Genomic DNA, 72,089 nt, shown 5'->3' with positions numbered 1-72,089 from the left:
TTACTACGCAGTTGGTTTACCTACCATTAAACACAAGTAGAGGCCGATTTTATACCTATATTAAAATGTAATCATTTTTCTAAATATAAATCCCATCAAAAACATTACATGTAAAAAGGTGCAAGTCTCGCAACGCTTTTACTACAAAAAAGTTTTGAGATGTAATGTGAAACCAAGTCGGTTATTTTAATCAGTGCCAGGGGGTGTTAAAACCGTATCAATAAGATATCTTTAATTTGTAATACGTATAATGACTTGGCCATCGCACGGCTGCATAATGACAAAAGGATCATCGTCACCTATTAAAAATAATTCGAATTGAACATAACGCTAGCGCTAATTGCAGTTTGAGCATTACACATATTTACGAGTACGGTACGAGTAAAGCATTATGTGCGATTGCCAAGTCATTATATGTATATTACAAATTAAAGATATCTTATTGATACGGTTTTAACACCCCCAGGCACTGATTAAAATAACCGACTTGGTTTCACATTACATCTCAAAACTTTTTTGTAGTAAAAGCGTTGCGAGACTTGCACCTTTTTACATGTAATGTTTTTGATGGGATCTCATATCTTTTTGTAGGCAGTCCTTCTTTTCGGATACTCATACCCATACTATGTATACACATATCATAACTAAACATATCTTCATTCATACTCACATCGTACATCGTAGTGTACCTTTACTTTACCTACTATTTGTAGGAACTGCAACAGTAACTTTGTAATATCATATATTTATATGGGATTACAAACTTACTTATGCAGTTCTTAGATCTTTAAAACGTGACTGATATTGCAATATTTTTAGGTTTTCCCTTTATGTGGCCATTAAACCCTAACTTTGTACCAAATTTCAGCTCTCTCAGTTTATGGGAAGTACTAGTTCTACTCTGATGATCATGAGTGAGTGAATGAATGAATGAGAATGTCATAAATGCGAAACTTTGCTTTCGCTTAACTTCGGAACTAAATGACCTACAGACTTGAAATTTTGGATTTTAAGTATGTGATTATAGCTTACTGGATGACGAAAATTTCTGCGTTCTGGTCTTATCCAGAGGTTCTCAAATAGGGTCCTGAAAATGCGGCGAAATGGTTCCAGTAAAGGATGGTACGGCAGTGTTTGCTTCGCGCTCGACTTGGCGGGGGCACTGCCGTGCCCCCAGATTTAATCACTAATTGCAAAGCATAACCTTTAATTGCAAATCACAACACATTCCTCAAATTTCCATCTCTCAAACAAACATAAATTCGTATACATTTATTTACAGGCAACGTAATACCCCGAGCTCACTTTTAAATACTTTGTCGGCGGATGGTTGTGCTCCAAGTAAGATTTATATATGATTTCATCTTTATTGACATAAGCATAAGCGTTGCATTCCTTGCTGAGTCGGCATGAGCAGGTGTATCGAATACCACTGGCGCGCGAGTTACCGTTCTTGCAGAAAGTGTACTCGTTGATGTAGAGAAGTGTGGTACCCCGCGAGGTCGTTATGTAAGAGGCTGAAAGAAAAATTAAAGTAAAAACCATATCATGGGTACTTACTAAGAAATCTTACAGATTCCGTTGGTTAAGCCGTATTGGGAGAATGGATAAAGATCGGAATGTGAAACGAGCCTACCTGGGCCGCCTAGCAAGAGCACAACCCAGGTATTGCTGGAACGCCATGGTAGAGGCGGATCTGCGCGAACTCCGAGTGAACGATTGGCGAGAAGTAGCGCAGGTCCGAGAAAATTGGGATGTCTTGTGTCCAAATCTAAGTCTCATTTTGAGTCATTGATCCAACGTAGTAAGCAAAAACCACATGGTATAGCATATACAGATTAGAATGGACATCAAGGAGCAATAATGCGAGACAATCCTACAATTTAGTTTATTGACACAAAATTATAATTCCAACAACTCATATATGCTACCTGACAGGATAACAGTTTTCATTAATATGTAGATAACTTTGATCACTAATAGATTAATTAGGGCTCCCCACTTACTTAATAATAAGTTTTGCGACAAGACGTGTAGATACGTAGTTAAAACAAGATGGCAATTGTACATCGGAAAACGGCAAATGAAAGAAAAAAGTATCGGGTGGGCAGATACTACGAATAATCACGTGACTAAGGGTCTGAACATTGATATACAATTTAAACTTTTAGATAAAAACCAGCATTCGTTTGCACATATTTGACGGGCGCATGATTGTGGTTCAAATCCGCCTTTTTAATGACGTCGTCCTTACTAACATGAGCATGAGCTTTGCACTTTTTATTAAGTCTATTGGAACATGTGTATCTGAAGCCATCGTGGACGGCGCCGCTGCGGCAAAACGTGTAGTCGTTGATGAATAGCAGTTTTATTCCTCGCGTTGTGATAATGTATTTGGCTGGAAAATAATTTTGTTTTCATTGACTTGCCCAGGAATTATGTGTAGGTACAGTATGGTGTCTTGTGAAAGCGATACAGGTCAAAATTGGATTAATGAGCAGTTTCGTATTTATTTAAATTCTAGTTATGATGATAATATTATTATGGTAGGTTAGACGAAAGGATGTTGATTACTTTGTAATATATTATATCTAACTAGTATCTTAGTATTAAATATTTATTTAACAGAATACCTAATTCCGGTGAATCTACTAATTTACTAGCAAACAATTATTTTCATTGAAAGTACCTAATTTGTACAAGGACTTGACCATACGAGGCTAGAGGATAAGCGTACTTATAAAAATAGTAAAATAATACCATTATTTAATTTATCATGCATTTATTACAAAAAATAATTTTAATTTGATTTCAATTAACACAATTTAATAAATCTGCCGCAAGCCATACGCTTAAACTTCGAAGGTGGGTGATTATGAAGCGTGATAGCCTTCAAAATGACGTCAGCCTTGCTCACGTGAGCGAAGGCCTTGCAGCCCCTGCTGAGGTAGCTGGAGCACTTGAACCTGGAACCCTGGTCGCGGAGACGGCCTCTGATGGAGTACGAGTATTCCCCGATGATCAGCAGCTTGGTGCCGCTGACTAAGGTTATGTATGAAGCTGAAAATTACGACTTTTTGATTAATCTGTAAGTATATATGGGTTGGGAGGGTGAATACGTCTTTTTCTTGACACTCGTTGCTATGGTAACGGTCGAGTCAATGTGTGTCTGTCTTAAAAGCCTTGTTTACGGCATTTAAACTATCCAATCATAAATTTTTTATGGTAGTTCAAGCCCTTTCTATAAAAAGCGGCCAAGTGCGAGTCGGACTCGCCCATGAAGGGTTCCGTATTTAGGGGATTTATGACGTATTAAAAATGAAACCGGCCAAGTGCGAGTCGGACTCGCGCACGGAGGGTTCCGCACCATCAACAAAAAATAGAGCAAAACAAGCAAAAAAACGGTCACCCATCCAAGTACTGACCCCGCCCGACGTTGCTTTACTTCGGTCAAAAATCACGTTTGTTGTATGGGAGCCCCACTTAAATCTTTATTTTATTCTGTTTTTAGTATTTGTTGTTATAGCGGCAACAGAAATACATCATCTGTGAAAATTTCAACTGTCTAGCTATCACGGTTCGTGAGATACAGCCTGGTGACAGACGGACGGACGGACGGACGGACGGACAGCCGAGTCTTAGTAATAGGGTCCCGTTTTTACCCTTTGAGTACGGAACCCTAAAAACTACTTACTAGATCTCGTTCAAACCAATTTTCGGTGGAAGTTTGCATGGTAATGTACATCATATATATTTTTTAATTTTATCATTCTCTTATTTTAGAAGTTACAGGGGACACACACACACACACACATTTTACCACTTTGGAAGTGTCTCTCGCGCAAACTATTCAGTTTAGAAAAAAATGATATTAGAAACCTCAATATCATTTTTGAAGACCTATCCATAGATATAGATACCCCACACATGTGGGTTTGATGAAAAAAAAATTTTTGAGTTTCAGTTCTAAGTATGGGGAACCCCCAAAATGTATTGTTTTTTTTTTCTATTTTTGTGTGAAAATCTTAATGCGGTTCACAGAATACATCTACTTACCAAGTTTCAACAGTATAGTTCTTATAGTTTCGGAATAAAGTGGCTGTGACATACGGACGGACAGACAGGCAGACAGACATGACGAATCCATAAGGGTTCCGTTTCTTGCCATTTGGCTACGGAACCCTAAAAAGCATAGCCACAGCCGGATTTGGATGAGTTTTTTTTTAATTTTGTACTTGAAGTACATTTTGCACGCGGTAAGATATAAAAGACTGAAGGTTGCTCTATAATCGATAATTTCAAGGGGAAAGTTAAGTATAGGTATAGTTTCTTCGGTAGGTGGGTATAACATCTAGCCGACCATATTAAAGTATATAATATATGTATTATGAAATATATGAATATTATGTTAAAAACAAACTGGGAATATCTATATAGGAAATTAAATTATTTTTCACCTCAGCAGCTCGAACAAGGGTACTTTGCTACTTAAAAACAGTGAGCAAAATCGCATTTTGCTCACTGAGTAAGACAAAATGAGCAAAACGCGATTTTGCTGACGATGACATTATGCTCGTCGAGCAAAATGCGATTTTGCTCACTGTTTTTAAGTAGCAAAGTACCATGTTCGAGCTGCTGAGGTGAAAACTTAATTGTTGGTATATCTTAAGAAAACATGAGTGAATAGGTAAATGATGAAGAAGGAATACATTTTCCGGGTTTTCTAATATGTTCTCACTGCTGAGGTGAAAAGTTATTTACATCTCGTGCGCTTTTGAGTCCCTTACTACGCTCAAGATTCTAAATTAGATTCTCTAGATCTAGTATAGTAATATATCTTTCGCTTGCACGGGACTCAAAATAAGCACTCGAAGAAATATCAAACTTAGATCTCTTGTTGTAAAAATAACTATTATCTTTGATGCATATTTACATTAATTGGTAAAGTAAGTTGTATGTTAGTCTTGTAGGTCCAGAGTTTAAACAGAGCCAAATAAAAGCAGTGCTGAATTATACCCAGATTGATTTAATATTTTAATCTTTACAAGTTCAACTTGCAGGTAGGTTGCAGGTTGCAGGTAGGTAGGTAGGTAAGTACCTATATAAAATATAAATTAACATGTAATTTTATGTACAATAATCTGTTTTGATACTTACTGATTTATTGGACGAATATTTTACTTTTGGTAATGACTTAATATTATAAAGAAACAGGTTTACTTATTACCTAGTTAAGTTAAGGCATTAAAATTCGTCAATCTTTGATTATTTTATAACTTCTGACAAGTGTGCAAATCACTATCAGGATACAATTAATATAATCAATACAACAAGTGTTCTTGGCACAGGTACTTCTAATGTAAACGAAACAACAAGTTTCCTTGGCCCGTATTAAAAAAGGCTGTCAACATAACGATCCTACTTTGAAAAATTTAAATCGTATATCCTTCCTCGCAATTGAGCGGGGATTTAAATCTTCTCGAGGTTAGGGTTCAGCTTTATTTGACGTCCATAAGCGCATTATATGCCTACTTGAATAAACTATCTTTATCTTTAAGTATGTTTATCATTTTTATTTAGAACAGTGAATTTTGTGGACTTGTTTAGTCGATTGACCGATTCAATATCTAGATGCATCAATCGTTTGGTGAAAACTTGATTAGTAATCTCCTGTAGTATCAGCATAAAAATAATCAAATTTAAATCCAACATCATCATTTAAAATAACTCCCACCAAGTTGCACCAAATTCGGCGGGTCATGATCATGAACAGCGTTCCCCTTGACGATGACATTTTGCTCGTCTACGTGCAAGTAAGAATTGCAGTTGAATGTCTTGAAGCTGGAGCATCGGTATCTGATGGTCTGGTGCGAGCGCCAATAGGTAAGGGTATTTCTGGACTATCAAATGAAAATCCAACAGCGACATTTAAAATAACTCCCACCAAGTTGCACCAAATTCGGCGGGTCATGATCATGAACAACATTCCTCTTGACGATGACATTTTGCTCGTCTACGTGCAAGTAAGCTTTGCAGTTGAAGGTCTTGAAGCTGGAACATCGGTATCTGGTATGGTGCGACCGCCAATGGGTAATATTGTTTCTGGAGTATCAAATTAAAATCCAACATCAACATTTAAAATAACTCCCACCAAGTTGCACCAAATTCGGCGGGTCATGATCATGGTCAACATTCCCCTTGACGATGACATTATGCTCGTCTACGTGCAAGTAAGCTTTGCAGTTGAAGGTCTTGAAGCTGGAGCATCGGTATCTGATGGTCTGGTGCGACCGCCAATGGCTAAGAGTGTTTCTGGAGTATCAGATACAAATTCAACATCAACATTTAAAATAACTCCCACCAAGTTGCACCAAATTCGGCGGGTCATGATCATGAACAACGTTCCCCTTGACGATGACATTATGCACGTCCACGTGCAAGTAAGCTTTGCAGTTGAAGGTCTTGAAGCTGGAGCATCGGTATCTGATGCGGCCGCCGGAAATAGGGTTGTTCTTGGAGTACGTGTAACCGTTGTGGAGGACGACCGTGCTGTGCTGCACACGTATGAATTGGGCTGAAATTTAATAGATAAAGGGACAAAATAAAATACAACTTAATTTCGGTTTGAAGGTATTTGGTTCATAATTTATTTTCGAACTAGATCCTGCTTTTGAGAGCCGCTAAAAAAATAAAACCACTGGTACAGCTATCAGTATCACTTTTCCTCGCAAGTTTTTATGAGTTGTGGTGACTACGCTTTTTCATGTTGTCGCGTTACGTGCTCTTCCAATAAATTGATAGAGCACGCAACTGAGCAGCTGGTAGGGTGAAGATGAGGGTGGAGCAATAAAAGTAGGAATTCAGGGGTAGGTCTCTTTTATTTACCAGGTAAGTGGTCAATATGGCACTTCGAGTTACTTAAAAGTCCAATAAACGGCACGAGATAGTAAATACGTAGCGTTAGTAAAGACGCGCTCAGGCGCGCGTCGTCAGGAAGAGCGTGCTCCGGGGTGAGGCGCCTGGAGGGGCGACGTTCACGCGCTCAGGCGCGCGGCGTCTAGGAGGGCGCGCTCAGGCGCACGCTACGCTTGGAGGAGGCGCGTTCAGGCACGCACGCTTGAAGATTGAGGCGCGCTCAGGCTTGTACGCTTGGAGGTAGAGGCGCGCGCTCAGGCACGCACACTCGGAGATAGAGGCGAGTACGCAAAAGAGGCAAGAGAAAGTAGCCAAAAAGAGCAAGGGTTTCTTGATAGTGCGGGGCCTGCCTCGGCCCTTGATTTAGAAGAATGCTCGTGTTAAGAGCTGGCGTAAGACTCCGTCCAGATGACTGTTGTTCTGCTTTTATAGCTGATTTTAGGAACATCTTAGGAACTAGAATTACAAGATTTGAAATTTAAAAATAGTTGTGAACCAGTTATGATTAACAATGAAATTTTGAATAACCTTTGCCGAAAGTATACATACTAGCCTTTTTAATAGTGAAATTCGAAACATGAAGGGAATTGACGGCTGCGTCAGTTACATAAATAAACATGTCAAAAAGTTGCAAAAGCCTAAAATTAGGTTAATACAGCGATTAAATTATACAAAACTATAAGAAAACAATGAGAAAAACAGAAAGGTACGTATTGAGGTGGCTTAGGGCCATTTTGCACGTAGGCAAGTTAAAGAAAAAGGTGGTAAAAGGTAAGCTAGGCAGAGGTCCCAAGCTTCCCACGCAGCAGGAAGGTTAACGAGAGCTTTAAGCATCTCCGTAACGTTATCCCGTGAATTTCAGATGCAGATCAAAGAGAATCATAATTTGGAACAAAGCCATAAATCGATAATATCTGGTTGGAAATTGGAATGCTCGGATTTGGAACGCTAATTGTTCACAAACTGAGGAAGGGAAGGAGGTAACCCAAGGTAATACGCTACAATGTCTCTCGGGACTTGCGACTGGAGCAAAGAGGCTTCTGGTGGAAATCAGTGAAAAAAAAGCGAGGATAAAGGCAAAGGTATGGCGCCATCTTGTCGAGCGATGACGCCATACATAAATTTTGTAAATGGCGCCCACTAATTAAAAAAGGGAGGGGGGGGCAGGGCTTTAAATACCGTTAAAAAGTTGGTATCGTTACCACAAGGTGACAGATTTAACGTTAAGTTGTAACTAACGTTAGACCAGGTACCGTTAGTTATACTACTCTTTACCGGTAACAAAATGGTCGTTACCAGCTGTCAATTTGAGCTAACGTTAAGTCAAAGGTATCGATACATCATTTTTAACGTTAGTAGGTAACGTTAACAGCTGCTTATTTACCGTTTGATTCACTGATAGATGCCATCATCGTTGACAATCGAGCGAATGTTCATTCACTCTCAAGCAAAGATGGGCATTTCGTAATTGATTCCTGAGGGCCTACCGCGAACCACGTTGGACGTGTTGCCTCCCTGTCACACTTACGTACGAATTTACAAGTGCGATAGAGAGGCAACACTTCGAACGTGGTTCACGGTAGACCCTCTGGTTCCACGATTACTCGAAATTACTTTGTAATCTGATTACCGATTCCCAGATTACTTTGTAATCTAACAATACCGAATTAGTAAGTACACTTCCATTTAAGGAATCAGGAATCACCTTTTCTAATATTACAATTACTAGTAATTGGAATCAATGTCGATTCCTCATTACAGGAATGCATTACTTGATTCCTTTCAGATTACATTTCGTACTGCTACTATCAAAAGTACATTTCGATAGTAGATATGTTGCTGATGTTGGCTTAATACATATAGATGCACCTTATTTGAATCAGGTGTGCAGATTTCGAAAATGACCATTTTGGAATCCAAGATGGCGACCATGCAGTATGTCATAAAAGTCGTCATGGATGTCGTTTTATACGTTTCAGGGAGTGATACGAAGCCGCCAAGACCTTTTCACTGCTAGGCATATATAGTGCTTTTCTCAAACATGCTGTAATGTGGTAAATGTCCACTTTAAGTGTTTAGTAGTAACGCTTTGGTTTACTGCGACATAAACGCATATTGCTTGTGTCAGCGCAACCTAACGTGTATAAAACAATAGGCATTTAGAGAATAAACGTTCAGAATGTTCTTATACTATCACACATAAGGTGTTTGACTTCTACTCCCATCACCCGCTCGAAACCATATATACCTGTTATCTGATGGCGATCCTGCCAGGATCAAACAAAGCAGATCAATGAAATAATAATAATGACCCAATGTGATAGGTTGTTCAGTGCGTGTGGTTCTGAAGAGGAACGAAAATTTTATTATTTTTGCGCTACGAAGCACTGTTTAGGAGATCCAGCCCTATAAAGATTTTTCTCTTTTTTTCTTCTTTTTATTCGTTTTTAGGGTTCCGTAGCCAAATGGTAAAAAACGGAACCCTTATGGATTCGTCATATCTGTCTGTCCGTCCGTACATTACCATGCAAACTTCCACCGAAAATTGGTTTGAACGATATCTAGTAAGTAGTATTTTTTAATACGTCATAAATCGTAAACCGCAATTTTATTATGTTGCTTGCTGCTACGGAACCCTTCATGGGCGAGTCCGACTCGCACTGACTGCTTTTTTTGATTTCCATTTCACAGATATTTGTGACACACCTTCGTGGCATTCAGCCATTAAAGTGGTAACACACTGTCGCACAGCGCCTCGGCCTCGGAGCGTCGCACCCATGGGTGAGATCGAGAAAGAGATCTGTTTCTCTTTCTCGCTCTCACTTATGGGTGCGACGCTCTAGGGTCGCGGTGCGGTGCGATGGTGTGTTACCACTTTAAAAAATATATAGGCAGTATTTGGTTTATGGTACGATTTCTTTTTTTTTTCATCTTTATAGGGCTGTATATCCTAAACTGTACGTCGTAGCGCAAAAATAATCAAATTTTCATTCCCCTTTATGAAACTCGTAAGTCATATTTAAAAAACACAAAAAAAGAAAAAAAAGAAAGAAAAATATTTATAGGGCTGTATCTCCTAGAGACAAACCAAAGAAAGTCTGCAGCGCTAGATTAAAAGTAGTTTTTAAAAATCAGTATGCGACAACACCACAGAAAATGGATTAAATAGTCTTGATACTTGTGAAATTTCTACCATATTTACCGTCTATATTTATAAATGGTATTATGTAAAATAAATTTCATTCCCACAATAGATGTCACTATTAATATGTAGACATATACTAATATTGATAAATAATATTGGGAGAATGTGACATTTGGCTTCATCAAAATTAATAAGCTTTTGTAATATCCGCGACGGCGGTAAATAGGTACAGAGGGCCTACCGCGAACACCGAAGTTCTCAATATGCGAGCATCTTTCTCTTTTACTCCCATTAAGGCGTAATTAGATTGACAGAGAAATTGCCCGCAATTTGCGAACTAAAGTTTTCGGAAAAACGAAATAAACCATTAAAACAATAAACATATATTAAAAATTAATTTTAGCTTTAAATAGTAGGTACCCATGCCGTGAGCATAAGCATGGAGGTTGTGGGTTCGAGCTCAAAACCCGGCTAGTACCAATGAGTTTCTCGAAATGTTAGAGGAAGTTCATAAGTATGCCTATACCTATTAGGTGTGTTCAATTTGCTGTGAAACCTTAGTCTAAACCAATATTATATTATCTAAGTAGGTACATATGGTGAAGTATTAAGATGTTTCATTCCACTTACCCGTCATCAACTCCAAATTTTGTAAACATTGTCGTTTTTCAGCTTGAATCGCCTCGTGCTGACTTTTTACAAGTGTAAAATTATTCGTCACGCGGAAAAGTAACTCCCGCACGCCGGTTTTGTAAGGTTTCACCATGTTTATTCCGTTCATCACAAAACACAATGAATATTTAAACGATTTTGACAAACACATACCATAGTGCATGACGTTTACTGACTGCTTAAAAAACATTGCCATATGCAGTTTTTTAATTCGAAGTCAAATTATTGCGCTGCAGACTTTCTTTGGTTTGTCTCTAAACCGTGCGTCGTTGCGCAAAAATAATAAAATGTTCGTTCCTCTGTACGAAACCCCTAATTAATATTTAAAAGTAGAAAAAAAAATTACAAAAAAAACTTTATAATGCTGTATCTCCTAAAGTGTCCTAAACCGTACGTCGTAGCGCAAAAGTAATCAAACTTTCGTTCCCCTTTAAGAAACCCCTTAATAACATTTAAAAAACACAAGAAAAGAAAAAAACTAATAAATAGAAGAAAAAAAAAGGAAAGAAAAATCTTTATAGCGCTGGATCTCCTAAACCGTGCGTCGTAGCGCAAAAATAATAAAAAATTCGTTCCTCTTCAGAACCACACGCCCTGAACAACCAATCACATTAGGAAATTATTATTATTTCACATCGCATGTAATAATGTCTCAAATAAGAATTTAAGTTTCACCATTCTAGATAACATAAATAATAATGACATAAGACTATGAACTCTAACTACTAGAATTAAAGTTTAGTTTTACTAACGTACCTACATAATTATCTTTAATCGAATCGAATTTAATTGAATCATTTTTACAAGCAAGCAGTAACATCAATAAATAGGTGTCTCATTTAATATAATCCGACTAAATTACATTTCAGCAACACCTCCATATTTCACAAAATAAATCAAGACATTATCCAACCTATATAATCTTGACGTATATTATATCAAAGACGCCTGTACCTAATATAAACCGACCAAGTAACGAATTAGCTATACCATCATATTTAACAAACTAATTTATGACGTTTTGCAACCTTCTTATTTTGGCAAATATATTCCGACACAGCCGGGTGGTATTCTATCTGTCCAATCTCGGTCCAATGTGTATTTTCGTCTCACATTTTGCTTAATGAGAGAGTGAGACGCAATGCATATTGGACAACGATCTTAAACAAGTAGAATACCACCTCTTTCATTTGATAAACATAAAGAATAATGACAAAAGACTATGAACTCTAACTACTAGAATTAAAGTTGAGTTTTACTAACGTACATAATTATCTTTAATGTATTTTGACTGATTCTATTTCAATTTGACAGAAGCCCTGCCGTATTTATGGTCAATAAGGTCTACTGGCCTTAAAATTGTGTATGAAATTACAAGCAAATATCAGCTTAAAAAATGATAGTGTTAACGTTAGTTTGGTAACGTTAGTTTATAATGTGAATTGGGTAACGTTAGCAAGCCCTGCTATAAAAAGTAAAATTACCGGTAAAATTAACGTTAACTAGCTAACGTTATAATAATGTTAAGTTATCAAGTATCGTTACCATTTACTACCGGTAATTAGGTATTTTTATGATTTTAACGTTAAGTAACGTTACTTTATAATGTGAATTGGTAACGTTAACAAGCCCAGGGGGGGGGGGGGGTTCGTTTTTTTTTCTTACTATAGCAATATGGGTACCAAATGAAAGCTAGTGAAAAGACCATTTCAAAAATATATGTAAGCAGTCGGATTTTTTTGTTTGTTTTAATAATAGATGCAGTTTAATGTTACAGAAAATTATACGGTTTTCAACTTGATATACCTACTTTTTTTATTTTTTGATATATCTGGTTAATAATTTTTTAACATTAAATAGAGGATATACACAGTCACTTGGTATGTATTTTCGACTAATCCGTTCAGCCATTTCCAATTTAGAGCACTTGAAAGTCAACTGTGGATTGTGAAATTTTTGAACGTTTTCTAATAATTTGTGAGACACCGAGTATTGAAAATGTTACAGTATGTTATATATTTGTGATCTACTCACAACGCCCTTTCGTTTGGTACCCGACATGGTATGTTTAAACGAAAATAATAAAAAAGTTTGTACTGCCGACTTTATGAAGTCACAGCAACTACCGCCACCACTTTCGCGCTTGTCATCTCATATATTTGGGTTCAGGGCATTACACTGAATGCATCGATAGTATATTCACCCATATCCGAGACGACATGAGCGAAAATCGATTTCTAGAAGACTTTTCTATCGCTGGCTGGTCCACTATAAAGCTAATTTGACTATGGGTAGGTATTTAAATAAGTAACACAATGTACAGTTTGTTAAACCATTTAATTAAAAAATAACGAGATCGAAGCTACAATTTGTGCAAAAGTATTTTATATTTGACTAGAATTGTATATCACTGTGAAAATGAGCTTTGGAATGTTTAAATTCGGCATGTTGAACGAAACCATCTTTTCATAGTACAAAATCCTACAGGCAGAATTCAAAGACAAAGTAAAACGCGGAGTGCCCTTCTATAAGCGAAGATGTGCGCTTAGAAAAATATGAGCTTATACAAGGTCATAATTGCTATGGTTTAGCTGTATTCATGCCCTGTGATATTAAGGAATTATCAACTATTATCTTTAACATTTTTAGAGACTAAACCACTAAATATACACCGGTAACACGAGGAAATAATTAAAACATATATTGTACCTACTCCTCAACCAGTGACACTTTTGTTCAGTAACTTTTAAAAATTATGAAGTCTTTGGACTTCCTATTTTTCATACGAAGTAAATATTATCTTCAATGAACACCATTATCATTGCGATTGACGTTGCTTGTGACTTAAGCATACTTAACAAAATTCTCAATACATTGCGTCTTAGTAAAAACTTAAACACAAGTTATTTTAAAAGTAGCTGAACAAATGTTGGTCAGCATAAGGAGTACCTACAGTTAATTTTTTTGCTCGTATTACAGGCCACACCCGACCCGGTATTTAAAATTGTAGCGATAAAAAGTAAAAACATTACCTAACATTAATTTAAGATTGGCATGGCGTAAAAATTATACATAATTATTCTGTGGGACCAGGCAGGGAATTTAACTCTGCACCTCTGGGTCTGCAGCTTGGTTGCATCAAAATGTTAGTATGTATGTATTTTCATATAATGAGAAATAAGGAATTATTGTCGTCATCAAATGTGCAAATACGAGTTCAAGATATTTAAACATGCTGAGCTTGACAGAAATGTATCTTAATTTTTAAACTTATAGAATTAAACAACATACAACATAAATAATAACAACTTCTATAACATATGAGATCAACTGACTAGTTACAGTACGCAATTACAAATGGGGAGTAAACGAAATTAACTAGCTATTCTTAAAACTATTGTGCAAATAACTAAGAGATACTTAGTGAACTGGACAATTATGACTAATAAGAACTCCTATTTTTATATAATACTTATGTATAGACAAATTTATATGATACACTTTAAAATAGTTTTATAAAAGACTAGTGAGTCATTATCATTTCTTTGCCTTACAAAATATTGTATGTTTTGAATTTCATATTTAAGTAATCTCTACCAGGCTCTCTACTTATCCGTAAATATGTATAAGTACATACTACTAGGTACATCATAATTAATTACTGTATGCAAAAAAGGGCATTAAAAATAAAATTTTACTTGCTGTTAACTTTTGTTGATTTCACTAAGTACTATTAACAATTAAGGCTTTTGTTTTAATAATTTAAGTGAATGTCTTATCATCACATCATTTTTGTCAGTTAATGTTACTTATGATTTGTTTAATACATGAACTGAAATAAGTTAGCATGATGTTATGATTTGTTTAATACATGAACTGAAATAAGTTAGCGTTATTTAAATTCTTGTAATAATTGTATAGTTTTATAAAAGTGCAATTAGCATACTTACTTAATTCTGAAGGAAATCAGAAGGGCAAGTTGATATGATACCTACATTTAACAATTCTAACTAGTATATCCGCAAAACATAAAAAGTAACATGTTAGATGATTCACAATGTCCAGTCTTAACAACGTCATCCTTATCTATAAACGAGATCAGTGGTGCTATATGTAGCTTTAATATTTCTAAATTCACGATATCATTAAAGTATGCGACTAGCTAGTGGGATATCACTTTATTATTAATATCTGGGTGACCGAGCTTCGCTCGGAAAACATATAATAACTCGGAAATGCGCGTTTTCCCAGAGATAAGACCTAGCTAGATCGATTTTTCGCCCCCGAAAACCCCTATATACCAAATTTCATCGAAATCGTTAGAGCCGTTTCCGAGATCCCCGAAATATATATATATATATATAAATAAATAAACAAGAATTGCTCGTTTAAAGGTATTAGATAATATACATATTATGTGTATTGCGTTAAATACTTTTGGTCATAAAAACCATTACTATATCTGGACTCCAACTGCAATTGTTTGTTACAGTGCGACCTTCAAATCGTAGGTTTATGTGTGTCAAAACGATATTTGTAATATTAATATTGTATAAAGGCCACAGCACACTGGCTGCGTGTGCGTAGACGTGCACGTGCGCTAAAATGTTGGAGCCGTGCACGTACACGTCACGCAAGCGGTGTGTCGTTTCTCATAAGGATCTGTACAACGCGTAATCGCGTATGTACCTCTACGCACACGCATCCGGTGTGCACAGGTATTTCAATACCAGATTTACGACGTATCAGACTTCCAACATTCATGATAGGTATTTAAAAAATCCAAAAGGTGATTGCAGCAGTAGCAATTTGGAAACGTAGCATGTGTTTGGTAGTCTCCAAATGTGGCATTATGACGTAATATATTACCTACTTAAACTTGTTTTGACTAGTCCTGCATATACCTTCGTTCGTGCTACAGCTCCAAATCATTTACAAACTATTTCCATTGAATCATATACAATTATTAACACTCTCGAAAAATAACGTGCTAGTAACACTTCACTTATACCTATATAAAACTATGATTTCACAATGTACTAGACTACTCTAAAAAGCTCTTAAAAGTATGTGATTGCAAAAGAAGCCAATGTGCTTGTAGGTTTCATAGATTATGTCGCAATATTAGGTACCTATAGTCCGTAGATTTGAATTATTTTGAATGAAGCTGGCCCTGAACGACTTATCCTTTGTCTATTGTTAAGTAAATCGGCACGTGCCACTCTCTGCATAAAAATATTAAAAAGCGGTCAGGTGCGAGTCGGACTCGCCCATGAAGGGTTCCGTATTTAGGCGATTTATGACGTATAAAAAAAAACTACTTACTAGATCTCGTTCAAACCAATTTTCGGTGGAAGTTTACATGGTAATGTACATCATATATTTTTTTAGTTTTATCATTCTCTTATTTTAGAAGTTACAGGGGGGGGGGGGGGGGGACACACATTTTAACACTTTGGAAGTGTCTCTCACGCAAACTATTCAGTTTAGAAAAAAATTATATTAGAAACCTCAATATCATTTTTGAAGACCTATCCATAGATACCCCACACGTATGGGTTTGATGAAAAAAAAATTTTTGAGTTTCAGTTCGAAGTATGGGGAACCCCAAAAATTTATTGTTTTTTTTTTTCTATTTTTGTGTGAAAATCTTAATGCGGTTCACAGAATACATCTACTTACCAAGTTTCAACAGTATAGTTCTTATAGTTTCGGAGAAAAGTGGCTGTGACATACGGACGGACAGACAGACGGACAGACGGCCAGACAGACAGACAGACATGACGAATCTATAAGGGTTCCGTTTTTTGCCATTTGGCTACGGAACCCTAATAAAAATGGTACAGTCACTTTAACTGGTTATTGAATTACAACTCCTATCGAAATTGCAATAAGATTCAAAATGAACAAATTGAAAAATAATTTGCAAGTTCTTGTGTGGCAGGGACCACCCACGAACTACGCTTACTGAGTGCCGACGAGTCGACCGCTACAGAACCAGTCTAAAATGTGTCATCGAGATGCGTAACAAAGACGCGTTATCGGAGAACGCACCGGTCTACACTGGTTTGTTGAGCGTTGGACTAGCCCGCGCTCAGGTGCCAATTAGCATTACACGACCGTTTCTTCGTAGGTAGCGGCACGTGCGGTTTTACTTAACACAATAGACAAAGGATTAGCCGTTTGGGGCCAGCTTCAAATCTACGGACTATAGGTATAGTCAGTGCCCTAATATAAGTTAGGTCAATATATACGGCTAAGTGTGGGGCCTTTACGTTGGAGCCTGTTACATAATCAATTTGTAAACAGCTCCAATGTCTTCACTTTGGGGCTGCCAGCCACACTTATCCCGCAGACACACTTACCCGTATAGACCTTATCCATTTTCCCATACAGCTAGTATGGCGACGGACGGGGTACTGGCTAGGTACTTAAGTTGGGGCACTTACTGTACCAGGTACTCATTATATGGTAATGTCAAGAGTTATGCAAACTTGTACTTACAGCCTCAACACAACATGAACCTCCGTTCAGGTTTTACAAGCTCATTGTTATTTTGGTTTAGGGCTTTTTGGCATTCTAGTTAAGAGAACGTTAGTGCAAATGGTGGTATTTCAAGATAATCTCTTAAAATCCTTGTTTCTTTGTTATTCTCATTTTCATTTGTTTAAAATTTTAAAATTCCATTAATTATGGTGTAAGGCTTTAGCTGCCAAGCGAACCGTTTCATTTATTAATAATCTAAACGGTTATGTGTTAATCTGGTTCATACATTGTCAGATCCAGATATTTAGCTAAGTTAAGATATCAGTTTCGTATGGGCCCTCCGAAGGCGTCGTGAGTGTGGTCCATATTGCTCCTGACTATGGTCATGTCATCGGCAAGGTGGAGGTAGGCCTTGCACCTGTGCCAACGGTTCTTCGTGCAGCCCCATCGGAAGCCGCTCCTGGTCCGACTCTGCTTGTAATACGTGAAGTTGTGGTAGACTAGACGCTCCTTCCCCCTGGCCGTCATGAATATATTTACTGAAATGAAAATTGGTATAAATATCATATGTGGAAAATAATATGTAGTTTGCAATTGTACATGAAATAATTAACTACATTGCCTTGTTTGTGTATTTGCCAGACTTGCCGGGCGGTGCTTTTTATTCCTATTAATAATGGCAAACTAAAGGAATATTCGTTGAGTTAAAATCAAAATGTCGTAGGTAATCTAAAACAGTCTCCTTTACAGAATTTAAAAACATATTTTTAGTAATATATTTAACACAACACTTCCTTTAATTTACGGTGTGGCAAGATTTAATTAAAATAATCATTTGTAATCACAACTTTTATTCGTATATCAATTATATCAAATTTCGCGTAGCGCGAGCTAAAATGTCATTATAAACGTCATATTATCATTGAAAATTTATATTCATGATGACATTGCCATACTTTAAGCTTATAATAAATTTTGAAGTGGAAAAATCACTGTAATTTAACAAAGTAATTTTTCCACTTTTAAATTTATTATAAGCTTAGCATCGTTCGCAGACGTTTCTGCTTGTTAAAAATTAAAATTGCCATACTGTCATTGCAAATGGCATGCAGAGTTAGCTTGGTCCGATTCTATTTACATTTACAGTCGAATCCATCCTTTCTTGGTCCTCTTATATCTCGGAGGTTCGTGGTTGTGTCGTTCGACAACTTTCTCAATGTCCAGATTCTCCGACACCAAAAGGTACGACTTGCAGAAGGATTCGGTGCAAGTCCACTTGTATCTGTTATACTTATTGCTGGCTCGACCCTTGTTAGTGTAAGTGTGCTTATTGTATCTGACTAGCTTCTTGCTGTTCGTTAGAGTTATAAGTTGACCAACTGGAAGAAGAAAAATATTTGATGAAGGCTTTTAAAGAGACGTGCACATTTTTGAACAGGCTAATGGGGTTGGCAACTGCCGAAAGTATAGACGGCGCCAGGCCACCAGCCATTTTACCTGCCTCTAGTTTTGTTCTATGAGATTTGGCTTAAAGGGCATCAAAGGATCAAAGCCATGCCATTAAAAAAATACAAGAATTTGGCACTATTCGTAGGACTGACAGGTCTGCACCATCTGTAAAATACTTCAACCGGCCAATCCAATTACAATTTCTCTTTGAAAAAATGAAAACACCAGGTTGATTTTTGTGTGGCCGGTTCTTGTAGCATTTATTAACGGCCCGTTAGGCGAAAGTGTCTACTTCTGACTGTGTATATTAATGTAATACGTGTAAAACGGAGTTTTTAGGGTTCCGTACCCAAAGGGTAAAAACGGGACCCTATTACTAAGACTCCGCTGTCCGTCCGTCCGTCCGTCTGTCACCAGGCTGTATCTCACGCTGCTGGTTTTTCTGGAATTAACATTTACACCATATCATTTTAAATGGCATAATGGCATTGTTAGGGGAGCCGGGGGCTTAATGTAACAGGGGGAATTAAAAACACAAAAAAAAATTTTTTTTGCTGAATTACTTTCTTATAACTCGAGGAATAACGTAAATACCGCCATTGCCCCGCGCCAGACATCGAAGCGAGTGGACGTGCATACGAGCTCTGTTTCGACCAGGTATTGAAAAAAAATTACGGGGTAAGTTGTAACAAGTCCTAGTTTTTCAAAAAGTGTCTGGTGTAAAACATTTAAAATTATTTTGTAATCGGAATTAGTGTTTAGAGAAATACTTTACAAACCCTCATACTCAGAGTCATAAAATTATACATATTTTATATAATACGAGCCTTTTTCCTAAAACTGTTACAGAAAGCCCCCCGCTCCCCTTAATATACTCTGCGTATGATTTATAGGAATACATACATGCAAACATGAAGTGGAAAAGGATTTGTTTCTATCAAAGTTTTTTTGTTAAGTGAACTTATATTATTTGAATAGATAAAGGTAACTGGAATTAATATAATTTTATTGACAAGGACAGTAAAATAAATAAATAAATGAGTAATTCTCCATCATCAAGTACAAGCAACGAATCTATCTAACTTTAATATATTTGCCATTACTCGTCTTATGATACGTGGGAGGCAGATGTGTGTGGTTAATGTTGACCCTGGTAATGTTGGCATCGTGGTCCAAGTGCAGGTAGGACATGCAGCGGTGGTTGCTGTTGTTTGTGCAGTACCAACGAGATCCCTTGGCAATTTTGCCGTGTTCGTAATATGTAAAGCCATCGTATAGGTAAATCAGCTTCCCGTTTTGTAATTCTATGAAAGAACCTAAAACATACATTGTTAAATGAAGCATCCTTATTTACAAATATGTAGAACTTACTTAGATATTTTGTTATTCAAAGTTTAATTTCAGTAAACAAATTTCAATGCAGAATTTGAAAAAAATATAATTTTTGATTCATGTTTATTTCAAGATTAATACGTCAAACATACATACTTCATGTTTTACCATAGGTAATTTAATTACTCTTTAACTAGTCACAATCGATATTGTGTAGTAATGGCCTTTCATTATACATAGTAGTTTTAGAGATATTATGATTTTTATAATTTGGTTGCCACCAAAATTGCGTCTACCCACCAAAATTAGATTTACTGGTCACCAAAATTGTATATCCACACCAAAATTATATATTTCTGAACATTAAAAGTAAATTTAACTAGTTATCAACTGAAAACTCTTGGATAACAAGGAAACATAAGTTTAGTTAATCAATACTCAACGCTACTGACATAATTATAGTCTGTATTATCTTTAATTTATAAAACTAATCGCCGACGATGTTTTAGTGAAACTATAAGTTATAAGTGATTGTAATTGTAATTACTTTTGCCTATATAGGTAGGTCGCCTATTTTAATTGAAGATTCACATCCCGTTTCATGCACAATAAAACGAGAATCAAATAATCAAACATAAAAAAAATATCATGACACTACCTATAATTCACAACATGTTTAACATGATAAAGAGCAAGCTTACAGATTTTTTTATGCAGCAGTCTCAAGGGTTGCTTAGTTTTTTGTTAATTTCTTGCCAGTGTTTCTTTACTTCTTTTTATCATTATTCGCTCGTATCGGTTTGATTTTACTTTTATGATAATATGTGTAGGCTTCTCTAATAAGTCCTAATTTTCCTTTGTTTTTGTTTAATCTTTCTATCTCTTCAAATTTGCCTTCGTTTTTTCTCTTTGATTTGCTTATTATATCTTTATTGGTAATCTTTACAATATCATCCTTTCTACATTCATGGTTCTTTTAAGTTCTTATAAATCTTGTTAAGATAAATAACAGGGTCATTTTTGATAAACTTTTCTCAATATTGTCCATGCTTTTCAGCAGGTGATCTTTCGGTTTAATTTAAACAGGTCATCTTTCTGCAAAATATAGCTAATTCAGTTGTACAAGTAAAAGTAAGAATTCAGAATATAAAGTGTAGTGTATAAAATTAGGTAATCTAGCGGCACAGCCTCCAGTGAGATTGATTAATCCGGCATTGTGTGTATAAGGTAACTGAGAAGCTTGTATGATTCTGGACTATAAGGTTAATCTTCCCTAAATATGACACTAGTATTCATTTGCTGAACTGTTTTATGTTTTTGTTTCATCTTTCTCTCTCTCCAATATTTTCTGAGTTTCTCTTTTTCTGGTTTGTTCAGGTCTGCTATTTTAATTTTTGGTTTCATTTTTATCCTTTCCAAATTCCTTTTTCTAGCCATCTCATATTTAACCGGATCTTCCTTTTTAAGCTTTTCTCGATATCGTCTTTGCTTTTCAGCGGCGGACAGAGGACCCTTTTTTTGAAGTGGTGGGACTTCAGTGTACCAGATAATTTCTGTAAAAAAACGTTTGAATTTATCGGACTAATTTAATTTTTTACGAATCAACATATGAATAAACGCTCATAGGAGCATAAAAAACAGGTATTCGTTTTTTATCAAGTGTTTAACAAACAAATAACAATGCAGTATTTGAAGAAATTTATATTTTACTTCTAACTTATGTACATATCTTATCAAATTCTACGTAATATTATTACACTTATACCTCCTCAACTTCGAACGGGAATTCATTTGTTTTCCGACTATGTCATTTATAAAAGTCTTTAAGAGGCACTTCAAATCTAACTTATGAAGATAAGATATGCAGGCAATTTGAGTAACTTTATCTGCTGACTTACGAGGCAATCTACAGACTACTATACATAAATTGCATAGAAGCATCAAAGTATGTTCCTGAACTACATTCCTCTTTTCAAGATATGATTCATTTGCTGCAATGTTTTATTTCGTTTTTGTTTCATCTTTCTCTCTCTCCAATATTTTCTGAGTTTCTCTTTTTCTAATTCGCTCATGTCTGCTATGTTATTTTTTTGTTTCATTTTAGTCCTTTCTAAATCCTTCTTTTTATACATTTCATATCTAACCGGATCATTTTTAAGCTTTTCTCGATATCGTCTTTGCTTTTCGGCGGAGGTCAGAGAACCCTTGTTTTGGAGTGGTGGGACTTCAGTGTTCCAGGTTAATTCTGTAAAAAAAATTGTATTTAGTGGACTAATCTCACTTTTTAATTTTATTATTATATTATCAGGCATTTGTTTAACAAACAAACTACAATGCAGTATTTGACGAAATTTATATTTTAATTCATGTTCACATCACTTCATTTTATACTATAATATGTACGTAAATTATCAGACTATAACACTTTAAACTCACGCATTTTTTACACATATTTAATTACACAAACGGGTCTAACGCGATCCAGTGTACAGATACTGTGAGTGTTGCGTATCGCGCCGTGGACAATAAACATTAAACTTTAACGGGTAGCTGCAACTTCATTGTCTACCTCGAACATTTTTATAAACTAATTTCGGGTAGTTTAGTGGTGTTTTATTAATATCCCCGTTGACATTTGTTGGGACGTCAGTCTTTCCGTGACCACAGCTGGTGCAACTCAGCTGAAACGTCGGAATTAAAGGTAAAAAAATTGAAATTATATCGCGGTAGACCCGTTTGTGTAATTAAATTATCAGACTATATATGTATAATATAATATCACTTAACTTATACCTCCTCAACTTCAATCGGGAATTCATTTGTTTTCCAACCATGTTCAATTGTTCATGTGTTTAAGTCTTCAAGAGGAACTTCAAATCTAACGTATGAAGATAATATATGCAGGGAATTTGAGTAACTTTATCTGCTGTGCTGACTTGAATAAATTTGCCACTGCTAATCTTGTGATACAAGGGCGGTGGATAGGTGTGACTGATAACTAATTATAAAAATGTTCAGTGGTAAAAACGATTTTATCATCTTACTTAAATGTACCTTGTATGTACATTATACAAAATTCCATTAGTTGTATTAATTAAAATACAAGTCATTGTTACTCCTTATTAAATGTTATCGTGTCGTAGTCTATGAATGAAATGTTTTCACCTACAGTAACATATACCAGTTCCTGATTTTATATTCTTTGCTTTTCAAGTTTCTGATGTTCATAAGTAATGCTATTACAAAATTGAGAATGCAAAATGTACCTAGAAATAAGGCAATCTACCGGCAAGCGGCACGGTTTTCAGAGTGATTGATTGATCTGACATTGCTTGTATACCGAGAAGCATCTAAGTATGTTCCTGATACTACATTCATATTAGTTTCTAAATATGATTCAATTGCTGTAATGTTTTATTTAGTTTTTGTTTCATCTTTCTCTCTCTCCAATATTTTCTGAGTTTCTCTTTTTCTGGTTCGTTCAGATCTGCTATTTTAATTTTTGGTTTCATTTTTATCCTTTCCAAATTCCTTTTTCTAGCCATCTCATATTTAACCGGATCTTCCTTTTTAAGCTTTTCTCGATATCGCCTTTTCTTTTCGGCGGCAGTCAGAGGACCCTTTTTTTGGAATTCAGTGTACGAACTAAATTCTGTAAAAAATTGTTGAAGTAATTTATTAGTTCGCTTGTTTCATTGTTTGGACGAAACAACACACGACTTTTTTTTCAAAAGTATAACAATCACACTATAAAAATTAGAATCCTTTAACTAGTTTTGAATTATAGCCATGTCTTATATAAAATTATATTATATTGTATAGGTGGCCGTAGTAATAAGTTTCTGATCTTAACGTGTCCCGTTTTTGTAGCCGCCACCTCCGCCTGCTTTGTCGTCATCTGTTTTGCGTTCTCTTAGCTAAATCGCTAGCTCGCTAAACTTAGCTCAGTTTTCTGGCTAAATGCATTCAGTCCACTTTTATTGAGTTGGTAATTTAGGTATTTGGCTATCTCAGCAATATGTGTTTTCGCTGTCGAAGGATATTTTTCCTTTTTCCACTTTACATCGGATACAGCTACCTATAGTACCTATATCGGTATTCCAAAGTAGTAGCTGGTACTAGATAATTTAAAAAATAAACGTCCTGGAGGTGCTGGCTCGATATTCCGAGGCATGACATGCGCCAATGGTCCCACAAAAGAGAACGAAGAAGATCGCGCAAAATAGATAAGAACAAATCGGAAACCGGCTCTGAGCTCCGAAGCAGTAGACAAGGGCGCAACTAGGATGAACACTAAGATAAAATGCGAGATATATTAGAATAGGCCAAAGTTAAAAGCCTTTGTCAGTGACTTAATTAAAAAAAACACTTTTGAATGAATGGATACATTTATTTAATGTCAAAAAATGGGCATACAACACAGTAGATAATATACAAGAAAAAAATAAAAATAAAAGACACCAGGACGTCAAACAGGAGCCCCACTTCTAGCATGATGCCAACCGTACTAACCTAACTTGATATAGAGTTGGCTACAACTATCGTTACATTATTAGTATTTATGATAAGGCCTAAAACACGGCAAGCAGAGTCCTATCATACTAGGACAGTTTGGGCAGCATGTAAGAGTATTTTTCCTTATTTTGTCTGTGTCCCAGCAGTGTTTGCATCTTCGCCTCTTGGTAAATCCACGTTCGTTCTTCTCTAAATATGCGGGTAGGTGAATAAAACCTGCAAAAATGTAACGTTTTGTTTTACAAAACTCTGACGGTAATAGCATTGAAATTTAATGTATGAAATTTAAATTAAGCAATGCTACTACAATGTCAAAAAATATACACTGAAATAGTCCATTGAATTTTAATGGATGCTATAAATAAATAAATTACAATTAAGTCAAAGCAAATAGATATTGAAAATCATTCAGATCTCTTAAAACTATTACAATTTTAATCTATGTTGTGACGTGACAAAATCATTGATCGAGTAAAAACCATTTCGATATCATTCATTTTTTAGTTATTTTCTTAAATGTTCTAAATAGGGTTTTCACGACGGATCCGAAATGTATGGGAAGATCCGCGGATCCGGATCCAGATCCGGATAATTTCATACATTTCGGATCCGGATTGCAAACCCTAGTTCTAAAATTATCATATTTAAATACGTCAGGTAACTCATTATAAATTTCTAATATATCTGACGCCATAATTGGATTTTATTTTAGCGCATTGAATGCCTTGACTTAAAGATAGCCTGCTCAAGTCCTTCATTATCTGCTTATCCAGGGTGTGGCGTGGGCCCTAAGTTTAGTGTTTTAACTAATTTTGATGTATTTTCCAGAGTTAGTCCTATGGTATCGAGGGGCAGCATGAGTGTGAGTGGCTACTGCTTTGAGGACACGCATCTCGTTGTCCAGGTGGAGATAAGAGCGGCAACGGTGATTGCTCGTGCAGTACCAACGGGAACCGTTAGCTACTTTACCCTGTTGGTAATACGAAAAGCCTCTGAAGAGGTATAGCAGCCTTCCGTTTTCTAGTTCTATTATGGTACCTAAAAATTAAGTTGATATTTGTCGGGTAACGTTTGTATCTCAGATTCAATGTATTTTATTAAAATAAAATCATTTTGCTATCTTCTCTCATGTACATAATTATGGAGAGTTTTATTAATTTATTAGGTAAGTACATTGTAACCGTACCTGTAAGTTTGTGCTTACTAGTTTAACATCTTGTGTACTCGTAAAAGCTTAGGCATTTCTTTTAAAACTTGGAGGGGATTCGTAGAGAAAAACACTGTTAAGAGATTTATCCTCAAGACATTTTTATTTTATTACTGTCCTAAAAACATATTATTTGTACAATATCTACTGCTTTAAGACGAAATTCGGGAAATCGGCTTTTAATACAAACGTAGCCCTCATTTTCCTCTCTGGATTTCTGGATATTGACATTATTGAAAATATTTTGACACAATTTGTTGTATGTCAATCACAGCTATTATGAAGTCAAACGTATGAAATGTGTTTTTCGCTTCTAACTTTTACAATAATCTAAAAGTGGAAAAAAGTCAAACGTAGGGGCATGTCTATGGTTAAAATATACATCAAATTATGTAAAAATATTTTCCATAATGTCAATATCCAGAGAGTAAAATGAGGACGGCCGTCCCCTTTCCTCTTAAGTAGTCTTACTCAATTGCGGTCCTCTTGCAGTGTACACTGCATTTTCTAAAGCTAGGTTTTTACATATTTCCCATTTTTCAACTTATGGTATCTCGTAGGTTCATGAGTATGATCGAGCCTGGATTTTATGACGTCGCCATTGGCATCCATGTGGATGTAAGCATTGTAATTGCCACTCCTGGTGCATGCCCACCTGGACCCGTAGGTCAGGGCATTTTGCTTGTAGAACGAGTGGCCGCAGTATAAGAATACTTTCTTCCCATTCGCCAGTTCTAGTATAGCACCACCTGCAAAAAAATAGGTACGGATTCGTAAAGAAACACACTGTTTCAGATTTTTCCTACAGAGATTTTTATTATTTTCCTAAAAACATACTATATCTAGTATATCTACTATGTTAAGTAGTCTTATTAAACTGCGATCTTTTAAAAGTGCACGATGCCAGGTCTCTAGTTTGTTGAGGGTGAAAGACTAAGCTTTTGTTACAGCCCCATCTGGCCAGGCCGTTGCTCAGGTTAGTCTGCCTGTAGAACGAGTGGCCACCGTATATGAACACTTTCTTTCCATTTGCCAGTTCTAGTATAGCACCTGCAAAAAATAGGTACGGATTCGTAAAGATAAACAGTTCTCAGATTTTCCTACAGAGTTTTTTTATTATTGTATTAAAAATATCTTATTCAACTGCGGTCTTTTAAAAGTGCACGATGTCAGGTTCCTAGTTTGTTCAGGGTGAAAGACTAGGCTTTTACATATTTTCCATTTTTCAACCGATGATACCTCGTAGGGACATGGTTATGATCAAGTCTGGATTTGATGACGTTGCCATAGTCATCCATGTGGATGTAAGCTTTGCAAGTGGCGCATTTGTTACAGCCCCATCTGGCCAGGCCGTTGCTCAGGTTAGTCTGCCTGTAGAACGAGTGGCCACCGTATATCAACACTTTCTTTCCATTTGCCAGTTCTAGTATAGCACCTGCAAAAAATAGGTACGGATTCGTAAAGAAAAACAGTTCTCAGATTTTCCTACAGAGGTTTTTTATTATTTTCCTTAAAATATACTATATGTATATATCTAGTATATAGGTATATCTACTATGTTAAGTAGTCTTATTAAACTGCGATCCTTTATAGTGCACGATGTCAGGTTCCTACTTTCTTGAGGGCGCAAGACTAGGCTTTTACATATTTTCCATTTTTCAACCGATGATACCTCGTAGGGACATGGTTATGATCAAGCCTGGATTTGATGACGTTGCCATGGGCATCCATGTGGATGTAAGCTTTGCATGTGGCGCATTTGTTACAGCGCCATCTGGCCAGGCCGTTGCTCAAGTTATTTTGCTTGTAGAACGAGTGGCCGCCGCCGTATATGAACACTTTCTTTCCATTATCTAGGTCTAGTATAGCACCTGAAAAATGGTATTGAAGGATTGTTCTCTGTTTGGACATCAGTTATGCGTGGCCACGACTCGATAAAATCATATTATATCATGCCTATATTGTATAATATTTTTATCTAGTGTTCTAGTGTTTTGACCATCTTCAATCGCTATCTTCTACAATGCAACCAATTGAAACAATTAGAGTTTTGGTACGATTATTGATTAGGTATTGCATGACAAATAGTCGCTGTCGTGGTAGGTAGGACAGCTGTCAAGTTTAAAATGAAAATCAACAAATTAAGTAAAGTCTATTATTTTTAAATGATTTCATCCACCACCTTCGTACATTAACTATTGGTACACTGCATCCAACAAGGAATTAGAGATATAATTAGAGAAATTATCATATTTTTAAATATTTTCCATTTTTCGTAATATGGTACTTCGACGGCGGGTGGTTGTGGTCACCCTTGACGAACTTGACGTTAAAGTGCTTGTCAAGGTGCAAGTATGTACCGCATTTCTTACTGGAAGTACACGTCCAACGAGAGCCGCCTGTGCTTAAATCGCTTTTTTTGTAGAACCCGTAGTTGCAGTACAAGTATATAGCCTTTCCATTTACTAGCTCGATTAATCCTAAAAGATATGAATATTTATAAGTTACTGATGATGGGTAAGAAAAAATATATATTACTCGAGGTTTTCATCACGGTCGCGTAGTCTTCATTGCTCATTTAAACCTAGTGAGTTAAGGTCTGATCACTTTACAATATCGAATCAAAACATTTTTGTAAGCTCACATGGGATTTGAGACAATTCAACTTCAGGCTCTGGGCGTGGACTAGCCAGTGGAAAACAAGGTACCTACTTAATTATTGTGTGTTTTGTGCAAAAGAAAAACAATATTTTCAGACGTTTATATCTTAGTAAAAAACTAAAATCTTAAAAAATATATGATTTAAGCAAATGGTCAAAAATAAAGCAATAAAGAAAGTGGTGCTTTTCTAGATGCTGTAAGGTTTATGATATTGATACTTTTTCTAAACTTTCTATTCTTAAGTATTTTCAATATCCACGGAACAAATGGAAGAAAAACTCGATTGAAGTACTTATGTGGTTTAAATTTTAACATATTTGCCATTGCTGGTAATATGGTATGAGGGTTTCGAATGTTTATGCACCGCTTTGGAAGCGACGACCCTCTGATTCTCGTCTACGTGAATGTATGCGGAGCACATACTGTTCCTAGTGCAGATCCACTTGGTGACCTTGCTTTTAGTCAAAAAGTTCAGCTCCTTGAAAGCGTAGCCCTGGTATATGTAGAGTTGTCTGCCGGTTGTTAGTTCGATGATTCCTGTGAAACCATATACATTTGGAGTAGTTTTTAATCAATAATTATTATTGGGTACGTGGAGGGCGTCACGGTACCTAGAGGACAAAATGCAATGCGCTGGAGTGACACAATCAAGAGTTCTGTTAAATATACTCGTAGTCCTTCAAGATCAGGCTGACCATTTGTCATCAAACCGAGATGTACTTATGGAGGGGCGCAACATAGATTCTTAGATATGAAGGAGCGATTAGGAAGAGTTTTTTATTTGAAAGCACTAAGATGAGCCGATCATACACCATTTCTTGTTTTCCTCGATCTTGTTCGTTATAATTTCCGTTACTTACCAGCAACATAGAGCCTATTAAATATGTAGAACCTACTAAAAATGATAAGATTGTCGTGGACTTTTAGAATTTTGAGGATACGGGAAATTCCGGGAGCTGGAGCCGATACTGCGGTGCGGTTCTAAAAGGAAATTTATACTCGCAGATGACTTACCCCGTTCCTCCGTAGTCCTTGTCCACAAAATCTAAAGCGGTATTCTTATTGTATGCGGCGGAGCGATATGTATTTATCGTTGTAGGATTCTTCTTATTAACACTTAATATGCGGAAAAACTGATACGATGCGGCAATTTTCAACAAATTTAGTAACGTATTATTTAGTCGAAACATGTCGAGCGATTATTCGTTCGAGTCACACGGGAGTTTTAAAGTTCAGTAGAATCTGTTAAGCGTTTAACATTCGTTAGGGTAGTGTTAAAATAACAATGACTGTTATTTTTTTAACTTTAATATCTTTATAAAAAATATTACTAAACATTGTGGAATCACATTTTTGGATTAATTTCGTGTTGTCGAACGCGTTTATTGAACAAACATAATATATCACCCACCCTAGCTAGCTACGCTACGCGAAGAGAAAATCTCACTTCCTGGCCAAGGCAAGACGTAAAACATTAGACAAACCACGGGCGGTAATTCGTAAAGCTCCAGATCGCATATTTATGGCACAAACACCTGCGATCTGGGGCATTCACGATTTCACCTCCCTAGGCATGTAATGTACTATTTCATGCACCCATATACCTAACCCAACCTGATATACTTTCCATTGCTGAGCCTAACATATACAGCAGGTGCATGATGATGTTCATTCTTCGCTGCGATGATGTTCTGAAAATTGTCCACGCGGAGAGACGCGGAACAAATGTCGTTCCTGGTGCACACCCAACGTGTAGCCATACCGTTAGCTATGACATTCTTCTTCGTGAAAGCGTAGCCTAGGTGCATGTAGAGTTGTTTCCCGGATTCCAGTTCAATGATTCCTGTAAGATAAATTTCTTTTTTTTTACCTTTATACATATATTGGTCTCACCATCATTTGCTTGCTTTGTCCCATGTACTAGGGTTCAGCGCACTGCGCAGCATGTCTTTTTCATGATTTTCTGTAGCCCATCTATTCATTACTCTCATTAGATGGCGGGCGACATATATGTCGAAAGGCAAACCAAGGAAAAGTTGCATGAACTATACTCAATATTCATGCACCTTTTCCTGGGTTTGACTTTCCTCTTACATCCCTCCGTCTTCGTTCCTAATACCTTTCTCGTTACCTGATTTACATCACTTTTTAAGTTGTTCTGAGCAGTTAATAAGTTTGTTTTTTGAGAAAAAAAATCCTTTATTATGACAAAGCTTAAAAGACATGTTCCTGAGAGCCCAGTCTATTTCCATTTCCTATTCAAGGTCTATGCTGATTTGCTGAACAGCGCAGCGGTTACGTTGGCCGCGCGCCGCGCACCTAGGCTTTAAAGGTAAACTGTAAAACTACTAATACACAGACTTTTTAAATTATAACCCTTCTTTTTTGCTTTGTCATAGTAGGGGAACAATTGTCTCAAAAACAAACTGGTTGGCTCATAATCATTTACTTTTTATGTCTTTGTCAAATCTACAGAACATACTTTGAAGTTAGACACACGCTGTAAATGTTTTGTTCTTATTTTATATCGCGCCTTAAATCAATAAAGAACCAAATTTTTTCAAAGCAAGGATAAGTAGAGAAGTATAAAACAAACGGTTGAGATTGATAAAAAATGTAATCAAAGACAAAGAGCAAATTAAAAATAATCATTAAAAAAGCAACACCACACTGTTTATAAGTAGTTGAGTAAAACCATTATACTAAGAAAAAACTAATTAATCACAATACTAACATCAGTCTCATAGGAAACAAAATAGGACAAATTTCAAGAACAAAATGAGATCTAAAATCCGAGATACTGTGATAATAATCACGACAGAGAACTTACACGCTAAAACTACATGTATAAGATTAGATTAAAACACATAATTTCTAATCACATCATAATACTGGACTCGTCAATAAATGCAAAAAAATATCACACTTTCCTGGTAGACAAAATTAACTTCTAAACACGGTTTATAGCTACGCAGCTTAAAGACACTTAATTTATTTTGACAAAGGCACATTCTATATATGTATAAATTGCTTGAATACGCGAGTCTAATAGTGGTATAAAATTAGTTTCATCTACGCCAAAAGGATATCTTTATAGGTTAATGATATTCTAATTCTAATGGTATACATTGATGAGTGATAAAATATTTGGCTGAAAGCATCGTAATTACATGAACATTTACTGTATGTATTTAATTTGATCAATCGCACCGATTCATTAAGTCTAATAGATTTGATATAAGTGAATTATCAGCAGCTAAAATCTCGTAGGCAGTGATAAAGATGCATTCAACCAACTAGGTAACCGAATTTGCAATATAATCTAATCTACTACTAGGAATAAGCATATTGTGATGTAAAAACGTCATAGTAAGATAGTCAGAAAAACTTATAAACTAGTAATCAGCGAAAACACTGTGAGCTATCAAATAATCTTGCAACGATGACATCGGTGGCTCCACGCGGAAACCGAGATCATCATATTCAGGGTTATCCATAGGGTTAAGCTGCATTTCTGGGTTATCAAAATTCTTTACGCGAATGCTAGGCTGTTTCTCTTTCTTCTCTCTCTTAGGCTTGGCAATCTTCTGCAGTTCAACTTGTTTCATGAATTCTAGTTTGCGTATTTCGTCGCTTTTCTTAGAAGTGGGTTTCTTCTTGCTCGGAGGGTGGCTGTGTGTGACATTAGCTTTGAGAACTTCAAGTTTGTCGGTAATGACGAGGTGAGCCTTGCACTTCCACTTGGAGCCGTAGGCGGTGCAGCTCCAGCGGTGAGCGTTGGTTCTGGCCTTCAGGTGCTTGTAAAACGTGAAGTCGTTGAGGCGCAAGTTGATCCGGCCGTTGGGACGAAGGTAAAATTCGACTGTGAAAGAAATACCACCACTGAATATATAAACCAATACGATGAGATGTTACATACCTATATTTTCTATCTTATTTAACTTTATACTAAAGGAAGGTGAAACAATAATGGTAAGCAAAGCATGATTGTATTTTAATATGTAAACTAGTAAAGATGCACTTAATTTTTAAAATATCTACAATTTCATACCATGATAAAAATAAAATCTGTTCTTATTGTATAACTAAAGGTTAATAAGAGTTTATTATTATGATCCTTATTATTCGAGACATCATCATCCACAGAATATAAGCACGGAGGACTGTAGACCAGAACATCCGCTTCATACAATCTTGCTGACATAACAATTACCACCATCAATGCACCATCTGTGCAGCGTTTGTTCTTCACCTCGTGTAACTACGAAGAGGCAGAAGAAACGTCAGACAAGTACAAAACGCTAAAGACAACAATATCGTCATTGTTATCCTCGCTCTATTTTACCAGGGGTCTTATCTCACTGCTTCTTCCCATAAATGGTCGTCACTCAAGAACGACGGTCGACTCTCAGCAAGGTTGTATAAATCAGATGCTCTGGCTAGTTCAGTCCTCTTAAAACATGATTATAACAAAGCCTATGGCAATGTGGGCTAAAACCCGACGCGGCCCTGTATGCTTGCGATCTTCAGCGAAGATAAGGAAGTTTCGTCCTCGTCGGATGAGCTTTTCTTGAGCTAAAACAAAAATACAAAATAATGTAGGAGCTTTTCAAAACTATCATGTTATTTTGAATTATGACAATTGTCCAGGGTGAAAAGGGGCTACTATTAAAATTAAATTAAGTAAGTCAACTTCTGATGATGGGTTCCATAAAACGACTTATAACTTAATGGGAAACTTCTGCTTCTAGCCAGTCAGTTAAAATGCAAATGACGCTACAATCTTATCTCAAAAACCATGATAAATAAGATGTGAAAGATGTAGGCGCTACGGTCACTTGGTTGATTTGATCCCAACTGAAAAAACAACTTACATCAATTTCTCTAGCATACTGTTGCTTAATCTTCTCCAAGAAGTAAGTGGAAGGTGGATGCGTGTGCTCTGTATGGGCCCTGATGACCAGCATCTCGTTGGTCACGTGGAGGAACCCTCGGCAAGACCGGGAGCCCATCTGGGTGCAGCTCCAGCGGAAGCCGTCCCTGAGGATCTTGTGCTGGTAGTATGTGTACCCGTTTAGCATCAGCAGGTCTTTTCCAGTGCGGCCTTTTACGAGGAGAACTAGAAAAATTAGACATGTTAGTACCTATCAGGATGTAAGGAAGCATTTCAACATTCGCTTGCTTTTTAGTATAGAATTCTGAAGAGAAGGTGATGATTTCTATTCTTTTTTATTTACGGTGTCGACTTCTATTTCCATAGGTACTTGAAGACAAAATGCTTCCTTTCTCTAGTGAGCGTCCTTTGTCAAATCTTTCTTTTCCGTCCCAGCAGTTTCTAAAACTATTTTGTATTATGAAGAAAAACAACAACAACAATAATAATGAAAGTCGACTTTGTTACAATAATATAATAATCCACTTACAGTGACTTTTTATGAAGATTACAAATTAGCTGAAAGTAATATGTAAAATATATGAACCTATCTTAAAATGTATATGGCATAGGTATATATGTATCAGTAAAATGAAGGTAATAAATAAAGAAAAAACATGTATAATAATCCATAATTAAACCTATGTGCATATTTTTAATCCTACTCTCACCTAACTGCCACCAAATTCTTATTCCATGAAATATTATCACTCCATCTCAGAAAACCATTCTACAAAGTCTTTACTATAACTGACCATTCACTGAAAAGCTTCTTTGACATTAGAATCTTTTAATAATTTTGAAGGTTTCGTGATAATTTTCGAATATGTCCCATCACTACACCTATAATACGACACCGGGCCGTGCGTGTGTGTGTCCACGTGCTTGATGACGCGCCCATCATCAGATAAGATAAGATAAGCCTTGCAGCGCTTGGAGGTGTGGTTGTTGCACGTCCAGCGCACGCCGCTCTTGAGCACGCACTGGCGGAAGTACGCGTAGTGCCCGTACATGGCGAGAGTGCGCCCGATGGTGGTCTGGATGAAGTTTACTGAAATGAGGACAGTGTTGGATTATTTGTTTTTTTTTTTACCAAACTGCGAACAAGCGTACGGTACGCTAATGTAGTTGGCCGCATCCTAAGCTTGTAGTTTGTATTCATTGACATAGATATCTAGGGACTGGCTTTACGGGCAATAATAATGAGGCATGACAGGGGCCAGTACAGCGGTGTGAAATCGCTACAACGCGATTGGTTGATGAGTTCGCATCACGCGCGCGGTTGGTTGACGAGTTCGCATTACGCGCGCTATTGGTCGCAACTAGTCGCGTTAGACTGCACGATTAGCTGGAATTCGTGGGTAGCACCGCTGAACTAGTACGATGTTTAGTGCCCCATTAGCCCGTCCTTAGATATTATACGTCAATGTTTGTATTCGCCATTCAATATATCGGAGCGGCCGAGGTGCTCAAAATTAGATATCTGAACGCGCACTCTAACGCCTTCTTGATTTTATGTACTTAGACAAACTCGTCTAAATTTATAATTTATATATATGTTTTTGTTTTATGCATTTTGTGTACCGATGACTGGTAGCTATTAAAATCCTCAATTAAATCAAATTAAGTATATATTATTAAACCTTTATTAAAATGTGCAGACAAACAGTAAAATTTTAGTTTTTATATTTAATTAATATACGTTTTAATCACGGTTAATTGTCATGAAAAAATTAACACGGAAACTAGAATATCTTCGCAAGGACAGAGTTTAAATTGGCTTGTTAGGAAAAAATCACGACAACATGCCTAATTTTCATTTATTTTTAATTGTGCATAGGCATATTGTAGGTGTGTGTATTTTAGTATAAAATAGCTAGTAATATATATAGCCAAAGGATGTCACCAGCTAAATTTCAAAAAGAAGTATATTTTCAGAGTACCTAATTGAGGTAAAACCCGTGCTAAGTCCCTAGCTTCCGTCGAGCTATTCTAATTTCTCAGCATTAAATTACACCCCCTCTTAAAGCGGATGAGGTGTTCAAAAAGGCCTGCGCGCGCCTTATTCTCTTAGCAATTAAGTTTTGGTCAGATCACTTTAAACAACTGGTACGCTTAGGAACTATTAAGAAATATACATAGACCTACTACATACTACATAGAGCCTGTTTTTTTATACAAACTCGTACCTACAGAGCCGCCATTGTACATGAGTACAACATGACACAACATGAGTTGTTGGCGCTTATCTCTTTGGATAATCTCAAGTACGTCAAAGAGAGCGAAGGATGCCTCAGTCGAAAGATAACTAACACAAACGCGACCCTAATACGCCTTTCAAGCAGAAATCCCAGGCTTTGCTACCAAACAGGCCCTTTCCGGGCCAAACAGTCTTATCTTCGTAGGAGTCTCAATGGCGTATGAACCTTTATGACTTCGATAGTGGTACCCAAGGCTTTGCGACCGTGCCGACTCAAAAAGTCTGATATTCGTGTGAGCCTCAGTGTCATTTGAACATTTATGTTACGCTAGTGGCAATTTAGTAAGGTTTTGCTATGGACGAAATCTTGCGGCAATGCCCCGAGCAAGGTCATTTGACCAAGTCCGAGTACATACAATACACTTCGTACACGTTACATTTGCAAGTTTAAATATACACGTATGTATTCACAGCAAATAAGTAAAATTTTTGAGAAACTATTATCCGAATACGGTTTATTTCGAATGTAGGTAATAGAAACTCTTCCTTTATAATAAACAGTCGTTAAAAAAACATTAGGTAAATGTAGGTAGCCTATATTTATCTCTAAAATATTTTTTATTCGAAGATATAAGTACCTACGAGCTAAAAGATTGTAAGTGTTTCGTGTCTACCAAGTTTAAAGCTTCTAGTTTCACATATGGTAGGTAAACATACTGATAACATGTGACACATATTTGCTTGCTTTGTCCTAAAATAGACGTTTTTAGTGTGTAAAAATGAAATAAAACACAGGCAATTTCATAGTAGATTTATAAAAACCAATCAGACTACACAAAATACAACAATATGAGCATGGATCTAGTTTCTAAATTAAATTAAACTAATTATTTTAGATCTATGTAAATACGTAGATTGGTAAGTATATCACGGTCTAATAAATAGTTAAGCACAATTTTATCGTGAGAACAGTATGTGACTAGGATATTTATACACATTTCATTCAAAATAGGACCTTAAAACTAGGGTGTTAGAAATCATTTCCGTACTGGCAAGAGACTATACCAATTGGCACAAAGTTAAGTACTCTTTTCATAAAAAGTACCAGAACAAGTATACAACTTACGATTTAGGAATATAAAATATACAGTCGTTTAAAAAGTAAACCTATTTCTTTGAGAATTAATGTCAAATTGCAATGATTACGAATCTCGATGCGCATGAGTCCGTATATGTAAGAGCAAAGCGGCAACTATGGATCGGCGATTTTACCGTTCTAAAACTTTTAAAAAATTAAGTTTAATCTCTAGTAAGATACGACATAATTTTGAATGGCAATCTTTTGAAACCGTGTAAGGCAATGTGATTAGTGTGAATGATCCAGGAATAGGTAGCGCCGCCTGTCGGTCGTTTTGGAAAATAAAATGCCGCTATGTTGGTTTTGAAGATAGTAACGATCTTTAGTTTGGGAAAACGAATGATACGCAGTTATATGCTATACTAGAGAGAGCACAATGTTATTCTATATAAATTTATGTAGTTCTTAAGATCTATTAAAAGGTGGGAGCAAATGTTGCGTTTAACTCCTATATACAAACAATGCTTGATATATCACCAAATAATTAAATATATTATATGAATGCGGGTATATTTAATTATACTATGCTGCCCCACCACTTAGCATAACAGCCATTGAAACACGAGTATGAATTTATAATTTTAGCGCTAGATTATGGGATGGTCAATACGGGTAAGTGTGGCTGGCTATCACATTGGGGCCTGGGGGGCTGTCGCGAAAACCGAAATTCACAAATTGCGGGGATATTTCTCTTTTACTCCAATGAAGGCGTAATAAGCGTGACAGAGACAGATGGCCGCAACTTGCGAACTTCGATTTTCGCGGTTATTTACCGTTGATTAGTGTTCATTACGAGTTCATACATTTGCTACTTGAGTTTATTGGCAAATGTCAGCCAGCCACACTTAACCGTATCCGTATTGATCCTAAATAAATGTTAGGGCTCATTTAGACGGCGCGCAAATCGTATACGATTTTAGTTACATTGCGGACCATTGAGGTTACATCAATTCAGCCGACCGATCAAATGACGCAATGTAATGAAACTCGCATGCGAGTTCTCGCACCGTCTAAATGAGCCCTTATGTGTGCTGGGGCAGTATATAATTTATACGAAATTTTAATCTTATCACAAAAGGAATGCTGAATACATGTACCCTTATGACCTAATTAAATACAGGAAACGTAATATTTCCTTTAATAAATGCAACTAGGAAAGGATTATGTACAATACCAAAGTATTAAAAATAATCGTCTTTCAACGAGATTAAATAAATTCTATATTCTATAGTATGATTATAGGTATGATTTCTAGTCCTTTCATCGAATCTTTACATCATTTTATATACAGATACGGGCCTTTGAGTAAGTACCTACCTAAATGTAGAAGTAAATTATTTTTAGTCTTATTCAGGGGTATCTAAATTACGGCCCAAGCTAGGCGGGAGAAAGATAACATTTATTTTAGGTACGGTGTGGCCCTCGGGTCAACACTTCAATAGTTTGGACACCCCATGGTTGGCACAAGTTATTTGACTTATTTGTTACAAAAGTATGCATGAAGCAGCTTTTATTAAAAAAGGAAAGTTCTGAGTAAGATTATTGATTAACAAGTTATTTTACATTTTAATAATATTTAGCCGTTGTGCTTCTGGCCTTCAATACATGAGGAGCGATAGAAATGGTGATATCTAATCTTCGAATTTTGATGTTCGGGATGAAAGTGTCTTTACGCTTTTAAACCAACCACGACTGCCAAAGACTGTTTTTCTCAGTGATCAATCGTTAAAGTTATACTTAGTATAATTATCCGCATGGTTATGAAAACCCTTATGCTTAAGATATCGGCCTTCGACGGTGGTCTGTATGCAGGAGCTGCAGCCGAGGCGCTTGCGGTCTCTGCAGGTCCAGTTGATGGTGTTCTGGTAGCGGTTGTTGATCCAGTACTTGTTGTCTTTGAAGATGAGGACCATGCTGCCGGTGCGGTGGGAGGGGAGGTAGTAGATGTCTGAAAGGTTACACGTTTTAGCAACCGATTACCTTATTACCTCCGGTTATCTTATAGCGGCTGTTCACACTCGCCGAGTCTCGACAGAAAACCGAACGTAATTGGGAAAAGGCGACACAAGAAAGTAGTTGTGTACACACTCGTCGTCGGGTTGTCTCGACGAGCGTGCACTGCGGCATTAGGTCTTGGTCTACCATTGACGCGTACTGCGTTTAGCATTATGTTCTAGTTACGAACACTCAGAAAATTGTATAAAAGACCTTATCACAATGTAACAAGTTTTATGAATAGTATGTTTGTAGTGTCAATGGAAGACCAATATTTATATGTTAGAAACTAATTCATAAATAAGACTGTTGCAGATATAGGTACTAGGAGAAAAATAAGTTACTAATAAAGATACAAAATCAAAATTTTATTAAGAAGTGAATAAAACACAACACTTATCAGAATACTGTATTTTAAATATTTCCACAAAATTTACTCTAAAATCTAGCAGGTCCCTACAGCAGAACGCTTAAGAACTTTACAAACAATAAGTACATCACATGATAAAAATACTCAATACAATGTCAATAAACAATTATTTAAGTGATTGTCTAGCAAAGAGGTCTTTCTCTCGAATAAATCTACCGTCATGACATTGCCTCAACCGGGGAGGGTCGTGGATATGTTTGCCTCTGAAGATGGAGATATAATCTCGGCCGTCATAGCCTTTGTAGGTGATGACGTCAGCTCTGCAGCCGTGGACATCTCTTGAAGAACAGTACCACTGCTTCTTCCCATGGGCCTGGTGGTTCTTCATGTAAAAGGTGAAGCCGTTGAGGATGAGCAGGCCAGCTCCGGTCCTTCCGGGTATAAACTGGGCAGGCACTGAAGAAAAACCAGATTATTAATACCACCATATTACCAGGTTACCTTTTTAATACAGTGAAGTCTACATGGTCTTTTTAGACATGGAAACTCCACATTTTTTACCTTTTTTGATACCAAGGAGTGGGTCAGGGTAGTGTGGTGGGTCTCAAAAATATCTGTGTAGTCTAATTACCGCAACTCTATTTAGAAATGTGTTTAAAGAGTGGTGGTACTTAGACATATCCTTATGAAATGAATACACAAAACGCTTAGAAACATTTATTTGTGTTCCAGGGTAAGGTAAGGGTTGTAGGATAAATAAATCAACAACATCTTTTTTATTGAAATAAAACTAAAACAACACTTTTTTCAAAACTTATTTCTTACAGCTATGTTTCAGATAAGTTTATTATTACATTTTTTTCTTGAGAAATTAACAAAAAATAAAACAAAAAAGTATGTAATGGCACATTGAATAAAAATAAAAACAAATCTAGTAAAATCTAGAAGAGTATCCATGTTGAAAGGCAGATATTATTTCAGTGAAAGTGTTAGTGACATACTAAAACTATTTCAAAATAAAATAAGATTAATGTCAATCAATTTACTTTTCAGATTTATCATCCCACTTCTGAAAATTAGTTGTACTTTGAATACTTCAGAAAATGTATGTATATCATAACTATTATTTTTATTTGCCCTCTTGGAAATCATTAACTTATTCTAGCTTATATATGAACTAAACATACATACATACTTAGTATCGCTTGCTTTCGAGATGAAATTAGATTCAACATTTATGAACCGAAACAATCTCAGAATAAGTGTCTTGATTGTATAACTTTTGGTATCATGGTATTGCCACTCGGGCATTATTTTATTTACAAACATATTGTCTGCATATAATTAATATTTTAAAGATTGCAGATTTCACTTGCCAGATGAGTGTAAACAAGATTTAACATTCAAGCTGTTATTTTTATGTTATCAATGTTGTTTACAACTTGTTAGTTCCTTAGTTACCATTGCAAATATCAGTAGGTAGGTATACAAGTAATGACAGTTACATACCAACTTTAGACATACATACAATACTTACAAACATACATACATACAGACAGACAGATGGAATCAGAATCAGCTGTGCAGAGAGATGGTGACATAAGCACTTCAGTAATTCACTTTTCTCAACTGACGTTTATACCTAAGAGGACTTAATTTTATTTATGTAGTGTGTATTAGTACACACTCTGATACTCAAGCCTCAAACTATCTTCATACCAAATTTAATCTACATTGGTTCAGGGGTTTAAGCATGAAGAGGTAACAGACAGACGGACAGAGTTACTTCGGCATTTATAATATTAGCAGGGATAGACAGACAGATTGCACCACACTAATGTTTGTGATGATCATTTTACTGTAGACAGACGGGTTTTAAGGGTTCTTACAAACATACATACACCCAGACAGAAGGAATTTAGGGTCCATTATTACCTATATCTACTTATTATTAATTATTAAAATCAGCACACATACATATTAAAAACATAGCTTTGTCTATGTTTATGGTGTATAGGTACAGACAGACAGGCATGTAGGGATCATTATAAAATTATTCTATACTTCCTACATCTATTTCAAATACCCATGTGACCTTAGAAATGCGTAATATTTTAGGCATACATATAAACAGCAGATGGCTTTATAAGCAATGGTTGGACAGACAGAAAGGAATATAGGGTTTATATATAACTGTTAAAGCATTCGCTGACAGTATGATGACAGACGGGGTGCTTGTAGGCTTAGCAATGCTAGCACTATCAAGAACATGTTATGTTAATATGCCCAGATTATTTTAAATATGAGATTCTTTTGACATACATACAAACTTACCAACATACATACCGACAGACAGACATTTAAGGGTTTTTATTCTTGTCCATGGGACAAACAGGTGCAGTATCCAACCGTGTCTATAAACCATATATTTGATGATGATGATAAATTCATACGAATATTTAAGGAAATTGCCGGATACATTTATTTGCCTGGAATTGAACCTGGTGCATGAAATTTCTTTGGCTGATACTCAATTAACCCTCTGTTGAGGATTCTCACATGGTATTTTCATAGGTACCCCATGTAGAGTATTCTTAGTTATAACTTAGACTAATTATCACAGAAAAAGTGATAGAGGCATTATCCACAATGTACAAGATTCTAAAATGTAATTTCTTGCATACATCGAAGCTCCTTGAGGCAATCGGCAATATCCTATGCCGAGGATGTATTCAAAGTGTTGTTCAATATTCCCTATATGTGTCACTGGTACTGAAATCTGCGAATTACTATCAACTCTGTATGGTATCGTTTGACGAGAACTTATTCTAAACTTAAAATAAAATTAATACTAGTTAAGATTGACCAAGAGAGCAAAAATTCACGTTTATCAATTGATTTACTGAAATGTCAGAAAAAAGCCAAAAGATAAAACAAATTACTGCATGAAACAGTCTTCTAAAAGAGTTTTTAAACCTTTTAAAGAAAAAAAATGTAATTGATTCCAAATAAACTTGGTCAAAAATACGAAATCGTAATAAAACAAAAGAATAATATACAAAAACTAACACGTTTACCGAAATTTCTTTGCCTTGGCTCTATGAACAACCAAAACCTAGAAGTTACCAAGCTTGTTATGATAAAAGAAGCTTTTATTGTAGTATTTGGTTATACATGGAGTTTGGATGCCCTTCAGTAGATAACTTACGGTCTAAAACTCACCGAGCCGCCGACAGGAACTGAGGATTCGACCCCAAAACAGGGGAATAGCGGGAACAAAAACTAACCTTACTCACTTCACTTTCTAACGCTATTTTCTCGAATTTAACACCATGCAGCGATATCACACATCACTTAAACAACACAGCACTTTTTTCAGGTTCACAAAAGCTTATTTTACATGAGATTTTGCCAAAAAATTAACACAAAACACTAAAAACAAATTTGACATTCTAAAGCTCTGAAGATTACACGCATTGCTAGCACTCGCGAAAAGATATTTCGCCACTTAGGGGTCCCATTTTTAAATCGCGGATCGCAGAAAGCTTCATCTCAACGCATTTAGCGGAAATAAAGCTAATAACGATGTAAAACAACAATATTTGGCATCGCGAAGTTATTTTGACACTTGACATTTGGCCGTGCCAAAGCCAGACAATCTTTTTAAATTTTAGCTTGGATACAAGTTTTTTGAGACATAATATCACTACAAAAGCAATACATAAGTCGATTTGATAAGTCAAGAATCAGCAACAGCATTTATTACGAATGAAATTAGTATTGTTTCTTCAGTATATAGGTATTTAAATGTTATTAAAAAAAACATACGAATTTTAAAAATTCAATGTGGTTTCGTTACACGCAAGTCAGCAATGGCGGGGACCGTTAGATGGTTTTAACTGCCACCTTGCGACGAAACAGTGAACTAATTGACCATTACCATAGCCATTACAATACATATAGCAACATTAATTACAGAATGGTCTAACTAAAGTATAGCGCTTTGCTTTCACGGAACAATAATGTATTAATTTACACAATATCGTATTAATTAAATTACATATTATTACTAACGACTGTATACAACGCTCAGATATTCTTATTAAATTGAGGATTTTATTTTTTTATGTATCTTTGTGCGCCATCTAGCCGCTATATACAGAACTTTCGAGAAGACAACTTACGCTCATCTTTCTTTTATGATTTTAATTGTTTCCGTAAAGACCGCGTAGGTGGCGCTATAATCAATACCTATCCATTTATTTCTTATGTGAAAGCGTAGGTAGATCAAGCGTAGATGGGCTAAATAACTAAAATACTCTTTTACTCTAAAAGTGTTTTTGAGAGCAACCGTACATTTTATTGTTTTCTTACATAGATACCTACTACCTACGTTATTAGCAGCTACCTAAATCCTTGTCTTAAACAATCCTAAGAGGTGATGATCTTCCCTACAGCTACAATGTTTGTAGCAAATCAAACAATTTATCTGTTGAACGCTTTATGAGACCCATGGGATTAATTCTGTTATGCGTAGCGATGTGCGACCTTACTGCGAGATAGAAATATCTCTTTCTTGCTCTCACTTATGGGTGCAGCGCACCAAGGTCGCGGTGTGCGGTGCGGTAGTCTGGTACGGCCTTTAGTACCTATACAATTGATGCATTCGAATATAAACCTTTTCGTCAAGTTCAACTTCATTGGCGCGAAAACTCAAGTCATGACAGCAAAGTGTCGGGGGCCAGGGTCCAAGACTCATTTTGGAGCATTACTTTACTACAATCATTACGTCAGCATATACCTAGTTAGTGATTATAATAAAGTGGTTAGCACTTCACCACCTAATCCTACTGTTCTCTTATACCTACTAGCCTACTAGTAGGCACCTTCTCGTAAAGTAGGTAGTGTTTTGTTGTAGTTGTAGATGTCGTTCAAGAAAGTAAGACTGTTTACGAATATAAATTACCTAGCCGAAAGAAAATCCACTCCATACTTGGGTTGAACTAGTTTTGCGCTGCCCTAGGCACTCCTATAGGGCTGAACCATTTACATATATTAGGTACGTAACTAGCTATAATGCACTCTAGTTTATTAGAGTGCATAGGTAGGTATTTATATTCTAATTATTACGTATAAATACGTAATACCTACCAACTAGTGCTTACTTAAGTACCTAGAAATAAAATAACGAACCACAAATCACCGTACTATCACTTGCCAACATATAAAATATGAATACAAACAAATATTTATCGCTGGTAAGGAAGGGTATGAAATTATGATTAGTGGGGTCACTGATTACATCGGGCCTTTATTAATGATCGGTGCTTAATTTATAACTGAAACTGTTTCCATTGTTTTATCGCGGGTCATCAGCCTAAATAACTTACTGTCAAAGAACTTTCAGTACCATTTTGTACCGTGTCACAGTGACAATCAATATGAAAGTCGTCATCAGGGACTTCATATATTATGATGATACTTATGTACCTACCTATGGCCAAGAAATTAAATTTCTTGGCCGTACCATATAACATGGGTTACGCAATAATGGTACAATAGTTATTTGTTTTACAAGAAGGCAAAGTTGTTGTTTAACTCCTCTTGCTAATATTGATACCTGAGCAAGCGAAACATTGCAAAAGTAGAATCTCGAGCGTTGCGAGTGCAACTATCATTCAAAAGTCTATTCGGCCGGCCAACTTAGGAAAACAACTCAAAGTTTGCATCAAATTACTTGGTCATTCTCGTGGACTAAATGTGAACTCATTTTTGAAGAACCTTTACGTTTACGGGCTTGTGTGGTGAAACATTATATAGGTACTTACCTAAGTTTCATAGTGCAATGTACTTGTTTACATTGTAAACTACCTACTCATTAAGTGAAATGTAACGTTTCTTTTGAGTAAATAAATGTCTTTAACCAGAATGTTTTTGCCTAACTATATGTGCCACGGCAGTGCAAATACCACACATTCCACTATCTACCTAACCTAACCTAAAAGATAAAGACGATGCAATTTCCGAGCTAACTTTTTCAGTCGCCCCTTGCAACCTAGCTTAAAACCGAGGCGAGCTTGAACAAGAAAATTAAACAAAGTTAGCTACTAAATAGGTAGATGAAAAAGAAAGAAAAGTGATCATAGCCTGGAGGTTAATGGTAACTTTATCTGAATCCATGTATTTTATGTACTTACATTTTTAATTTTTCACAAATCTTTGAGCCCATATGTTCTCGTTTAAATCAGGGCAAATCCTTAGGTTTTCTTATTGTCCAAAATAATGTTTTAGACCGCTGAAATAATTTTGATGAAATGGCCCGGGGAAGGACATGGGGTAGCTTTTATTAATTATCATTACCTGTAGAGCTCCACTAAGAAAGGATTGTTTGATACATTTAACATACCTATAGAGTCAGTGCGGAAAGAGAAGAGTCGTGAAATGTATGGGGTCCAATACATTCTACGACTCTTCTCTTTCCGCACAGACTCTGCCTGTTACGTATAATTTATGGCGATTACATGTCGTAAATCCGGCTCCGCTACAGGGGGTCTATCTCTATCGCAAACTTCGAAATTCAAAGTTTCCGTATCTCCAATTCTCCATCACTGTCATTCCAATAATGCAAAACTGAGAGACGGAGATACAGAAACTTCGGATTACTAAGTTCGCGTTCGCGGTCCGAATTAGATTGAAACATAGTGTAACGTTATAGCCTATATAGTAAGTACGTTAGTTGTCCATACTAATCAGAATGGTGGATTTACAGTATTTGCCGCCCTAGGCCCCAGGCCCTGTAGTAAGCACTAGCCGCCCCTTTCTCAGCACCCATCATAAGTATATACTGCCGCCCCAACTATCTGGCCCTAGGCCCGGGCCTACTCGGCCTTATACTCGTAATAGGGCAAATCCGCCACTGCATAATCAAGTCAAATTAAAACTCAGCAACAGCACAACGGCCAAGTGCGAGTCGGACTCGCCCATGAAGGGTTCCGTATTTAGGCGATTTATGACGTATTAAAAAAAAACTACTTACTAGATCCCGTTCAAACCAATTTTCGGTGGAAGTTTACATACATGGTAATGTACATCGTATATTTTTTTTAGTTTTATCATTCTCTTATTTTAGAAGTTACAGGGGGGGGGAACACATTTTACCACTTTGAAAGTGTCTCTCGCGCAAACTATTCAGTTTAGAAAAAAATGATATTAGAAACCTCAATATCATTTTTGAAGACCTATCCATAGATACCCCACACGTATGGGTTTGACGAAAAAAAAAATTTTGAGTTTCAGTTCGAAGTATGGGGAACCCCAAAAAATTATTGTTTTTTTTATTTTTTTGTGTGAAAATCTTAATGCGGTTCACAGAATACATCTACTTACTAAGTTTCAACAGTATAGTTCTTATAGTTTCGGAGAAAAGTGGCTGTGACATACGGACGGACAGACAGACGGACAGACGGACAGACGGACAGACGGACAGACAGACAGACAGACAGACATGACGAATCTATAAGGGTTCCGTTTTTGGCCATTTGGCTACGGAACCCTAAAAAAGGGAGCTTTTGGGAATTTGGCCTTGTTGTGTCATCAAAAACAAGCAAAGAGTACTTTTTTCTCTTTTGAAGAAGAAGAAGAAATACATTTATTTAGCATCAGGTACAAGTAACACACAATACAAGTAACACAAACAACTTAGATGCTAAACAGGCATGCATGTACCTAAATATACACCGGGCTTATTGACTCGTTTGACAGAGTATTGAAGGACTTGGTAGAGTCACTGTTGAACGTCTCCCTCAGCCTCAGTGCAGACCAGTGGGATCTGGCCTCCCTGACCGGATGGGTTAACTTTGGTTCCCTGGGAAAAAGGGAAATGTTTAGTGTGGGACGCAACGTGTGTCAGCACTTTCGCGGCGTCGCATATTGGCCGTACCGTGAGATCGGCGGGGGCAGCAGCCGAGTGGGCTGCAGTTCACAAGCGGGAGAAATATGAGGTACTGGCGAACTATTTATTTGTCCCGCTTGCAGTAGAAACCACAGGGTGCTGGTGTGTTGAGGCCAAAAGGCCTTTTTGGGGGAGGTGGGGAGACGCATGCGGGAGAGGGGTTTGGATCCTCGCTCTGGGTTCTTCCTGATGCAAAGGTTATCCATCGCGGTTCAACGTGGCAACGCAGCGAGCGTGATGGGCACTTTTGCATCGGGGGGTCGCGGAGCGATTTTATCGGCTAGTTAAATTTAGTCTAAGTGTAATTTGTGTTTTATTTTTTATGTTTTCTTGTGTCATTAGTTAGTTTAGATCGTATGTTTTTTTTAAAGTTGCTTTGATGTGTAAATCTGTAGATCTGATATATAAATATACAATTCTAATCTGCCAGAGACCATGGAAACAGTTCGACGTCGCCATCTTTGAATAACGATACGAGCAAATGTTTGCATTTCATTCAGTATTAACATTAAGGGATCGCCGGGTTCGAGATGTTAACGTTAACTTTATGGGGCAGTGACAAACAGAATTAAATGTTAAATATGCTTTATTGTATTAATTGTTAAGGGCTTATTGGGGTCAAATGAACCAATTTCATGGGAGTTTTAAATTTTTAAAACAAACGAAAGCTCCTCTCTAAGAAGTTCATCCGAGTTAGAGGGTTTTCACATTATCAGATGATATACCTTTGGCGCGTAATATCCGCTACTTTTAAGTTTTGACTGTATTAATTACAATTTCTAGCAACGAAAACTATTACCTGCCATAAATATATTATAATTTGTTACTTTAATGTTCATGTTAATGACATTTCCGAATGTCGTTTTAAAATGAGAGCGTAACTTTGTAGGTACCTATGGTTAGGTACCTAAGTTCGTGTGACTTACTTACTTACCTAAATGATTGATTTTACGCGCTTTTAGCATTGACTTTACTAAATTAATATCTCACTTAGGTACTTACTTAGCTAGAAGTCTCATAACACAAAAGAATATAAATGGGAATGATAATTTAATAATATACTTAACATTATCATCACTGACTTCGCTGAAGCTAATTTAATCTTACTTGGATGGCATGATCACCTCTACTTTGCGAAATATCCGTCTTTATGGTGCACTCTATGATATTACTCGATATCTATCAAGATTATGTTAGAGCTATTACTGAAGAAATATGTTCATATTTAATAAAGATTTTTTCACCTCAGCAGCTCGAACAAGGGTACTTTGATTCTTAAAAACAGTGAGCAAAATGCGACAAAAAAAAGTTAAAACGACATTCAACGGTATATTCACGGTTTATAATAGACCCCCGAAAAACTTCAGACCGCATCGTTCCAAACCACGTACGAGTATGAATTCTTAATAATTAATAAATAAAAAGTTAAATTAATAAATAAAGTTTAAGATTTCATAAAACCTGATAAAATACTATATTTTAGGTATTTTATTGTACAATTAAAATAACGAACTCAAAAAATACACAGATCATCACGCAAAATTAATTATTTTACTTTTAAGAATTTCTACCATAGTTGACAAATAGTACGTATCCGCAATTCGGACCGTATCTTACAAAGATTTTTTTTGTTGTCAAAGTTGGCGATTGAAGTGTCAGTTAATGTTTGTTATTTCTATATTATTTTACTGGAATTTATTATTACGTTTTGTTTTTGTGTTCCATTGCGGTAATTAAACTTAATTGTTTGTATATCTTAAGAAAACATGAGTGCAGGTATTAAGTGATGAAGAAGGATTACATAAAAGTTCGAAATACTTGGGTTCTATTATCTCTGTCCCTTTCACACTGTTAGCAAAGAAACAGACAAAAAAAAGTTAAAACGACATTCAACGGTATATTCACGGTTTATAATAGACCCCCGAAAAACTTCAGACCGCATCGTTCCAAACCACGTACGAGTATGAATTCTTAATAATTAATAAATAAAAAGTTAAATAAAGATAAAAGAATTTATTGCGAAGCGAAATGAAATTCATAACAAAGCAAATCATACAGAAAGCTCATCCACCTCAGGCTTCGTCAAATTAAAATGCATTTTGTCACATATGTCATCCGCAACACGCATCGTCAAATTATAAAGGAAATTGGTCATTACAAAATACATAATAATAAGCCATAAACCTATATCCCAATCCGGTAAGTACCCGGCACAAATGTCCCCAAAATACCAGCGGCGTTCCCGCGCTGAATAGCCAACGATATACGCTGGACCAGGTACGAACCAGACCTAGGATCGCAACCCCTATCCCGCAAGCGTTTTCCCAGGTCCCTCACAAAAACCTTCGCCTCGGAACACCAAGGACCAGCCGACTCAACAGCGAGAGGGACAAAATCGTAAACCGGCTTCAAGTTTGAGTACTTGGCATGTTTCTGTCTCGCGGCGTTCTCCGCAGCCCCCCCAGCCGCACGTATTGTCTGTGCAAGATGCGATGCGGCAAAGGTGCTCACACATGTAGCATCCCACAACAGACTCCGACCTTTAGCCCAAGGAACAAGAGTGAGACCGTCTGGCCTCTTCCCGTCCGTCCGACTAAGACCCTGGGGTTCTAACACGCACGGCAGGTTAGCCAACACCATCGCTCTGCGCACAATATCATTAATCGCATGATGTCGAGGAAACCTACCAGCACACCGCGCACAACTCAATCCATGGTGCCCGTTTGCCTCCACCATCACCCCACAGACGCACACATGAGGCTCGCACACAGTACACCCGAGCCTTAAAGCAGCACCAATCCTTAGGGAATCGTTATCTAACAACGTCCCCAAGTGCGAAGACGGCAAGGCGTGTAGCCAGGCCCCAGACTCAGGTGCAACCACCGCTTTTAACCGAGCCAGCTCTACCCCCGCCGCGCCTCCCAGCAACTGCTCGTACATCTGACAGCATAAAACGTCATCCCAAGACCTCTGAGCCCCAAGGTCGTCCGGACGCGCGTCGTCAGAACAGCGAACAGACCACTCATCCAATGCAGCACCCAGAAAAGGCATGTGAACATCACCCTCACTGATGGATAAAATGCGCGCCACCAGACCCCGCGACGCGTGCGAGGAAGCAAGAAATGCTACAAGCCCCACGTCCTGCATGCGACGTACTCCCAAACCGCCATGTCGAATGGGAAGAGCAGCCTGACACCACTGAGATCCCTCAAACCTGACATTAAGGATGGACTCTAAACCGCCTTGGAGTACCTGATCGAACTGCAACACAACCTGCATATGCATCCACGTCGGCGCCGCTCTCAAAGTGTATGTCACGCGTGGAATCGACAAACAGTTACGCAACAACACCAGAGACACGTGCGCCGTTAAATGCTGCAAGTGTTTCATAGATTCCGAAAGCGCCACGGTCTTCTCCTGGACCACCTGACTAACCCCTTCCGGAAAAATTGGCGCCCCAAGAAGCGACAGCGATGACCTCTCCACCAACCTCAAGCCGGGCAAAGCCGCTTCAAAATCTGCTATTGACCCCCCCCTATCCGGGCTGCAAAGAAACAATTCGCACTTCTCAGCATTTATTTGTAAACCAACGGCGGCCAAAGCCTCCACAAGCTTCCTCACATCATCCAACACAACATCCGGCGCTCCACCTAACGTTCCATCATCCAAATACCAGACGTTTAAAGGAGAGACTAATGATCTTATAACACCCTGTACGGCCAGGCAAAAAAGAAGAGGCCCCAACGGGTCTCCCTGCTGAGCACCCACCCGTGACGCAATCGGATTAGTGCCATAGAAGAGATTACTCGGTGAGGAATAACATTGATGAAGGAAGGGATATAACGAAGGTACACGATCCTTAACCTCTCTCAAAATTACATCCCTCTCCACAGTATTGAAAGCGTTCCTAATATCTACTTTCAGAAGCACAGAAGAAACATTTTCCTGAGCCATAGCAAAAGATCGCACCGCATGAATGGCCGCCTCACACCCCAAAGGCGTACCAAAGCCAACCTGAAATGGCTGAAGATATTTCGCCATTTCTTCCTTGACTGCACGACAAGCAAGCTTTGAAACAAGGCGTCGCAACGTGTTCCCAACAGCAATAGGCCTAATCCCACCATCCCTCTTCGCTAGAGCACACAACGATGCCCCATACAGATATGGACAAGCTTGGGGATTAACCATACCACGCAAAAGGAAGTTGCAGAGCCTTGTAAGAGATTCTAATAGCTTTCTCCCATTGTCACCTGCTGACAAAGAAGTTAGTTCTTTTAAATGCTGAGGGCGCAAACCATCCAGCCCAGAAGCAGACCCATTATAAAAGGACCCCAAAGCGCCCACAACCTCCTCCTGCGTCACCGTCAGGAATGGACTAGACAGATCAGGGTCAGGGGGGAAATCCAACTGCCTCGAAGGAAGTTAAATTAATAAATAAAGTTTAAGATTTCATAAAACCTGATAAAATACTATATTTTAGGTATTTTATTGTACAATTAAAATAACGAACTCAAAAAATACACAGATCATCACGCAAAATTAATTATTTTACTTTTAAGAATTTCTACCATAGTTGACAAATAGTACGTATCCGCAATTCGGACCGTATCTTACAAAGATTTTTTTTGTTGTCAAAGTTGGCGATTGAAGTGTCAGTTAATGTTTGTTATTTCTATATTATTTTACTGGAATTTATTATTACGTTTTGTTTTTGTGTTCCATTGCGGTAATTAAACTTAATTGTTTGTATATCTTAAGAAAACATGAGTGCAGGTATTAAGTGATGAAGAAGGATTACATTTTTCAAGTTGTCTAATAGGTATGTTCTCACTGCGCTGAGGTGAAAAATGTTGTGTACTACACGAGATCAAAGTTATTTACATCTCGTGCGCTTTTGAGTCCCTTACTACGCTCAAGATACAAATAACTATTGTTACATTTTCCACTACACTACACACACCCAAAACGGACGTATGCATTTGCATAAGGTAGTATTTTTTTCGCTGTATTCACACTTAGTGATTGCTGCTTTGGTTCGTGATAAGAACTATGAAAACGGTAACTTTATTAATAGCCCATTTTAAAAGGTACATTTCTCCTTGCATTAAACAAGGGTGTACATTATACATTTAGTCTGCTTATTAAAATGTTCTATGGAAACTTTTGCCGTGGTATTAATCTTTAATTACTTAGGTAAAATTGTCAAAATCAAAAGCGCATTTGTCGACAGAGTAGACTGCCCACTGATGAGGCGTTGGAATCAGTTGCACGAACCCAACGCATCATCAAAATAAATAGTATTAAGTAGTTTTAGGTATAAATGTATTCTTTTACATATTGTACACTAACATAGATATAGGTAGTTACATTGTATATTTTGTAAGTACTAACACTATGGGTTATATGCCTGAAATAAACGATTTCAATTTCAATTTCAATTTTTCAAAAGATGATCCAAAAATGTTAAGTATTTGAATATAATCCGGTGGGATTTCGAGGTTAAGAAACTTGAATTTAATAAAAAACATTAGCCAACCCTTAATTAATGCAAGGTACCACCCCTTTCAATGGGTTAAAATAATGCTAACGTATCATCTGACTAGGCGAAATAACATGAAAACCTAATAAATACCTACTTATATTGAATTCGATTGGTTGATACGAATTACGAAGTAGATTTGGCACATTTTCAGCGAATTGAGCGTTTTAGCACCTCTGTCTCAAGTAGCCTGAATATAATACATCACTTGCACCTATTGCAGTTATCATTGAACGAAAGGGCCCAACGCTAGCCAAGCGTATTAGCATATATATTATTAGATCTTCGAATTTAAACTGTCGTGAGTCATACTAGTTAGTAGAGTAGAGTAGAGTAGAGTAGGCTAATATAAAAGATATATACATATACATACAGTGGTATGTACTATACTAAACTAAATTAATAACTAGTATAGGCCCTTGAGGCTTGTACCAAGGTTGCTCGTTGATACGTTGCGCGAGGAAGCCGCCAGCTCTTCGGTCACCAGTTGCGTCAACCCGATGTTATGCGAAACAACTTGTGCGTGCTTGGACCTCATGGACCTAGAATTATAATATTATTAGATCTTTATACATTAAAAACTAAAAGCAAGATAAAGCTAGAGAACTGAATACTTTGTTAAGGGTAGCTGAAGGGTACATTGAAGGGGTTAACCACACCCATGGAGCACCTACAACTCTGACGACGGTTTTATAACATGGTACAATATCGACGATTAACAAAATATGTTGACGAAAAGATTAATCATAGTGTAAACCTCTCATGTTTGACCGAATAAAGAATGCGCCAAAATGGCAGTGCACGTGAAATTGCCAAAACATGATCGATCTCGGCATTGAATGTTGGTAATGAATGTCGCCAAACAGTCCCGCGCTGCGTCTGACAAATAGCAGCCGGACTAATAACGGCGAACACGGATATAGAACAGGACAAAAATGGGTAATTTGTTCCATTCACGGCAATTTCGCGTTAGATAGTTTGATTTAAATGTATTAGGCATTTATTTTTGAATTTACCCTTTACCAAGAAGTATGTAAGTAGGTATACCTACTCGCGATACCATTGAATGGGACAATTTTCGCAATATCTGCCGATTCCAGCCTTCAGCTTCTGTATCCTTCACCAAGGAGTTGCCTGAAGGAGTATGGGCAAATAGTGGTCAGAGATAAAGGTTTTTTATTAATACTTTTCATTTATCGCTTAAGTGCCTGCGTACGTGTAAAGTAAGTGTTCCGTGAACAAAGTTTTGTACGGAACACTAAAAACTACAGTGTCAACAAAACCGTAGTTTTGTAGTAGTTTTAGACAAATGGTAGTGTTCGTAATACTAATAACGTTTCTTAATTACATGCGAAGGCGTCAAACCTATCTAATTAAAAATACGGTAATTATTAGCGATATCTAACTTTTTATCTGTGCAAAGATAATAACGAAAAAATATAAATATATTCATGATAATCATAATTATTTAAAACAATATGAAAGTAAGCTACGCTAAAAAACTTGCATCGGCCGGGAATCGAACCCGGGCCGCCCGCGTGGCAGGCGAGCATTCTACCACTGAACCACCGATGCTTGTAATTCACTGTTGAATATATCAGTAATAACCATTATGGAAAGGCAGATGCGCGCAAGAGTCGTTACACAAGCGAAATTAGATTGAAACGTGACCTCTCTGTAATTGCTTGTTGCTATGTAATGTTGGAACAGCTGTAAATTAGGTTTTGGGCCGTTTGAAGATAAGAAATTACAATAAAAATTATCGTTAGGAGTTGTTATGACCGACCGGTCTGGCCTAGTGGGTAGTGACCCTGCCTGTGAAGCCGCGGTCCTGGGTTCGAATCCCAGTAAGGGCATTTATTTGTGCGATGAGTACAGATATTTGTTCCTGAGTCATGGTTGTTTTATATGTATTTAAGTATTTGTATATTATATATATCGTTGTCTGAGTACCCACAACACAAGCTTTCTTGAGCTTACCGTGGAGCTTAGTCAATTTGTGTAATAATGTCCTATAATATTTATTTATTTGTTTATTTATTTGTTCCAGTTTTGGAATATATATATAATTTGCGATTGGCCCTGTGCTTTTTACTGATCGAAGTTAATTAAGAAATTCTTTAATAAGCCTACACACAAGGTGTGTAGAGCAGAAATAATTATTTCAAATATGTATAACAAATCCTTTTTCCTTAAATTAATTTTAATAAGTCTATTAGGGGCTGCCATGAGTATTTACAATTTATTTTTACATATAAAACTGTGTTATATGTAACAGTACTTATGATAATTAGTGGGTAATAAGCTCAAACTCCTCAATTTCTAGTACCTTATAGGGTTCCGAAGGCAAAGACGGCAAAACGAGTATCACAATATGCTCTCTGCCCTCTGGTCCTTCGAACCGGATCAAAAATGTAGGTAGTGTACATTTTTAAGTGTATAAAATAGGCCGGGTGCATAGTAAAATGTCGAATGTCTTGTATGAAGGACTAAAATTCCGTTCAAAAATATGATAGGTAAATAAATGTTTATAGTATTTTATGCAACCGTTGTTTAAGAGAGGTCAAAAAAGGCGAGTGGCGTGAGCAACAATTTGAGGCGAAGCCGAAAATTGTTAATAAAGACGCCATGAGTATTTTTTGACTCAGTTAAACAACGTTGCATACAATACTTTTTCTACGACCAAGCACATACTTTGAAATAAAATTGTAACAAATATTTTTCATTCAGAAGTAGCAAAGAATGGAGGGCACGGGCGGGAAAAGAATGAATGAAATAAAAAAAAACATGTCTATGGTTCACTCATCTGTCAGAGATGACAATAAAAATTAGGTTGGCAACAATGTATTTCATACAATATTTTTTAAGTGGTGATTACACGAAGTATCGTAAAAGTGCCAAAAAGATACTGCGTGTATGCACAAATACTTTTTTGGGGAATAGACTAAAGATTTGTCTTGACAACTATAAGATAGGGGTTTAAAGGTGTGTGCACGACCCTTTAAATGACAAATAAAAGTACGGGAGTAGAAAAAAATCATAACACTTCTAGAAACCTAGAATATCAAGTTAAAAATCAATAGAAGCAATAATTGGACTAGATAGCTCACTGTTGACGAGGCTGAAATATTAATGGAACGCTGAACCATTTGTATCGTTATTTCGATAGCCCCCGATTGTTTGTTGGAGGAAATAATTAAATTAAAACAATGTGTCATCTATTTTTGATATTTCACTTATATTTTTTCTCTATCTATCTAGGTATCTAATACCTTTAAACGAGCAATTCTTGTTTATTTATTTATATATATATATATATATATATATATATATATATATATATATATATATATATATATATATTTCGGGGATCTCGGAAACGGCTCTAATGATTTCGATGAAATTTCCTATATGAGGGTTTTCGGGGGCGAAAAATCGATGTAGCTAGGTCTTATATCTGGGAAAACGCGCAATTTCGAGTTTTTATATGTTTTCCGAGCAAAGCTCGGTCTCCCAGATATTTATTAATTAAGAGTCACAAGAATCTAGCCGCCGCCGTATAATCGAACTTATACACTCTCTCAGTTTAAAACGACATTCTCAAATAACATGAAATTTGGCATGACTATTCAAGTAAGTAACATATCTATGTCTGGCCTACTAAATAGTTTTCGTTGCTGGAAATTGTGATAACATAGATAGATAGATAATTTATTTATTTCGTACCCACAACTTACATGGCATTAAAATGTACAAGATAAGAACATACAAAAACAACTTAATTACTAAAAACTATTAACTATTATTTTATGAAGCCATGTGTCGTGGCACAGAAAAGGCGCTGGCTCAGCATTTTGATGCGGCAAGTCACATCGCTGGTATTCTGCCAGTACCTTATATAAAAATATGCAACGCTTATTTTAAAAACAGTTGGTGCAAGAATTATAAGAAAAACTACCTACTGTGCAATTTGTGTATGACGTGTACATTATTGAGTGAGTGTATGTAAGTGTGTGTAGTTTTAGGACATTCGGTAGCGTTATAATATTAACTATTTGGTAAGTAATACTACCAATGAAATTAGAACGAGTAGAAGTTTTACATACAAACTCGTGTTAACAAAATTGAATGCGACAGTTGTATGATTTGTATGCGAGAGATTGAGCAGAGATTGCTAGAGTTGAGTGTTAATATAGGTAGTTATTTACGATACAAGTGCGAATTACCTATTCGCACGTGTATCGTACAACGTTTTACTCGTACGTAATATGCTTATCATAGCACAGGGTGTCACAATGGAACACCAGAGGTACTGTAAAATCAATTAAATGCGTGGTATGATAATATCATACAATTTTCCGCCCGTAATTGTACGAGTACCTAAGTCTTCCGATTTAAATGAGATGTGAATCCGAATACGAGCTATGTAGTTGATTGGACGTACTCCAATCAAACAGCGCGTAGTCCAGTCAAGCCGTAACGAAGCTGTTTATGTTTACACCGGTCCGTTAATCGGATTAAAGACAAATTTGCCTCGGCACGGACTCGGCAATCAGTCGGGATGTTTGTTGTCGTAGTTATAGGGTTCTGGAAGAGCTGGGCTATACTAGACGTGTGCGCCGCGCCGGCGCGCCGCCGCCGCCGGCCTTTTTTACCACGCCGCCGCCGCCGATAAATGATCGGCGTGAAGTCGGCTAAGTATTCAAGTAAGATGAAAGAGCGATAATTATGAAGTAGGATTTTTTCCTGTTAATTGTGAATTCACTTTGCCTCACATACGAAGGCAGAATGCTTCATCATGAAAAGACTTACAATTAAATAGGCAACGAAAACAGGGCTCATGTAGTGGAGTCAAGCGAAAATCTGAGAACTTTGTTGTGCGAAACTCTCGAGACCCCGAGTGTCCTAAATATGTCGTGAAGAGAGAGACAGAGTGAAATCACTGTAGATTCAATGTCAATCTGGCGAACAGCGCAAATTCTTGCCCCGCGGAAATGTGCAAGCTGTAAATGGGTAAAGCAACATTATGTTGTCACTCGATGCTATGGTTATTTTTTGTGACAAACTGTGCTACTATTACATGTCGCCTTCATGACGGGATTAACAACAATAAATACATCGAAATGGCGACTCTTCTGAAGAAAATTGAAGATGAAAGTTCTAGAGAGGTCTTAAGATCAACCATTCCAAGACCAAAGTAAGGCGATTACGAAAAAGCGAGCTAGTTTATATCTTGGGTTCATAACCAGTGCCGGTGGTTGCACCGCCGAGATACGCCGCAAAGCTGGCATGGCTAAGAGTACTATGGCTACGGCTAACCTCTACAAGATCTGAAAGAACAGAGGTATTTCGACAAGCAACTAAAATGCGTTTAGTACGAGCTCTCGTCTTTTCAATATTCCAGTATGGTGCCGAAACGTGGAGCCTCAAAAAGTGTGAAGTGGTTAAGGTTGGCGCTTTTGAGATGTAGTGTTAACGAAGACTGCTGCTTTTACCTTGGACAGCTAGAAGAACAAACCCCTCCATTATTTCTCAGAGAGCTTAATATCGCTACTCAGCTCTTCACAACATGCCATGGGTGAGCCCTTAGATTCTTCGGACATATTAACCAACGCATGATGCATGATGTGGAGAAACACATGAGTGTAGGAATGAATGACAAACGTGCTCGAGTTGGAGCATGTGTGAGATGGACAGATGGTAGAACGCTATGAAGAGGTCGGCTTGAGGCAGTCTGACTGCGTGAAATGGAGACAAAGTACATATGGTCGTAATCCTCAGCAATGTGAAAACGAGAACGAAGATACGTCTCAGTGAGCCTGGTGCTTACTGCTTGTACGACAAGAAAACCAATAAAAAGAAGCCACAGCAGTCAGTTCTGTTTTGTTAAAGTACTTCATTTTAGAAAATTTAGCGTTACCGATCGGATCGAAGATCATTGGGACCAGGTAACCCCTCAATGCAAGTCAGTTACTAGAGAAATTTAAGTTATGATAGCTATGCTATATTCATGACGACCGGTCTGGCCTAGTGGGTAGTGACCCTGCCTGTGAAGCCGCGGTCCTGGGTTCGAATCCCAGTAAGGGCCTTTATTTGTGCGATGAGCACAGATATTTGTTCCTGAGTCATGGTTGTTTTCTATGTATTAAGTATTTCTATATTATATATATCGTTGTCTGAGTACCCACAACACAAGCTTTCTTGAGCTTACCGTGGGGCTTAGTCAATTTGTGTAATAATGTCCTATAATATTTATTTATTTATATTTATTTAAACCCTATTTTACTCACAGTCTATTTAAAACTATACGTAGTTCACTGACCAGCAACCTGAATTGATAAAATTTTCAAGAAAACAACAAATTAATGATTTTTCTGAAGAAACTTGAAAGTCAAGGTCACGCCGATTTCACGCCGAAAACACGCCGCCGCCGCCGATTTTTTGGTAAACGCCGCCGCCGATCATTTTTTAATCGGCGCACACGTCTAGGCTATACCCGCTGAAATCAAAGTTCGCAAATTGCTGGCATCTTTCTCTGTCACTCTAATTACGCCTTCATTGTAGTAAATGAGAAAGATCCCCGCAATTTGCGATTTTCGCGGTTTACATTTAAACACAACTTTCTTTCGTTTTGTAACTTCGGCCCTTAAATTTTAAGAACCCTTATTATGTACCTGTTGCACAAAATGCCATTAAAGTAATATATAATAAAAACTGTTTTCTACAAAGTACATACTTACTGCTGTATAAATAACAAACTATTATCAATATCAAATTACTGTAAAATAAAACGATAATAATATGATTGATAAAACTGATAATAAGTTTTATCCAGAGCTGTCCACTGTCTAGTACCCAAGACCCTATTTAGGTACACAGTCCATTTCACTTTCCCTATAAAAGTCAACTTAATTCCAAAAACAATTTTTTCTTCCAGTACAGATAAGATAAAAATGTCTAAACTTTTCCTTACCCCGAATTCCGTTCGCGAATTACGGCTATACCAAATTCAAGCAAACTAGTCTGAGATCCGCATGAGATTTTTAATACCGCAATATATTCGAGTTTGAAATTTTTAAATGTGATCTGCTCGTATATATAAAACTGTAAGTACCAAAGGAGTATTTTATAAAAATCTGTACAACCGTAAAAACATGGATATCTAAAAAAAAGTAAAATAAAACATTTACGAACTTTTATTTATATATTTAAAGTACAAACGGCGGAATTAATGCCAGATACATTAATGCCTATAGACTTATTCACATTTATTTGTCAATATACCTTAATATTATTTATCATTTTCTTTCAATTATCAGTCTATTTTATTCATTCGCTTTGATTAGACCATTTATTTTTGAAAGAGTTGGCGATTTCTTGAAGCGTTTTTTCTTTAGTTTCTGGAAGATGTTTATATAATATCAGAATGAAAATATTTGAAGTTACACCATAGAATAAAAAACTGCCGTGTATTCCCAGTGCTCTAAAAAGCGATGGAGACAATTTTAAAACAATACTAAATATTATTTTATCAATCAATCCTACCATACAACATGCCAATTGGTTATAATTTTGCGGTACTATTTCTGCACAAATAGTAGAGAGTAATAACATCGGTCCAATAGTAATAAATATTGAAAATCCAGTTAACAGTGAAATTATAACTATATTGTTTTTCTCTAGAATTTCGTGTTTTATTAAGTAGAGGTACAGTGACACAGTATACAAAAATAAGACACCATTTGACGCACAGGTAAATAAAAGAGTTCTTCTTTTTACGATTCTAGAGAGCAAGCATCCGATATACATGCCAAATACAGTAACTCCGTCGAGCACCAACATCGTTAGGTAAGCAGCAGATTCACTTGCAGTCAATTCTGTAATTATTTCTAAAACATACATGTTGCACACCAGCTTTCCGGAACAATAATACAGTAAATATAACGTCAACGTTAATAGAATTGGCTTATAAAATTCATCGGTAAATATTACTGATCGCGATTTACTAAACCCTTTATTGGATTTAATCGTCTTTTTTGTCAAGGTTTTCTCATTATAGCTTTTTTGATTACTAATAAGCATTTCAAGCTCCTTTCTGGATTCTGTACTGTAACCTTTCAACCAGTAGTGGGCTTCTGTACTTTCTTGGTATCTTCGTTTCGATGCCAACCAATAAGGCGATTCCGGCCAAAATATAGCTGTACAGCAATAAACAGAACACACAATTCCAATCAAACCAACATACTTCCAGTGATAAAAGGTTCCTATTATATTCCCGATCCATATTCCCCAATACATACTAGCGCCTTTCAACGTCAAGAACACTCCTCTATAGCGAGGTGATGTGTACTCTGCAATTACTTGCATCAGCAGAGTTGTGTGTGAGACAAAAGTAATGCTTGTTACTATTTCACTTATGAAAAATGCAGTCAACGTAGTGCTGCAGTACAGAAGGCTGTGGCTAGCGATTGAGCTGATCGTTACGAAGTAAAAGGAGATTTTTCTTCCGAATCTCTGTGTTATTAATGGTAAGATGAGTACCCAAGGTATTGCCGCGTAGCCAAATACGGACGCTGAAACATATGATGCCATATAAAATTAATATATTACTTACAGGTGTAGTGCATGATACGTTCGTATTTGTCATGCTACTTCATTTAACCTCAGTACTTTTTGTATACCGAGGCTTCTGACTGAAACAGCAAGACACGTGTACGAACGTGTTTACAAAAAGGTTCGTAAAAATTTGTCAAAATAAAAGTCTTAAGAGTTACATTGGTTTAGTAACTTACTCACATATCCAAGATGCCATTTCGGCGCTGAGAGCTTCGGTTGAGTTTGAAATCTTCCTTGACTGTGCTATGTATACCGGAGGTACGCCCAAAAACAACCCTGGTGTAAAATACATCGTCCACAAGCCACTGCAGATAAAAATCTGTAAAAAAATCTATATCAATTAAGCCGCCAAATGTAGTATGCTAGCGAAAAATATATGGTCGATAGTTGTATTCTATTCCATTTTCAGTTTTTTGGGCTACTACATACTTTTGGTGGTCAACCCATTAGGTAGGTCATTTGAACACTGAAAATCAGGTCAAAAGAACAAAATAAGAGGGAGTAACAAACTGTGAAATCGAAAAAGAAAACAAGAGTGAAAATGCGGTACTACAATAACATTTTGAAAAGTAATCAATATCGTCATGTCATTTTAGAAAGTCAAGGCTGCTCTAGAGCAACAAAGAACAAACGCAAAGACCTGTATTGTGAATAGAGTTGAATATTAGCTTTGCAATAAAGTCGATATCTATAATCGATAAACAAACGTGATTTATAAATAATAAGTAAGTAGGTATACGTGCTATATTTACCTGCCGAACCAGTGGTCTCCACTTTTTCGAATCATTTTGTTCACCATCACAATTAACATTAACATAATCATAAGCACATCTGTCCATTGCGAGAGACGTTTAAATAATAATGAATAAGTAAACACAGTTGGACATTTTCGCCTAAATATATTGTACATGTGTTTTTATCTTAGTAGGTTAATTAACATTCATATATTATGCCCACTAAACCAAATTTCGTTTTTAGTGATTGATACCATAACGTCATTGAACGACACATATATAACATTAAAATAGTTTCATTTATCAACTTCCAAAATACAGTTCTTAGTTGTAGTAGCAGTAAGCAGCAATTTTGTAGTGTAACTTTATCACTGAACCCACGTTCACCTTTCACCTACATACTAATAATAACATAACTATCACTCAATACGTTATCATCGTGCTGTTCTTGTGCAGTCCTCGTGATATTACTGACTTTAATAGGTAGTCGCATCACGTTTTGCTGTAAATATATTGCATGTTTTAGATATCTAAACCCATTAAACAAGTACCGTTTAATTACCAATACTTCATGGAACCTAATGTTTGGATATACAAGGTGGAAGTCGGAATGTATATGTTTAAATATAGACATAGACAAATGTGCACGTGATAACGAGCTGAAAGTGAAAGAAATAAGCTTAATGTTTAATTGTGTCAACAATGAGTGTAACACAGATGAATGGTACGCGAAAATTTATCAACAAAAACAGATTCAATCGTACGTAATGAAAAAAAAAATGTATTTCTTGTACTCCTTATGTACGAGTATAACATTTTATATTGTTATATAAATTAATAATGATGTACTAGAAATTTATTATTATTTTAAAATTAACAGACGAGGTCATCAATCCTGTCATCGTATCCTGTACTACAGGTATTTTTGCGCAAAGTTGCGTAGTTTATGGTGGACCTTTGCGTGCTATAAACTAAGCCTTCAGGGCCCGATGGGCTCGATCAGAGAATATGGGCATTTATTTTTTCGGTCCTTTTGGAAAAAGACAAGTTTCAAAGCACATAAACATTACAGTGTACGTGACTTTTCCTTATGGTACCTGTATCATACAGTATCGGGAAAGTCTCAGAAAAGGTAAGATATGTCTACTACGCGGCCTAGCCAGGGTAATCGCTATCGATTCGCCATCGAATCGCTTCGTGTCTCTGTATCACTCTTCCATATTAGTGTGACAGGGACAGTTGCGTTTCGTTCGCTACGGAGCGTTAGCGATTGGCATATGTCTACGGGGCCTGGGACTCATGCAACAAAACAAAATACGTTTTTGTTGCATGACTTTCATATCGGAAGTATTTTTATATTTTTACCATTATCAGCAGTAAATCATATTCAGTATTCATTCAGTATTCATTTAATCATTGCTTTGTGTGTACAAAAAGGTCTTATGAATATTATATTATGTTACAACACAACCCTGTAAGGGCACCGCAATAAAATTACAAACTAATCAACTACTTAACCTAATAACACTGTTTAAATATACATATTTACATGTAATGGCCGGGCGTAGATAGGGCGGCAGAGAGGTTGACACGGGTAAATATTAAACATTACTTCAGGAGTCTAGATATTCACTTACAGAGTAGAATGCTTTGTCTATGAGAAATGCCTTTAAATTTTTCAGAAATTTACTATAATTTAGCTCATTTTTTAAGTGATCAGGTAGTTTATTATAAATTCTAATTGACATTGGGTAGGGACCATTTTTATGAATGACTAATTTAGACGTGGTTTGGATCAAATTGTTTTTGAAACGTGATTCGAATCGTCGGGGCATATCTCCCAGTTTAGAATAGAAATCAGGGTGTTCTTTTACAAATTTACATAATTCGAAAATATATATGCATGGTACCGTCAAAATTCCAAGATTTCTATAATGTGGCTTACTACTATCAGGAAGTGTAATATTTGCTAAAATACGAATGCATTTCTTTTGTAAGATTAGTAAATCTTCTGCGTTTGTACTGTTTCCCCATAAAATTATGGCATAGCAAAGCCATGCCTGGGCATAAGCATAGTAAGCTGTCAGGGCTGTTTGCAGGTCTGTGGTCATTTTTAATTGTCGCAAGGCGTAAATAAATTGGCTAAGTTTGGTTTTAATTTTTTCTATGTGGTCTTTCCAATTCAAGTGAGAGTCGATCGTTATACCGAGAAGTGGGAAGGAGGGCACGCACTCTATTTTGTTTTGTTGGAATTCAAAATTTATGTCTAACTCTTGCTTTTGGTGGGGCCTGAATTGCATAAGTTTTGTTTTTGAAAAATTAATTTCGAGATTGTGGTCATTTGTCCAGTTTACGATGCTTGTTACAACTTCCGATAGTTTGTCATTGAGATTTGTATTGCAAGTGCATGATAGTAATAATGAGAAATCGTCCGCAAACATTACGCATTGTTCATTTAGGGATTTTGGAAGGTCGTTTATGTAAATAATGAACAACAGGCAGCCAATCACGCTTCCCTGCGGAATGGAGTCAGACACGGGCTGAACATCCGACCTGATGGTACTAATTTCTCTCGAATGGTTATTTATATGTTCGATATCAACGTATTGTTTTCGGTTGCTTAAATAAGATTTGAACCACTTATGAGTAACTCCTCGCACTCCAATTCCGTACAGTTTATCGAGTAATATACTAAATTTTACTTTTTCGTAGGCTTTCGTCATATCGAACAATATACCTATTGCGTATTCTTTTTTGTCTAATATGTTTAAAATGTCGTTGACATATTTGTAAGCCGCTAAAGTCGTTGACCGCTTTTTCCGAAAACCATTTTGTGCATTGTCAAGGATATTGTATTTCTCGCAATAGGAGTAAAGTCGTTTGCACATGGCTTTCTCAAACACTTTAGAGATTGCAGGCAACAGTGCAATCGGACGATAGTTATTAGGGTCGGTTCGCGTATTCTTTTTATATATAGGTTTTATGACGGCTTGTTTTATATTATATATTGGCAGGTAATATAAATATTAAAATTAAATCTATTAAAAAAGCATACAGCAAACCATCTTTTCTGGATAAGGGTAAAACATACACAAACTTAGTGCTATTTTACTGAGGTATAAATTCTAACTTGCCGCCTGTACCTATACAATAACCATAATAAATAGTAAAGAAGCCAGAAACTTGGTCTATATATTCCTCGCAGATAAAGTTGTTTTGTATATTTGACTCCACAGATATAACCGAAATAGATGCCGCAGGCAGGCAATAGATGAAAATATAAGTTATAAAATTCGTACATAAGTACCTAGTTTTAGTTAGGTATAACGTGTTACGTGGATAAATAAAATAACACATACAAAACAATTTGCTCTCAGTAAAGCTTAGTGATATTACTTCAACAAAAATATTATTGTTGACAGCTGACAGATCGTATCCATAACCGTGTCATAACATTACCTAGTTTAGGGCTCAAGACACTATTCCTAGGCTTATTTAAAAATCCATCCTAAAATCTTAAAGTAAAAATATACGACGTACCTAAAAAGCTGTAATTTATATGCGTGAATCTATCATTTTTACATATGTAAGTATGTATGTTATGTATCTTCAGGTCATATCTTGCAAATTAAATTAGACCCACTTCCCATTATTCGATTAAGCTGACACTACACATACATGTGTAAGTTGTGTGAAAATGCAATATTATGGTACCATCGAGTTGATCAGCTGATGATGGACAGAACTCTATGATAAAACAACGCAACACAATTGTGTTTGGGTTTGTTAAAATTATCTTGATCAGTATTTGTTGCCTATTGAAAGTAAAGTACGGTCAGTTGTAGCTAACAATTTTTTTTTTTCTATAAAATTATTATTTCATTCATTATTGAACTATTTTCTTGCGTAGTCTATTTCATTCGTCCGTTGTTCTGTAACAAAAACTCTGTTTACGGCAGCGCGTGCTTACGACACTTGTGAAAGGCAGCGTCAATCTTGAACATCTTACGTACGGCCTATTCTTAGCAGCCATTTTGTTTTTAGATTGCTGAACCCAAGAGAGAATAAACCTTTTTTAGTCTTTTGCCAATACTACCAGACGGTACCTACCCTTAACCTCCTAAGCCCAAACAAAAATTGAGTATGTAGTCAGTACGGCCCGTAGTCCTACCAGTAGTACTATTGTTTTATACTCATTCAGACCCAAGTAGGTACTTAAAATACTTTTTTTAATGTTATTGTACTTATACAGCACCTTGTACAGCACTTTGATTTTTTTTTACGAACTTGTTAAAGGGCTCACAGACAAAACAAAACAGTCCTTTAGAAGTTCGTACACGCCAATTTCGATAAGCGCAAAATTTGAAATGGGTTTTCTATTAAGTCCTACTGGTAGGACCGTGGTACGCTATGACTACACAATTGTTGTAGGAGCTGGGTCTGAATAAGAAAGTTAATAAGTACTATGGGTAGGACCTTGGGCCTTAGGAGGGTATGAAATTTCTTCGTTTAATTATTGACACTAAATACTTGTCATCTTGGTCGAATTGCAGGCTTTCGTAAAAACTAGTGTATATTATGGGAATTCTTGGGATTCGTTACTTCTTCTATGAGTACCTACTACGCCCCAACAGTAATGCTGCTGCAGACGTCATTCGAATGTCATCTTTATTTCATGGATTTACTCTTTGTTATAGTTAACGAAATATATTGTCGAATCGGTGCAAATTATATTTCGTCTACTAAGTAAACGAGAATTTATATTTCGCGAAACAAGCATTTTTGCGTTAATATACCAACCTACTATAAGCGCTGAAGCGCTGGTGGCCTAGCGATAAGAGCGTGCGACTTGCGATCCGGAGGTCGCGGGTTCGAACCCCGGCTCGTACCAATGAGTTTTTCGGAACTTATGTACGAAATATCATTTGGTCCAGCGTATATCGTTGGCTATTCAGCGCGGGAACGCCGCTGGTATTTTCGGGACATTTGTGCCGGGTACTTACCGGATTAGGATATAGGTTTATGGCTTATTATTATGTATTTTGTAATGACCAATTTCCTTTATATTTTGACGATGCGTGTTGCGGATGACATATGTGACAAAATGCATTTTAATTTGACGAAGCCTGAGGTGGATGAGCTTTCTGTATGATGACGAAGCCTGCGCTGTGGATCCTATGCTACCTATGCTTATTGTTGTGTTATTATTAGGTATATTATTGTGTTGGTTTAATAAATAATTACATTGATGTTTTGATATTTACCAGTCGCTTTTCGGTGAAGGAAAACATCGTGAGGAAACCAGACTAATCCCAATACGGGCCTAGTATACCCTCTGGGTTGGAAGGTCAGATGGTAGTCGCTTTCGTAAAAACTAGTGCCCACGCCAATTACTGGGATTAGTTGCCAAGCGGACCCCAGGCTCCCATGAGCCGTGGCAAAATGCCGGGACAACGCGAGGAAGAAGAAGATACCAACCTAGTATACTATACGGTCTCGGGTCTACTCTATTTATAAGAGTAAGTACCTATACGTATTAACTTAACCCACCCACATCAGGGTATTCCCGGCGGCCAGCCAGCATGATTACTTTTTAAACCTATCCGTTTTCTATTAACTCTTATCGATAGTTTTAAAGCAATTTTCAGGCGTACAGTATGTTCATGTACGCTTAAAAATTCAGATACGGAAATATTGGGTTATTTTTTACAGTTAATTAGTTTCTTCTTATAACGGCTGTAAGTAGATATTGTAATCGATTACATTAGGTACATTTGCAGTTACAATTAGACACAGGCAGCGTCAGCACGTGCTGACTCGTGTCGTGCCTTACGTGCCAAGTTTAGCAGGCGTAAGAGCGGTTTCGCACTACGTCCGATCCGAATCCGATCCGAATCCGAGCCGTAGAACTATTTCTATGGTAATTTACGCACTCCGTCATCCGATTTCGGAAAGAAATCTGACGGATTTAGTGCGTAAATTAGGTACCATAGAAATAGTTCTACGGCTACTTCGGATCATATTTTCACGGATTCGGATCGGATTCGGATCGGACGTAGTGCGAAACCGCTCAGTAGGTATATATGTTATAAGTTCGACTTTACGAGGAAAGGGGACGACCGTTTCTCCATAGAAACATAGTACCTACCCGTTTTCCTTCCTGAATCTATATAGACATTATGGAAAATATTTTCACATCATTTGATGTAGGTATATTTACCATAGCTATGCCCCTATGTTATGCAAACATTTCTTTCTAGGTAATTCAATTTGTACTATAAAAATAGGCAAGTAAAGTCGCGGGATACAGCCAATATGGGCATAATTATCGCGGGATAAATACCAATAAAGCAAAGCCGAAGCCATGCCCAAAGTCATTAATCATAAGTTGACTGGAGCAAACGAATTTTAACTAACCTCGAGCTTAGTAATTAACCTTAGATTACTACGTAAACCTCGTATTTGACGCAAAGGAATAGTTGTAAAAGCAATATTAACTATTACGCAATAAATTTCATTTACAATTGCACTTTGCATGATGATACTACTTACTGATACGACTGGGTTAGAAAACTTGGAAACGGTAGCTCGTGATTCTGGTGTTTTGTTTACAGTTTCTGCAAGTAAGCTACGCGTTTTGAGAAAGGAATGAGCGATGCTATTCCAACTAACCACTACACCTTATAAAACAAAGTCCTTCGCCGCGTCTCTCTGTGTGTATGTTTGTTCGCGGTAAACTCAAAAACTTCAGAGCGGATTTTTATGCGGTATTCACCTTTCGATAGAGTGATTCTTGTGAAAGGTTTAAAAGTATAATTTGTTAACCCGCGCGAAGCCGCGGTGGGCCGCTACCTAGTGTTTATAATAAAATGAATATGTATGTTCTAACCAATCAACAGCTGATTTTAACCATCCACAAGATAACGGCGATTGCTAAAAGTAATTTGTTTAGATTGGCAAAAGTCCACGCTTACAACTGGAATGCGGTAAGTGTCATGTCGTGTCCATTCTAATTTAAACCTTAGTTTGGATATTTAAGGCTGAAATTTGAAAGACTCAACTTAATCTATCTTCTGAAGATGTTACCACACATTTTGGTGCAATACATGTCATGTTATGTGAACTTTGTGTAATAGCGTTTATATGAAGAGGCCAGTCAATATGAACGTTTTAGTACGAGCATCGGTGGTTCAGTGGTAGAATGCTCGCCTGCCACGCGGGCGGCCCGGGTTCGATTCCCGGCCGATGCAAGTTTTCTGTTATTATAAATGTGTATAAAATTAAGTATTAGGGTCATTCTCTCATTTCGTGCAAATCGGTGAGATTCTCTCGATTTGTAATTTTTGTTTTAAATGGTAAACTTTTGAGTTTCGTCAATTTGTGGATTCATTTATTAACATTTTTCTGCTAAAGGCACCTTTGTAACGTTATTACTTTTCATTTAATAAGGCTACTGGTAATGAACTACGCGCTGGTAATGAATTCGGCCGAGATGGTAATTTTATCAGTGGACGGTAATGAAACAAACTTATGAAATCGAACATATTCTATGTATATAAATATGTATTTATCTATATACGTATGTATATCGTCGCCTAGCACCCATAGTACAAGCTTTGCTTAGTTTGGGGCTAGGTTGATCTGTGTAAGATGTCCCCCAATATTTATTTATTTATTTATTTATTTATTTATTATTTATATAAAAAACTGTATTTCAAGAAAATTAACACCAATTAAAATCAACAATATTAAAAACATGTGTCTTAAGCACTGCGGAGATGATCAAACCGACTTGACATACACTTGGAGTTGACAATCTCAACTTATAATGTTCAAGCTAGATGGTACATTCACCATTTACTTATCATCATTATAAGTCGAGATTGTTAACCCCAAGTGTTTGTTAAGTCGGTTTGATCATCTGCGCACCATATCACATAAAACATAGTTTTCAAATTTTCAAAAATTAGCATAGACAAAATATATTTAAATCATTCGCGTTTTGTACCTATGTAATTTTTTTTATCGTTTTAACCCTATAGTGTGGGGTGTCGTCGGATAGGTCTTTAAAAATAAATAGGAGTTTGCAAACAACATTTTTTGATAAAGTCAATCAATTCGGAAATAATAATTTAGAAAGAATAAAAAACGGTTATTCCTTCTAACTTTTCTAAAATCGATCCAAAAAATATGGAAAAAAATCATAAAAATAGTGCTTAATAAACTCATTCAAACAAAATTAAAGCGAACTTGATAAGTTAAGCCGTTTATGAGTTATCGCTAAAAGTCTTCCCTTCTTATTTTATTTAAAAGCCTGGCAAACCTTATTTGTGACCGGATTTTCGCAAGCAACCCTATAACCACATAATAGTGACCGGAAAAAGATAGGCAACCTAGTTGATTTATATTGTACAAGTTGTATACTTTCCATTGGAACTTATTTCGTTTGTCAGACAGATCGGTGAAATTTGAAGAAAAAAAATTTTTTTTTCAAAAAATAATTAAACATAGTTTTGACCATATTTCTTTAAGCAACCCTATTTATTTATGTTCAGGAATATATTTTCTTTCATAATATGTAAGTTTCATCCGTCAGACATATCGGTGAAGGTCGACCATCTTAGACTACAAAGGCTCCCCGGTTGGGCTCCCCTATTGTCATATACAGTTTTAAATGTTTATAACAACGTAATATTTATAATAACTAAGCCTCTTTCCATTAAATGCACTGCCTCGAATATATTATCATTACCTTCTTAAGTCATTCATTACCTTTCCCAGTAAAATTAGAAGGAAAAGAAGTGAATGAAACCGATATGAATGAAGTTTTGGAAGTTTTTGTCGCCTACATCAGTTGGCATCAGACCTTAATTTTGCAGAATAAACCATCTGAAAGGGGACACTAAAACACTTCATTACGTATAATTATAATAATGTACACTTGCTACTTACTGTATAAATCACGCGATGGCGATGAAGACTAACGAGAACCACACTCCTTCCCGACCCGAGAGATCGTATATATTTTCGCTAACAGCGGCACACGGGCGTCCGCTACGAGATCACGCAGCCAACTGACTGACGAACAATGTGTTGCATCGGCGGTAGGCGCTATATACCCTCGCTATATAGCAAAATATAGCTAATCTATTTCTCGCGTCGGTAATGAAGAAATTACTTGAACCATACACTTATAAGGCAGTATAGTTTTTATTATTTATTTCTAGCTTCTAATATTATACGATTTAAAACATAACTAAATAAGTCATTTATTGAACAAACAACGAATTTTCTATTTGTAGTATCTTAAGGTTAAAATGTAGGTCAAAGTTATATCTTCACGCGTTACATGTAGAGATGAATGAAAAAATTGGGTGTTAATTGTACATATAAAGAAAATACATATCTTTTTAGAATTGTTCATTGGAGAGACATATACTTTAGGCCCTATGTTACAACCTTGCATTAACAGATATTTGAAAACGCCACCACATTTTTGGTAAATTTCCGAAAACACCGATTTGCACGAAATGCGAGAACGACCCATTAGTGCTATTATAGTTGTGGTCTCGTGTAAGGTGAAGGTATTTAGGCTGCTCCAGTTATGAAATGAACACAAAAAAACTAACGCAGAATACCTACAAATGTTATATTCGTAAAAACGCTGATAGTCAGCGAATACGAATATTCGTATTCATATACGTTGCATCACTACTTACATATAAATAAATTAGGCATATAGGCACCTGGCTTTCAAACTATATATAAAATAGAAATGAAACTGACTTGAGTTATAACTTACTAACGTTAGTTTAACAAATTTTCGAGTGGATGCTTTAATATTTTTCGTTTAAAAACTTTTGATTGGAACCTAAACAAAGTTAGAGAAGTTTTGAGTTTTTCAATTTAACCTCTTAATTTATTAAACTGTAAAACTTTAGTCTCAGTTTAATAACTCATTGGTCTGCCCTAAGTTTGGCTCTTTTAAATAGACGTACTTTTGCATTTATTTTACTAGCTGAATTGCCAGTGTTAAAAAAACAGAAGATAAATGTTTTTCCTTTTAGAGTCCTCCTGACGCACAATGCTTCAATGATAACTTTGCAATAAATCTCAATGCAACAAATCTTAATTATTATCTTCAAAAATATATTGTGCCAGGAAAAACTTGCGCGACGATTCGGATATCGAGAGGGAGCGAAGAGCTCTGGCGATCAGAGCTAACATGATA

The 72,089-nt window shown here is 36.6% G+C and overlaps 3 protein-coding genes and 2 non-coding genes across 5 annotated transcripts in view; 1 reads left to right on the top strand and 4 right to left on the bottom strand.

Annotated features, from left to right (window-relative positions):
* Positions 1 to 1,545, bottom strand: part of LOC134655905 (uncharacterized) — a 2,080-nt gene extending 535 nt beyond the window's left edge. The window contains exon 1 of the mRNA XM_063511408.1: positions 1,276 to 1,545. Coding sequence (XP_063367478.1) covers positions 1,276 to 1,545 — 270 coding nt within the window. The remainder of the gene's footprint in view (positions 1 to 1,275) is intronic.
* A 30,064-nt stretch (positions 1,546 to 31,609) lies between these two features.
* Positions 31,610 to 32,293, bottom strand: LOC134655165 (uncharacterized; the record flags this gene model as incomplete). The annotated part of the gene is made up of 1 exon (XM_063510621.1): positions 31,610 to 32,293. A coding segment is annotated over one exon (516 nt), but the record flags the coding sequence as incomplete, so codon positions are not given.
* A 21,719-nt stretch (positions 32,294 to 54,012) lies between these two features.
* On the bottom strand, positions 54,013 to 54,083 carry Trnag-gcc (transfer RNA glycine (anticodon GCC)). The gene has a single exon. It is a non-coding gene; the product is annotated as a tRNA-Gly (tRNA).
* A 5,754-nt stretch (positions 54,084 to 59,837) lies between these two features.
* LOC134662099 (facilitated trehalose transporter Tret1-2 homolog) lies at positions 59,838 to 61,974 on the bottom strand. The gene is made up of 3 exons (XM_063518372.1): positions 61,877 to 61,974; positions 61,305 to 61,443; positions 59,838 to 61,081 (listed from the first exon to the last, which is right to left on the bottom strand). The coding sequence occupies exons 1-3, from the start codon at positions 61,961 to 61,963 to the stop codon at positions 59,838 to 59,840; spliced, it is 1,470 nt and encodes a 489-aa protein (XP_063374442.1). The 5' UTR covers positions 61,964 to 61,974.
* A 7,063-nt stretch (positions 61,975 to 69,037) lies between these two features.
* Positions 69,038 to 69,108, top strand: Trnag-gcc (transfer RNA glycine (anticodon GCC)). Its single transcript has one exon. It is a non-coding gene; the product is annotated as a tRNA-Gly (tRNA).
* The last annotated feature ends 2,981 nt before the right edge of the window (positions 69,109 to 72,089 follow it).

Source organism: Cydia amplana, chromosome 2, assembly GCF_948474715.1.
Source record: "Cydia amplana chromosome 2, ilCydAmpl1.1, whole genome shotgun sequence".
Classification (NCBI taxonomy): Eukaryota; Metazoa; Arthropoda; class Insecta; order Lepidoptera; family Tortricidae; genus Cydia; species Cydia amplana.
The sequence above is the reverse complement of the archived record's forward strand: the minus strand, read 5'-3'. Positions and strand labels throughout refer to the sequence as shown.

Coding starts and splice junctions, on each gene's coding strand:
- LOC134662099 (XM_063518372.1), bottom strand. CDS start 61,963: ATGGACAGATGTGCTTATGATTATGTTAATGTTAATTGTGATGGTGAA. Junction 61,444..61,876: donor GGAGACCACTGGTTCGGCAG/GTAAATATAGCA, acceptor ATTTTTTTACAG/ATTTTTATCTGCAGTGGCTT. Junction 61,082..61,304: donor CGAAATGGCATCTTGGATAT/GTGAGTAAGTTA, acceptor CATATGTTTCAG/CGTCCGTATTTGGCTACGCG.